Below are 72,089 nucleotides of genomic sequence, written 5' to 3' on the forward strand. Positions count from 1 at the left end.
TAGAGAGGCTTCCTCCAGCAGCAGATGGGAGCAGGTGGATTGCTGTGAGCCCAGGGTTAGCCTGGGCCACCTAGTACTTTTAAGGTAATGTGGGCTACAGAGACACTCAAAATAAAACAAACGTGGCCAAAATAAAACAAAAACTTAATTGAGAGTCCATCTTACCCCTAAGAATGGTATAAAGAAAAGAGAAAATAACAAATGTTGACAAGAATGTGAGGAGAAAGGAACATAACTGTTGATGGGGATGTAGTCAGTTAAGTCACTGTGAAAGCCACCAGGGAGAGTCTAGGGAGATGGCTCCATGATCAAGAGCACTGACTGCAGTTGAAAAGAACCTGGGATGCATTCCCAGCACTCAAACAGAGATGCACAACTTCCTGTCTCTCATTTCAGAGGAACTTCTGCCCTCTTCTGGCTGCCATGGGCACTGCATGGTGCAGACATCTGTACACATAAATATAAATCTCAAAAATTTTTAATTGAAAATACAACTACTATTCACTCAAGCGATACTGCCCTTAGGTACAAACCTGAGTCAGGTTGCTACAGAGATACCCACGTTTACCTTACTTCCACAACAGCCAATAAACAGAATGAGTCTAGTGTCTGTCAATGGGTTAAAAAAATGCATATACACAAGGAGCTTTACTCAACAATAAAGGATGCAATCATGTTCTTTGCAGGCCAATGAACAGAACTGGCAACCATGTTGGATGAAATAAGCCAACTTCACAACCATCTTTTCTCTTCTATGTGGAAATCAGAAAAACAAAAGACAGTGAATTAAAAGGGGGCTGCTAAGCACATGGAAGGGAAGAGGTAAAGGTGGAGGAAAAGATTAATATAGGGTTGAATACATCAATGTGTTATATGTATGGAAACAGCAATATGAAACCTCTGTATAATTTATAGTAAAAGTGATCTGTACAGCTATAGTTCATTAAAAATTCTATTTGTGTTGGAAGCATTTTGAAGAGAACAGCTGTTTCCCTCAGTAGAGCCCAATAACTGATGGTCACACCAACACATACGATTGTGACCTAGAAGGCAGCAAGTCTTTTACTTGTAACCCTTGGGGAAGCACTCTTTACCAGCTGCCTCCAAGGCCAGCCCTTTCCCCCAGCACTGGTGATTGGACCCAGATCCTTGTAAATCCATGCTAATAAGCAAGCCTCTTCTACTGCAAAAGGTCTTTCCAAGGCTCCCAGCCTTTTCCCAGTCAATTCTGCCAATGGTGGGTTTACATGGCTTGCTTTCGAGTATCTAGAGCAATCAGCCCACATGGCATCTCCATGTGTCTTGTCTTTTTAGAAATGGAGTGTGTCACCATAGAAGTACAGAGCTTCAGGCAGGTGGTTCCAGTTCAAATCTCACCAAGGTCTTTTCCTGGTCTAACACCGTGGTCATGTGGCTTACCTGGGCTCAACTAATCCCATTCAGGTCAACCTTGCTTTTTATGGTGGCTTTGAGGAGTTCGGTGTAAACACAGTGCAGTGGCTTGTGACAGTAGCTACGGAGGTGGCAACTGTCTGTGGTAGCTCCGAACCCTGCTGCATGAAATAAAGAAACGAGTAGGCCTGGTGACAACACATTTATTTCCGTGCCCTGTTGTGTGACTGGGAGATGATTTTTTTTTTCACCTTTCAATAATTGATTAGGTCAAAACAATGAAAACTCCAGAAGGTAAACTAGTGGTTTATTGTTGCTCACGAGCAGAAGTAAACAGACATATGGTACCACATAAAGGAGTTTAAAACACGTCTAACCTTTGGGCAGCATGAACCGCTAGACTTTGGCAATAGCTTGATCAGATTCCTAGGCTTCTAAAGCTTGTGGCTATCTTCAGACACAACGGGAAGGTGAATTTAATGCTTGAGCTTAAAAAATTTAACCATGATTCTTGGGAAACTGGGAAAGGCCCACATCACTCAAGCCTGCCTTAGACGGCTACTCAAAATGAGAGCAGGCGGTGGCCACACTTCCGCAGTAGTTACTGGCTTTTGTAGACGTACACATTTTGTTGAAGATACTTTCCCGCAGATGGGCTCTACATTTAAACAGTTTAACAGAACCTCTTCTGCCCTAAAGGACCTCATGTGGAACCCAAGCCAAAGCATTCAACAGTAAATTCAACTTCCTGTTGTTAGATTCAGCCATTTTCCAGGAGCTGCATCATTTTGTGTGTTCCCTTTCAGGACTTTTATTCCCACCTTCAAGTTTTACAGTGTCTGCTTTCTGAGGGCGTGGCACCAGTAACGAACACATATTCACCACTAGAAGAGGATCTAGGACTGTGTGGATCACCAAGGATGAGATTTACATCACACTAGGATTCTATGCTGTTGGAAAGGGACGAGACAGGAGTTCTCAGATCCTAGAAAGGATTATGGCTCAGGAAGCAGAGAACCCAAATAAAGACGGCAGCTCCAGGAGACTAACTCAGCATAGTGAAATAAAAGTATGTGCCGACTTAGGGAAGAGCTCTAACAAGAACAGGCACCACACAGCATTTCTTTGGAGGTTAAAGTGCAGGCTATGAATGGCATATAAAATAGTGCATGAAGTAGTGCAATCCCCAGGCGCCATAGTTTTTGTTCATGACACATAAGCCTATTTTTTACATGTCCATTTTCTCTAAAAAATCCAGCTGTTGTGACACCTTTTAGCTTATTTATTTAGGCATTAAACTCTGTTTTACCCACTCTTAGGGCTACATAGACTATTTTACCATTTTAACACACAGAATATAGCGCATACATCTTGAAACTACTGAATTAAGGCAAGCCCCTTTGAGTTCTGTACTCCAAAAAACATGTTGATTCAAACCAGTGGCTTTAGACATGGGGCACCCAAACAGTCTTCACACAGTACTGTTAATTGCCCCCACTACCTCCAGGCTCTCTATAAATTAGAAGGAAAGTTTGAAGTTTCTGTAACCCAAGATGGGTGGAAACCATGTGAGCAAAGTGTGTGGGGGAGGGGAGCAGGCTCTGCCCGACAGGGCCTGTCTTCACCTCCCATCTGTATCTTTTCATGTGTATGACTGTGTGTAGTGTGGACTGTGGGTAAACTTATATATGGAAATGGCCCATTCAATCAGAGGAATCTCTTCTGGGTGGAAATACTTTATGAAACATGTTGAAAACCACCTATAGCATGTAAGATTCTGCCAGGAAATGCAAGTGGTCTCTCCCAGGAGGCTAGTTAAGTTTTCCCAGGGCAAGCCAGTTTAAGCTATTAAAATAGTGCATGATTTGGAGACTCTAAATACCACTATGCTCTCCCAAAGTGAGCATTATAGCTCCCCAATAGCTGTCTTACTAAATGGTGAAGACAACCTCCTAACGTGTCAAGCTACTCTGAGTAAAGCTTAAGACAAGCGAGCCATAGAGCTTTATTCTCAGTTATAGATATGCATGAAACAAGTACACTCCATCTGATGGGCTGGAGATCACAGGCTCATGCTGTAGACCCTTCCTGCTCACTGTGTAAGTGCTCATAGAAGCCATGTACTCAGACTGACTAATGGAAGACTAGAGGTTACACTTAGGCTAGTTAGATGCAGTTTGAGAAATTTTTAGTAATTATTATAGAAATAACTTGAGGATTATTTTCTTTGATGCATAAGGATTATACTTTGAAAACCTGTATGCTGATGCTTCAAAGTCTTCCTCTGTCAGAGCAGCAGACTGGCAAAGTCAAGCTCTGAGAGCTCAGAGGGCCTCCTCCAGGGATACAGTGACAAGGCTACATCCTAGGATTGCAAAAGTGAGACCTGCTGAGGCAAGGAGTTCCAGACAGGGGACTTTACGGATGGCCTTGGCTGACAAATCTTTTCAGGAAATGGTTTATTTTAAAATTACCTTCCCAACAAGCCATGAAACACTTGGATACCATGTTAAGGTTTCTCACTGAAGACACACTATACTGCTGATGGACTTGCAAAGTCAGACAGAGACTTGAACAGAACCCAAGGGCAGGATCATAAAGGGACAATACTAAGAACGGGTAGGAAAGTGTCACTTGGTAAACGTAACCTAAAGGATGAATAACATGTCATGATGGACAGATGACAACCTTGTGCTTTTCTCCCACTGCGGGATTTACCAAAACCTTAGTTTTACACAGGTGTCAACTTTCACCTGGAAAGGGACAGTTTTTACTATCTTACCTACATTTACTATAAATAAACGAAGCCCAAAGCAACAGATGTTTAAAGAACAAAACTACATAATTTAGTACATAATTAAAATAAAAATAGGACAGTGATAGTTGAATGTTTCAAAAATATACAACTGGGAGAAAGAACCATTTTATACAATTTGGAAGTTGTTAAAGTGACCACTCAGGGGGTTGAACAGTGCAAGACACGCTTTTCCAGTTACAAGCTCAAAACAGGAGTGCAAACAAGACTAAAGCTTCTGTTCAAAGTCATATGAGAGCTTGAAAGTGGTATGAAAAAGCTTCCCAGGGGTCATGCCCCAGAAATGAAGTGTTTTTTCATGGTACAATTTTCTTCAGTGAACTCTCCCTCAGTTGGGTCCCTATTAAGTCATGGTTGACCAGCGAGCACAGAGATGACTCAGAGCATGGCTAGTTCTCAGAGGTCTGACGGCTATACAAAGAGCCTTGGATTCGAGGTCCTGTCTTAGCCCATGTACCTGAACCCTACAGGGAAGAGATACATCAATGGACTTTAACAGTCTCTTGTGCCTGTAAAACCGGAGGACAAATGGACTGACAATTCTCCCCCTACGGGCAAGCTGCTGAGGAAGATGCCAAGTACTTAAATCAATGAAGGCGCAGCTCTAACATGTGAAGTCTAGAGGTTCGAGATCAACACCAGTGCAGGAGCTGTGTGAAGTGTGCTGACTAGGCAATGCATGCATCCATCCATGCAAATGTAGAACATGGCCCCAAAGAAAACTGAAAGCATGTATCTAACACCTGGAAACAACCCTTGCCAGTGGTTTATATAAAAACAGTCGCTACTGCAGAAGGTCTCTACAGCCAACACTCTCAGTTCTTCCGTTACCCATCACTTCAATACCAAAGTATTAACCATGTCTCAGACATTCCAGACAAAGGTCACTTATAACAAACAAAAAGTCAACTTTTTTTTAAAAAAACAAGATAGTGTCCATTTAAAAAGTAGATTTTTTTCTTTCAAGTGAACAGGACATTTTATGTATTAAACTTAACTTTTAGTCTGTCAAGAATGGGTTTGTTTAAAATGTGTATGTAATGTGCATATATGCAGAAACAAACAAACTTAACACACCGCCTGCACAGGAACAAGGTTAGCCCCCCCCCATCATGATAGAATGGGCGTGGTTAGTACAAATCTATTGCAAGGTAAGAAGGCTCTGTGCATCAGCTCCACCAGAGAAACGCGAAGGATGCCAACCACAAGAGCCAAGTTAAGTTGTGTCTGATCGCCTGGAAGCCTAAGGGACACCGTGTAGCTCCAATATCCTGACAGGAGTAACTGCTTAACCTCTCAGCCATAGACATCTTCCTCTGGAGCTGGAGCCATGTTCCAGTTTACTTTCTATTCCGAAGTCGCTTAGATTTCCTAAGAGAGTCCATGGCTTCTGCTGCCTTCCTTCGTTTCCGAGGAGACTCCTCACTCTGCGCAGCCCCTGAGGATGTTCCTACTGCACTCTCCATGACTTCCCGGAGCTTCCGCTCCAGCTCTGCCAACCGTGCGTTCTGTTCGCCTATGATCTGGGTCTGCTCTAGCAGTTTCTGGTCTTGGTCTTGAAGCTGTTTCTGCTGTTCTTGCACTTTGGTGCGAAGCTCAGAAATCTCACGCCTGAGGACAGTCACGCCAGCACCGTTGGTTTTGACCTGCTGCTGTAGTTTGGTAACCTCTTGTCTGGACGGGTTTTGCTTGGAGAAGAGCTGCATTGTTGTCAGGGCTGCGGATGGTCCGGGAACTGTAGAGAAAGCATTTAAAAAGGCTAATCATCCCCGTGTCCTACTGGGAATAAATAGTTCAGCTTACTTTAGGCTCTTGGGTTTATTACAATGGAAAATTCACTTTAGGTTAGCAGTTGTGGTCACATGCAAAAAGTTAGCATGAAATGCATCTAAAGAGCATAATTTAACCAAAACCCAAGAGGCAAGGAACTGAGAATGAAGCCTTACAGCAAGACATGTACAAAGCATCCTCAGCACTAAACCAACAAAATGAGGTTAAATAAAAAGATACAGATCCTATAAAGTTACACGCGATGGTTATAAGAAACTGAAGACATAAACAAGATGCATCCAGAGAGCTGCTGTGGTGGTGCACAACCGTGTTCTCAGCACCTGAGAGGAGACGGCATGATGATCACCCTGCGTCTGAGGACTGCTTGGGCTACAAATACACACTGAGACCATGTCTGAAAAAGCAAAAACAAACAAACAAACAAACAAACAAACAAACTCATACCTGGAGGAGAGCCCATGAGTCTTCCAGACACATCTGATCCTGGCAATTTCCTCTTCAAAATTGGAACAATCTTCTCATCAAAGTACTCCATTGCCATGGAAGAGATGTCCCGTAGCTCCTGCAGTACTTCATGAGCTCGCTGAGGGGCTCGGGTAGAATTGACATATCTCAGTACACGGTAAATCTCATCAATCACCTACAATATGAATTCTCATTAGTATTTTTTGAAGTTAAAAAAAGAGATTAGCTAAATAGTTGCTGTGAGATGAATAGAGCATTTTAACTCACAAACGTGTCATGGAGAATCTACAGCATAGGCTTTTGGACTTACTACAATACTCTATGCTTAGACTTAGTAAGCATCTTTACTGTTCCAGGGTACCGTGCTAAAGCCAGAGTCAAAACAAAGAGGATACAGCTCCCAGAAGTGAATCAGAGCATCTGGGGAGACACATGAATATACACAATACAAGAGCCACATAGACTGCTAAAGAAATGAGAGAATTACCCAATTCTTCCTGGAGTAGTGGTAGGGTAAAGGATTACCCAAGCCTGTACGACAAACCCAATTCTGTCCCCAAGCCCCCAAAACTCAGGCTGATTCCTTTCTCTTGTGCACTGCCACCACATGCTCCACCCCTTAAAACTTTGTTTCTCTAAGAGCTGACACAGCACGGGATGGGTTTTCAGAGCAGTTCCTCACCATGACCAGAGGGCAGCAGAATGTGCTTTTCCAAGTTAGTGACAACTGCATGGGGAAGCTGAAGGCCATCCATGGAGAAGAAACATGTGCTTACTGCCTGGGTTCCTAATCCCGCCTCTCCTACTTGAACAGTAACCGAATGGCCTTAGCCATGTGTGTTCTCAGCTTTACTTCCTGAGAGGGTACTGCTCACACTTCAGCGGCTTCAATGCAGACCTAGAAACAGTGATTCACATCTTTGAAGAGCACAGTCCAGATAATGTCTACTGCAATGGGATTTTATCTCATGAGACCTGGGGGTATAAGCCAAACCATTCTACCACCAGTCTCGACCCTCCTTGAATCATACATAGTCCTCTCGCTACATTTATTTCAACTTTGGGTCAGTTTTGTAATCTGTTTTCTCTTCTTGATGAGAATAAACATATAATATTTACTAGTTAAAAGGAAACATAAAATCTAGCATAATAGCACCTGGACAAACGCTAGCCCTTACTGTTTTCTAGACCAAGTTCAAGGTGATGGTCTTTTGTATAAAGATGGCTTCACTGAAGTGGCCAGCGTTGTGGACAAGGACTAAAAAGGAACTGAATGAGGTGAAGTGGAGTATCAGGCAGACTTAACAGGAAGTGAGGCATACTGTGTTGAATTCAATCAGCAGCTAGAGCCAGGTCGGGAGTACAGGACACAAATTGCAGATATGGGTCAGTTCCAGCAGGGAACAGCACATGAGGGTCTGAGCCCACAAAGGGAAAACATAAGAACCTGGGAGTCAAGAGTGACACCAGGGACCCAGCAGCTAGCACTCTGTTCCTCTACCATTACTATTCCATTCAGGGCTCACATTACAAGAAAATTAACCTTTTCAGGAGGTTTTTCAAGTATCATGCTAGAAAGCCAGTACATAGTAAAATAGAGTTCCTTTTCTTGGACTAATTATGCAAGCATACTTTAAAATAAACACAAGTATTTCCACAACACTTCAAAGCATTAGTGTAAAAAAAAAAAACAGTGAACAGGGATAAGACTCTTATCTGAGCTAGGCATGGGGTGCACACCATTAATATCAGCTCTCAGGAGGCATCAGCAGGTGAATCTTTGAGGCTGAGGCCAGGGTGGCCTCTACATACAAGTTTCAGGTTAGTGAGGGCTATACAGTGAAGGAGCACAGGGATACATTAGAGAAGGGCCAGGAAGCTTTCTCTGACATCCTTGAGAATGAGTAAGGAGACAGGACTGGTTCCCTGAAGTCTGAGAGGGACAAACAAAGGTCAGTTGGCATGGCTTGTCTAAGGCACTCAAAGCCTACAAATGGAGGACTTCATATGACATATACAGAAAACGTTAGGATGCAACTAGGCTCCAACACCTTTCTGCAACAGTTACCAGTGCTAGTTAAACACATGGGCCCTCATATTTTGAATACATTCAAACAGTATATATAGAAAAATTTAAGGAATCCAAGGCAGGAATCCAGCTTTGTAAAAGATTGCTCATGTTGACTATGTTTCACATGCTTTGCTTTTATGCCATCTCAAGGGCTAATACATTGTATCTAGTTGTATGAAACTAAATCTCACTCTCTGCCTCAATTTGCCCCCAGGTTTTTGTATATTCCGATCTTTTGATCCCTTTTCTAGAATGTTTTCCTTGTATATCTTTTCCATAACGTATTTGTCTCTGAACATTCTTCCAGTTTAAATCATATAAACATCCTCATCAAACTTTTTTGTTTGTTTTTCTGTTTAGAGACAATGCTTCTCTGTGTAGCCCTGGCTGTCCTGGAACTCTATAGACTAGGGTGGCCTCGAACTCACGGAGATCTGCCTTTGCCTCCCGAGTGCTGGAATTAAAAGCATGCGCTACCACTTCCTGGCTTCATCAAAGTTTTTATTTTCTCTTCAGAACACAACTTTTTGTTAATGTGTCTTCCTCATAATATAAAAGCTAACAGAAGAGATCATGGCCAGTTCACTCCTGGATACAGAGAGCTTCACGACTGGCACATGCCAGCTACTTCTAAGTATTAACTAAATAAAGGATAACAATAATCAAATACTTGTATTGTTTAATACTGACATAGCCAAATGAAACTGTTTTGGGGCAAGCTACAGGTTTATGTTCAAATTAAGAACATGGGTTTTAGAGGGCTGGTTGCTTCGAACACAAATTCAAGAATTCAAGAGTTAACAAGATGACTACTGAGAGTAATTTCTCAAATACACAATTTTTACATGTGCTTCTTCTATTTAACCAGGTGTCCTCAGTTTTATGACTAAATCTCTAGATATTATGTATATACAGTTATTGGTAGTTATTAATATCTGTAGCATGTTTGGTCTAAACTGTCAGTGTTTATTTTATGCAGGTGTGGAAAGACAGGTCCTGCCCAATAGTAATTCTGTGAATGACTCAGAAAGAGCAAGCACACATCAGATTACAGTGAGTTCCATGTACTGTGGGAGACCCAGAAGGCAGAGGGGTATGGCCTGCTTAGAGAACTGGACAGTCTACCGAAGGGCATCAAAACAGCAATAGTAAACTTCCAACAATAGGTGAAAACAGATTAGACAGAAGGCTTATCAACGCCTGACTGAAGAAATAATGTGGTCAGGTGTGGTAGCCCAAGCCTAAAACACCAGAGTCAGGGGACTAAGGCAGGAAGACCTTGAGTTTAGGGCCAGTCTTAAGTTACATAGTGATCCTGTTTGAAAAAGCACAAATGAATGAATGAGTAAGTGAATGAAATAAAACAAGGAAAAGTAAAAGAACAGGCAGATAGCATAAATGAAGAGGTGACAAGACGGGCAATTAACACGTATGATATTGTATTCCAGACATTCTATGGTATGCTCTTATAAACAAACATTAGCTGGGCATGGTGGCCTAGCTTTAATCCAAGTAGTGCAGAGGCAGAGAGGCAGAGAGGCAGAGAGGCAGAGAGGCAGAGAGGCAGAGAGGCAGAGAGGCAGAGAGGCAGAGAGGCAGAGAGGCAGAGAGGCAGAGAGGCAGAGAGGCAGAGAGGCAGAGAGGCAGAGGCAGCAGAAGCAGGCAGATCTTTGTGAGTTTGAGGCTAGCCAGAGATATAAAGTGAGATTCTGTTGTCAAAATAAAAACAAAAGCCAACAACCAAAACAAACATTATATCGTTAATGTTTTTCATAACAAATCAAAAAGAACTGCTAACAGATATTAAATTACATTTGTAAACTAAACTATGAGACATATTTATTTTTATTCTATTCAGTTCTCTACATTATAGGGAAGTATCTCTTTGCATATAAGTTTCCATTAGGAAAGGTCACATTTTCAAACCTTATTATACAGAGATTTTAGTGCTGTGAGATAATTCACATTTTCAGTAAAATCTCAAATGATTTCTTTCCTCAATCTAAACAGTAAAAAATAGAGGGTATGATGAAAGACAAGAAAAACCAAAACTGCAACACGGTGTGGCAGAACTGCATGCTTTGTCCACTCAGCCAGGCAGCTACAGAGGCGCATGCTCAGAGAGCACAGAATTTCCCACATCTGAAACGTAGTACATGCACACATGCAGCCAAAACACTTACATAAATTAAAATTTACTAAAAACATATTTCACGTGCATTGGTGTTTTGCCTGCATGTATGCCTGTGAGTGTGTTGGACTGCCTGCAGCTGTGAGCTGCCATGTGGGTGCTGTGGAGACTGGGAACTGAGTCTGGATCTGCCTGATTGTTTTGAGAGAGGGTCTCACTATATAGCCACGGCTAAGCCCTTTCTCCAGCCCTACAAATTAAAATCTTAAAAGAAATTTCATTTATTCATTATTTGTTTTGAGAGAGGGTCTCATTACATAGCAATGGCTGCCTGAAAGTGGATATATAGGCTAGGTTGACCTTTGACTCACAGAAATCTGCTTGCCTTTGCCTCCAAGTGTTGTGATTTAAAAGTGTGAGTCTCACGTTTGGTCTTAAATTAAAAAACAAAAAACAAGCGAACAAAAAAAAACCTTCAAAAACTTAAGTTCATTTTCAGAGCACATCTGACCATCCCTCATAAAGGTGGGGCACACTTGTGACCATAGTGCTCCAGGGCTGAAGCAAGGAAACCATAAATTGAGTCAACCTGGAGATCCTACATCAAAATAAACAAGCGACAAAAACAAAACAAATATTTTCCTTGAGACGTAGCAGAGAGACAGTAGACCCCAGCAGGTTCTCTTATGAGTCTGTATGGCTTTTGCGTAATACACCACACACCAGATCCTACCCAGGCCTTAAGCAGTAAACTAAGTTATCACAAGTATTTCTTTTTTCTAAGAAGTGTGGCATACCCCCAATGTGAATCACTATCCCATGTTCAAACTGTAAGGTAGCAACATTGACCACTTACGTCTCCAGGCATCTGTGGGCGAGTGCTAAGCTGTTAAAATCTACCAGCCAGCCCCACGAGAACCCGCCTCACTCCCGTCTCAGTGTTACCCACCTCTGTCTTTTCACTCAGGACTCCTTTAAATCAACTTCACCCTTCCAACTCCTTTCATTTTTAAAAATGTCTTCCAGTCAAAATGGTTCCGAATACCCCTTATAAAGCACGTGCTTGTCTGAATAACTTTATCTCACTTAGTAGTGTATGTTTTTAATCCTTGCATGAGTTTCTCAGTGCTGAAGTACCAATAATGTGCTGTCTGGCAACCTAATTTAAATTACACTGTTCTTCTTCTCTTACTTAAGCAACTAGACAGTTCATTTCAACAAAATGAATAATTCTAATAATGTAAAGGAATGTAATCTCGGGGGCAAGAAATCATATACTAAGCCAAGACTACATGTTAAGAAGAGAATCTGTTAGATGTTTATTACTGTTTCCATCTAGAATGACGTCCAGAGGCCCTCCTGAGAAAGGCTTGGTCGTCAGATAGGTGTTGCAAATAGGAAGTAAAACTTTTGCCGGGCGGTGGTGGCGCACGCCTTTAATCCCAGCACTTGGGAGGCAGAGGCAGGCGGATTTCTGAGTTGGAGGCCAGCCTGGTCTACAGAGTGAGTTCCAGGACAGCCAGGGCTACACAGAGAAACCCTGTCTTGAAAAACCAAAAAAACCCAAAAAACCAAAAAACAAAAAAAACACTTTTAAGAGGTGAGGCCTGGTGGAATGACTCAAGTCATTCATTAGGTACATATCCATCTCCGAAGGGGCCACTGTGACCCCTCTTGGAAGATGGTCGCCACTTTCCTTCCTGCACATGATGGCTGCCACTGGCCATGCTCCCACAGTGTTGTATTATACAGCAGAGCCAAGCAGCCAAAGACAGAAAACTCGAGTTTATGGGTTAGAATGAACCCTTTCTCTTTAAGTTTCTCTATCTCGGGGACTGGGTACAGTAATGCAAAGTTCTGAGTTCAGCACCTGGAAATTAAATTCTATATTCTGTTATTTTGAAGAGAGTATGTAGTTACTTTTAAAAATAAGAAATCCTTAAAAAGAGAATGGTTATGAAACAATCTAAATACTACTAAGCTGTTAGTTTTCTTTAACTGCTTTTTGTTTGTTTTGGTTTTTCTGAGTAGCCATGGCTGTCCTTGAACTCAAGAGATCTGCCTGCCTCTGCATCTCCACTGACAGAATAAAGGTGTATACCACCATGCCTGGCTTAAATTAGCTATTTTAGTAAGAAATGTAAAAAGTAACAGCAACATATCTTTAAAAAATAACAAAACAATTATTGAGTATACATGCTGTTGTTTTAGACAAAACATATGCTATTAAAGAAGGTCATTTTAAGAAACAAACAAAAATCCATGTATGATAAAACATGTATCTGAATAAAAATAAAAATTCCAGGTTCTTTCAAGTAAAGTACTTATTTGCTGGAGGAAAACTCCCTTGCACAGCAAGGGGCCTGTAGTGAAGAAGGCTGGAAAGAAGCAGTGGGTGGGTGAGAGACCACACACTGGAGTCAGCTCTGCACCAACTAATTCTCTTAGGCCTCGGGTTTCTTGCCCATCTCCCATTCATGGCTGTAGGAACTCGAGGAAGGAAGCGTCTGTGAAGGTGCTCTGACAGAGAGCCTGTGTTTTCTAAATGCACAGTACGGCAATGGCAAGAAAGGGGACAGGAGGAAATCCATATTCTGAGGTGAAGGTCATAGAAAGTTGCTCTCTGGTGAGCTCTACTGTGGACAAATGAAGGCCCAGTCCTGCCTAGCAATGCTGAGAATCCACAGCATCTGCAAACCTGAAAATGTGTTCACTAGTGCCTGCTGCTTTGGTACTGAGGAGCCACCCAGTGGTTTCCAAATGGAATGGAACTCAACTGGACTTGACTGCAGTTGCTCAGGCTGGACACATCTGTCTCAGCCATGCGAACCCACACCAAAACAGGCAACAACTGTAAAGGCCAGATACACAAGCCTCATCTTTGCAGACCGCCCAAGCCAGCCACAAACCCCTCTGTTACAACTGGCTGCACTCGGGAAGAAACTGGAAGCTGGGTCTCAGATGCTTCTATTATTAAAAACGAGACTTGACTGACAACTGTCTACTGGAGAGGACGAACACCGGCTCAAAGGATTTTCGTCACACACACAGTTAAGAACTATAAATGGATAAGATCTGGTGCATTAATCTGCACCTGAAACTGTTAGGTAGTCATGTTTTTCCAGTATCTTACAAAAGCATTTGTAGGTCATAAAGAAGTAAAGATATAATAAGGAATATTTGAAATAAAATTATAAGCCACCAAGAAAGATGTTATTGCAAACAGAATACAAACAGCACCTACATACTACATTGCCTCTATAAACTGTTTATGGAAATAATCTCATTAGGTATTAAGAAGTTCCAACCATTGAAAGGACGCTTTTGCCAGTGTCTATCAAGAAGCAAAATGATCTTTAAATCCATTGCCACTACTTCTATATCTCACTTGAGTCTACACTTAATTCAACGATGAGGACGCTCCCAGAAGTTTCAGGTCATGTAGTGTGGTGGGGGAGAGGGATTCACTTAGTTACTAATGTCCTACTTAGTGTGGTAAGGGGCCTGCCCCTTAACCCTGGTGCACTGCCACAAAACAAATATTCCTGGTCAAATATGAAAACTTCTAAGTTCATCATTACAGAACACTTCTCAAACAAAACACACCCAGCACACCCTGCACGCTACCTTCCCCAGGCTGTAAACTGGAGTGTAACTGTGATGCTCAGGCATCTTGACGGCAACACAGTCTCTGTCTTACTGAATGCAGTAATTCTGGTATTTTGACTGTAAAGGTCAAAATGTTTTCTTAACTATGAACCCTTACCAAGCCTTTCATTTCTTTCTTTCTTTTTTTTTTTTTTTGCATTCTATAATTAGAATTTTAAATGCTGGGATCAAATGAATGATATAAATAACATATAAATAACTGTACAGAAAAGCTAAATATAGCCACTAATAGAAACTCCTTCAGGTTACGTAATTCTGAGATCACAAACACTGCTTTAATGTTTGTAAGATTCAGTATATACGGGCAGCACAGCTTTCTGGGTGTGCAGCAATGGTTACCTTTCCTGGGATGAAGCAACAGAGGTTGGAATCCACATACTTCATGAAGGTCATATTTAACAGTGACAGCCTCGTCTCCACAGCAGCCAGGATGTCTGCATGACGAGCCAAGGAATGGTTTCTTCTTTCCGATTCTCTCCTAAAATCACAATGAAAGTCAGTGGCAACCATTAAAGCAGCAGTATAGAATAAAATGTTAGCCAATCAGAATATCTTAAACAGATAAAGCCAACATGCTAATTTAGACATTTGGAACTGGGACATAGCTGTAATGCTCAGGTATCTTTAACAAGACATCTGTTTAAAAAAAATCATTTTGAAGACACAGTAACAGCTGGCAGTGTAGCTCAGTGGTAGATCACTTGCCCAGGGTCCGTGAGGTTCTAGGTTTGAACCCACCACCACACATATACACACACAAAAACATTAGATTTCTTTTGTTGGCTATACTAAGTCCAATAATTATTAGAATCAGAGAAAAAAAGAGAAGGAATTAAATGCATACACATGCATAAGACTGGTTTTCTCATAAGATCTGGCTCCTTCAATTTTTTCTAACAGTTTATTCAGAAGTAACTCATATAAAATTCAGTACCTTTTTATTTAGGAAGCCACTGTGCATATACTGTAGCAATGTCATACCCTATTTAGTATGTAGTCACTCAGAGTAGACTATATTTAGAGGGGCACGGCCATCCCCATTCTCTAAACTCAGCATACCTTCACCACCATGAAAGGCAAGCCTGGACCCCAGCAGGTGCCCATCCACCCTGTCCTTCTGTGTCTACAGTGTTCTTACTTTGCACACTGGACATATGGGACCGTGTCGTGCAGCCCTTTGTGCCTGGCTTTTCACACGTGCTGCAGTTCACAGTTCACCACTGCTCTAGCACTGACCTTTTCGAAGCTGAATAGCATCCCCTTATACACAGACATCATCCCTTTACACATCTGGGTTGTTTCTACATTTGATTAAAGATCCCACGAATATCTGTGCAGTATGTGTTTTGGCTGTGCTAGAGACCACATCAGGTGCATATGCTAGTCAAGTGTTCCACTCACTAAGCTATAAACAGTTCTTGCTTTCAAGCTTTTGTATGAATAAACATTTTAATTTCTCTTGAAAACACACTTGGGGCAAACTGCTTTAACGTGTTGTCTGTTTAACTTTTAATTTGGCTATCTTCTTTTTTTGTTCATTGTGTCTTTTACAAAAGCATTTACTTACTTCTTATGTATATGAGTGTTTTGCCTGAATGTATTTATGTGCACCGTATGGGTGCCTGATACCCACGGAGGTCAGAAGTGCTGGCTCTCCTTCTGAACCTGAGTTACAAAAGGTTGTGAGCTACCACTTGGCTGCTAGAAACTGAACCTAGGTTCTCTGAGGAGCCACAAGTGTTCTAAGCTGTTGAGCCACCTTTCTAGGTTCCAGTCTGTCTTCTTTGAGACAGGTCTCAGCACAGTTCAAGCTAGCTTCAAACTTGCTTTGTAGCCCAGGCAGGCCTCAAGCTTCCAATTCTCCTGCCTCAGTTTCTTGAGTACTGAAATTAAAGATGCGCACCATACTATTTTGCTGCCTGAGCCACACTTGTAACATTACGTTCTCTAAGGGTTCTTGAACAAGTACAGTCAGCTACAGTCCTTCATATAGAGTTTGGTTCTGGCCAGTTTTATATGCACACGTTTTTGTTCTAGCTCCATTTTTTTTTAAACATTTAGTATATGTGTGTGTTCTCGAATGCACGCACACATGTATGAAGATGATAGGACAACCCATGGGAATCAATTCTCTTTGTATCATGTAAGTTTTAGGGACAGAACTCAAGTCATCAGTGCCCTTACCTGTAAGCAACCTTGCTGGCCCCAAAAGTAGGTAGGTAGGTAGGTATCTATATTACTATTATTGAGACAGAGTCTCTCTATGTATCTTGGCTGTCCCAGAGCTTACTATGTGGACCAGGTTGGCTTTGAACTCATGAGAGTTTCTCCTGCCTCTGCCTCCCAAATGCTGAGATTGAGGTCATGTATCACCATGGCTAGTCAATTTTTAAAAAACATCATTCTTTCCCCAATTGAACTGTCTTGTCAACCTTACTGAAAACCAACTAAGTATATAAGGGTTTATTTTCCACTCTCTATTTTATCTCATTGATCTGGGATTAGCTCTTGTACCCTACTCTTTTGACCACTGTACCTTAGTACTATGTTTTAAAATTACAAAGTATTACTCTTCCAATACTACTACTCAAAATTGTGTTAGTTATTTTGGGTCTCTTATATTTCCACAACAATTTTAAGATTAGCTGTCCAAATTCTAAAATATATGTATATATAGAGATGAGACTTGCTCAGAACTGCATAGTATTACAGATAGATCTGAGGAACAGTGTTACATTAACAATATAAAATCTTCTGGTCCAAAAACATGCACACTATGTCTGTCTGTCTGTCTTTTCTCTTCTCTCATTTTCTTTCATTTTTGTTTGAGACTCTTTCTTTTCTTTTTTAAAAAATAATTTATTTACATTTATTTTATGTGCATAGGTGTCCTGCCTGCATGTCTGTGAGAGCATCAGATCCCTCAGAACTGGAATTAAAGACAGTTGTGAGCTGCCATGTGGGTGCTAGAAATTGAGCCTGGATCCTTTGGAAGAGCAGTCAATGTTCTTAATTGCTGAACCATCTCTCTATCCTCCCACCCCACCCCCACACTCCCCTCCCACCTTCCTTTCTTTTTTAGAGACAGGGTTTCATGCAGCCCAGGCTGGCCTCAAATTTGCTTACTTAAGGCTGACCTTGAATTCCTGATCCTTTTGCTTCCACCAAGTGCTAAGGTTATAGATGTGCACCTCCCTCCCTTTTTTTCAAGACAGGGTCTATGTACAGAATCCTGACTATCCTGGAACTTACTATGTAGACCAGGCTGGCTTCAAACTCACAGAGATTCACCTGCCTCTGTCTCCCAAGTACTGGGATTAAAAGTGTGCACCACCACCACCACCCTGGCCTATGACTCTTGTTTCTTTTGTAAAGATTTATATTGATGGGTGTTTTGCTTGCCTGTGTGTCTGTGAGGTCAGGGGAAAGGGTGGAATTCCCTATAAGTGAAGTTATGGACAAGTGTTCTTAACTGCTGAGCCACCTTACCACTCCTCCTTTTTTTTTTTTTTTTTTTTTGAGACAGGGTTTCTCTGTGTAGTCCTGGCTGTCCTGGAACTTGTTCTCTAGACCAGGCTGGCCTCAAACTCAAGAATTTGTCTGGCTCAGCCTCCTCAGTATGTGGGTCACCACTGCCAGGAAAGATTATTCATTTCTAGTGCACTTCTAGCTGATCCTTTTGCATTATAACCTATTATCCTTGCTGAACTTACCACCTCTAACAATACATACTCCTTGTAGTCAAGAATATGTCATGCTGACTCTGAGGGACCTTAGGTCCTCTCAGGTTTTGCCTCTTGCCCTGGCTACAACAACCAATAAAACATTGAACAAAATGGCAATAAAAACAGATGACAAGAGATAGTGTTTATTGTGATGGGATGTCCTCTGCTATAAAGAGTTGAAACTTATATATGAAAAATCTGTGCAAAAAAAAAAAAACAAACAAAAACAAAACCAAACCAAAGCTCACCAAACAAGCCCACCCTGCCGCAGTATGAATCAAGGCTGATGCTACCTAGAACATACCTCGGTAGTTGTGCTTTAACTTGCTTCTGACATAGGTTATGGTACCTCTCCACTTTCAGAAACCCCTGATTCAACATTCTCTGACAGACCAAGTCCATTCTTTTACAAACCTATAAGCAGAGGGGAGACAGAATTTAAAAGATAAATAAAACCAATAACCAATTCATCAATGATGAACTTGGATGAGAAGGTCTCTGTGCTGGTAGTGTTCCCAGAGCACTGTCTAAGCTGACTCACTGCAGTGCCATCAGTGTCATACAATTACTGTAGTGTCTCATTGAGACATTTTTAATGTTTGGGCCAAGCAGTAGCACTTACTTAGGTGTATAGTGAACATCCTGTCTGCGGTATGGAAGATCAGTAAAATTATATATCTGAACGTTTTAAGTTTGAAATATTCCCTTTTATCAAAAACAAACAAACAAACCCACCCTAGGTAAATTCAAACTTTAATCTCAAAAATCTAAGCAGAATGAGAAATTTTATTTCTTCAAGTCATTTGGCTCATGATGTCCAAGGCTTTCATACTAGACATTATCATGTTCTCCAGAGCATTTTAGTGTACTTTGGAAAGGCAACCACTAGAAGCAGTGTGCCACGGGAAAGCCCGGAAAGCCGGCGAGCCTGGCCTACAGGATGGATAGTGGATATAGCCCAGAGACTATAGTATACAACTTAGCCAGGAGAATGACATGAGATCACACATGCTAATGCCTTTGAAAAACTCTAAACTGAGGCATAAAAATGTTACTTTTTCTTAAAATGAACTCTGTTCTGCAGATTTTAATTTGTATATTTCTGAGTAGTATCTTTTAAATTCAGCACATAAAACCTAGTGTCTTCTTCCCCTGAAAGTTTTGCAATGGTTTGGTTACTTCTCACTGTACAGGGCTGGATGCTAGAAAGTACAAACTATTGAACACAATGCCTACCATGGCCATGCCGATTAGCAGAGGGTGTCTCATGCTTCTTTGTATCTGTGCTATTCCATTACAGCATTTATGCACAAATACTTGCTATGTATTTGTTAAGACGAAATCCCTGAGATATTCACAGATATACATGCAGACAAAATACCCATACACATAAAAACAAAACCAAAGCCACAGGAGTAAGTTACCTGCAATCTTCTTCCCATTTTGAGAATCTCTGTGGGTTCTTTAGAATACACTTTAGATATTCAGTACACTACTTTGCAATAAACATATCACTGCAACATGAGTACTGAATATTTTTTTTTGTGAAATATGAGGAAGAAAAAGTATATGTGTGAAATGGAAACAGAGAGGACTAAATTCTTATCTTTCATGGCAGAAAGTCGAAAGAAAGTGTGAAATAGAGTAGTTAAAAATTTCAGAGTGCTGCATCTGGAATACGAACTGAGTTCATCAGAAGAAAAGATAATCATTAAAAAACCCTCTACTATAAAGTTGTAGGATATTTCTTGTCTCTGAAGATTCTGCAACATTGCTAAGTTCTGAGATTGGATAATTGTTTTTCAACAACCACATATTCACACTCCCAAGGTCAGTGGATTACTGTATTCAAATTACTGTAGCAATTTGAAGATATTATTGAAATTATTTGTTACAAGCTCTGTTCCACTGGATCTAGCTGGTTCTAAAGGTTCTCCTTAGTCACTCAATAATGAGTGCTTTACTAATTTGAGTAGTTAAGAGTCACTAGCAAGAACCTGAGTAAACACAAAAGTTAACTAAGAGAAAAGGCACATGACTAGAGATTTGAATTAGGCTCTGAAGGAACGAAAGTCAAGACTGCATGTGGCACTACAGGCTACGGTGTTTGCAAAGAAACAAACTTTGAAATGAACAAAGTATCAAGCAAATACTTCTGATGACAGATCAGGTGTACAGGGAAAGGTGAGAAGAAATTTCCCAAGTCTTGAGCCTGGAAATCAGAAAATGAGAAATCATTCTAAAAAGATGATCCCCAATCTTTTAAAAGATGCTGAGACAGCTGTTGGCTGGTTATTTCTGTAGGTGCTGTAATATCAGAGCTAAAAATGTTCTTCTGGAAACTCACTGAAGACAGCTGAAATCAATATGGATGAATCTCAAGGAAACAGTAAAAGTAAAAAAAAAAAAAAAAAAAAAAAAAAAAAAAAAAATGCTAAATGACGCCTCTACTGACGTCTGTAGACTGAAGCTAACAGAAAGGACAAAAACAGGAGAGAAAAAAACAACCCAACCAACCCACGTCACGAAGACAAATGAGAGAAGTGCCACAGAAGCAACATGCACACCACACGAAGCAACAGTCAACAGCATCTGACACGCAGTGGTTTTAGTCCTCCTTTCATGAATGTTCGATGAACACTGACAGTGCAGACAAAAAGGACACATATATCCTTTGTTCAGGATTCAAAACGGGGCAAAGTTATCTTAAAAACAACTGGACAATTTTGAATTTCCTCATGACAAACAATTTATGATCACTGCTGCCAATGCCTTCTTAACTTGCAACTCTAAATTACCTCATTTAGGGTAAGGAGGTAGCTCAGTGGTAGAGTACAGAGGTGCTGGGTTCGGTAAAGCACAGCACAGAGCACAGCACCAGTGCACAACACAACACAGCACAGACAATTCCCAAACTGCCTCATCTGAAGTGTAGTTCTAAATTTAGAGGTATGTTAATAACTTTCCAAGGCTCAGGGGAAAAATGCTGTTTCTCTGGTTATTAACATCATGTTAATCCTAGCAAATTGGTAGTTTTCCTAAGACACAAATTAAAAATACAGTGCACAATAAACAAAGATGATGTCTATGTTAGAAACTATCAGGACTCACAGGAACTGGCTAGAATGGTGGAAAGAGGAGGCTGAGGAGGGTTGAATGGAGGGGAAAGGCTCATTGGGCTCCATTTTGAGGTACAGATGTCGTAGAGCGCAAGGTATCTACAGACACAAATCATGTACAGTGCACTTATAAAACGCCATAAAAAGATTTAAGATTTTTCCATTATAAAAGAAACTATAAAGGTTTGAGGTCCATGTTTATCCTAATTTGGACATTACACAACATGGTTGCCCAAACCAGCTCCAAGCATGACGGTACATGCGTGTAATCTCAGCATTTGGAAGGAAGAGACAGTGTAGAATTCATGGACAGCCTGCACTACATGTCAAGTTCTGGCCAGCTTGGACTGCACAGTGAGACTCTGCCTCAATAAACAAATAGTTTTTCAAAAATGTACAAGATTTATGCATCAACTTAAAAGAATTAAGGCTGGAAACACAACTCCAATGTTGTAGGAGACAGTTTTTGGCAGCGCTCCTAGTTTTTAAAAGTCACAGTCAATTTAAACATGTCAGGTGTAAAATCAAGTATACATAACAGATGTATACATCTGTTAATTAGCAGCTTCTATAGCTTAAAAATTATTTTATATGTACAGGTTTTTGCATGCATGTGTGTGTCTGTGTACTATGTTCAGGCCCGAGGCCTACAGAGGCCAGATGATCTCTTGGAATTGTAGTTAGGGATGATGAGACCTGGGACTAGAACCCAGGTTTCCTGGAAGAGCAACAAGGGATCTTGACTGCTGTCTCTCCAGTCGCAGTTTTTTCCAGTTTTGTTGAGAAGGAAAAATAAACGGTATATAGCATTCTTGGAAAATACGCATCTTCCCCCCCACCCCCCAAATACCCAAGGGAGTTAATAAGACTCACCATTGTACAAAGATGACACTTGTGGACTCTTTGATCCTTGCTGTTTTAGTATAAGAAATGAATACAGGTTTTCCTAATATATTAGTTCCTTCAGAACTTAAAATGTCATATTTATCCTTTTCAAAAGTCATGTTTAACTTAAGTGGTAATAATTTTTTTTTACATACATTCGTCTAGAAATCTTTTTAGATTTCTTTGTCATCATGGCCTTTCTTGATAATGCAAGGCAACTGCACAATAAATTTGTGAAATTTGAAATTTTCCTTTAATATCTCTGAAGTCAAGCTTTAGTTAATCCTAAGGTGCACATTTTAATACTTGGCCATTTATAATATATGATGCCTTTTAATTTGCAACATTTTCTCCTCTGACGCCTTAGCTGTCTTGAGAAATGCTACCCTAGAAGTCATCAGTTTTGCTTAGGATGCTGTAAAGACTTTCAGATGTAACTCATATGTCACAATAACATACACAGCACATCAAGATACACTCTGATTTTTCATAAATGCTAAGTTGTGAAACACTAGCTTGGAATTGAAGAAACTATGTAAACCAGCTCAGTTTTATAAGACATTCTTTGGTATTCTATAGTTTTAAAAAAAAAAAAGGCACTTGATGCTTTTCTCTAAATAACTCAAAAGCTGTCATTGCAGAGTCAATGCCTGAGTTCAAAGTTCAAACTGCTAATAATAGTCTGCAGAGTGGCACTTCCGTTTTCACTTGTTGACTGTGTGGGACAGGGTCCTGCTAAGTAGCCCAGGCTTGATTTGAATTTGGAGCAATCTTCCTGCCTCAGCTTTTCAAGTGCTAAGATTACAACTAGGTACTACTTATAATACCTGACTTGAAATAGAGTTTACAAGTTCTATGCCCGGAACTCTTCAAAAGATCAATTGAAGAAAATAACGAAAATGTGGAATATTCTAGAGTTTAATTCTTAATCAGAGCTAAGATGCTCCTCCCAAAAAAAGAGCTATAGAGGCCAACTTTGAGGGAAACTGAGAAGGTTAAATATAAGCTGAACTGCGACATCCCCTGGAACTAGATGGTACTGTGGTTCTGAGACAAGTTTTAGAGGTACACTTTCTATTTGTGCTCTTCAAATGGGTTAGTAAAAAGCAAGCTACATCTTTGCCTGTGTTTGTGCACCTAAATGGCTCCATCCTTGTTTGGAGCAAGAGAGTGAACACACAAGTAAAGACAGTAGACAAATGTACCCTAAAGCAGTGACAGACGGGACCATCTACGAAGTGAACAATGAATGAGCTCGTCCATTCTGCTCACTTCTTTCCTATTTACTTTTTCAGGGAACTCACTTTCCCAAGTCTTGCAGCATTTTAGTGTTTCCTAGAAAATTATGCTCACCTTACTTAGACTGCCCTTACTTAGAACTTGTGCTAGTACACAGTATATTTATGTGCGGGTGATTTACTTGCACACACGTCTGTGTACCATGTGTCCTTGAAGCCAGAAAAGGACATCAGATCTCTTGCAACTTGGATGCCAGTCTTAAAGTGCTGGGAATCAAACCCAGGGACTTTGGAAGAGCAGCCTGTGCTCATAACCAGTAAACTGTTATGTATATACATTATGTATGTAATAAACCTCTGGTATATTACATACACCACAATCCTCAATATCAGCAGGTAGAATTATAAGAAATATTCCATTTTGGGTGGTTTGTCCCCTAGATAGTCACTTGAAAGAAAATATAATTTACATGAGCCTGAGGAAAAACAATTAGAAAGAGTCTGTTCCAAGCTCCTATAAAGCACTCGAAAGCCAAAAAGGAAGACGTCTTGATGGTTTTCTGTTATCTGCCCTGTTCTCAGTAAAGGACGTGGTCATCAGTTAAAATGAGGGTGCTCTGATGAAACGTTAAAAGCGGCCTTCTTGTTTATACTACAGAATTTGTCTTAGGAGCTAAAGATGATGACTTAGCGGGTAAAGCGTTACTGTTCTGGAAGACCCGAGTTTGCTTCCCACGACACACAAGGCGGGCTCAGAACTGCCTGTAACTCTAGCTCCAAGGAATTCAATACCTTCTGGCTCCACAGCTCCCGCACAGATGTGGCTGATACAGTCACACACATATAAATAAAAGTAAAATAAATCTTAAAATATTTTTTCCTTGAGCTAAGAGTGGTGGTGTATGCCTGTAATCACAGCAATTGGGAGGTTCTGGCAGGAGGACCCTGAGTTCAAGGTTAGCCTTTGCTAGTTTGCAATCAACCTGAGCTCCACCAGACCTGTCAACCTCTAACTTCCACACTCACGAGTCACATTCCAAACTCATGTGAATGCACTGGCGTATATATCTACCCACACAGACATGTCGATGCATAACACTTTCACACGTACATATAAAGAAGAATGTTAAAGTCTTGCAAAACATTAACTTCATGCTGGGGCAAATTAAAAACCTAAAAAAAAGTCTCATCTATTTCAGGCAAAAAATAAGTATTACTTTTTCAGTAGTTAGTATGTTATGTAGAAAACCCCTTTATTTCTCAATGACATGACTTTCTATGGTTTACTCACAGCAGTTCAATACACTGAAAGCTTCCACTTATCACAGACTCTGGAAGGCCCAAATGTTGTGGTGTATTCAAATAAGGTGGATTAGATGGGCGGATTAAACACTGACCATATTTCTCTGCAGGTATGTGCACCTACACAGGTAAACACACATGCACACAGATCATGCAAAGTAGCATCTCACAGAAGAAATCAGATGTACTTGTACACCCTGTACTGTCACTGGATCTGAACTGCGTTAAAGACTGTTCTCCAGCTTGGCACTGTTAGGAGTTGCCCAAAACTTAAAGGAGGGCCTACTTGTGAGTTGTTACTCATTAGAGCTGATGCTGTAAGGGGACTGTGGACACCCAGGCTCATCTTCTCCTTACCTACCACAGAGTAAACACCACTGCACCAACACCAGTGCCCTTAAGGCAGTAGGTGTCTGTATAGTAAAGAACAAGAACCCCAAGATTCAACACAAGCCAGTCTCCTCACTAGTCAATTTCATCCTGGTTTCTTCCATTGACAGAAATCTGAATAACACCCCAATAAACCGAATGATATGGATTCTCACGCAGTGAACGTGGTACTATATTAAGATTACAGTCCATGCATACAGACCGAATCATTTTAGAAGCAAAAGACAACATTTAGTAGAGATTTAGGAGAACCAAGTTCCTGGTTCTAGCATTTTGCACTTAAGATTGGGTAAACCTAATCTGATCATCTCAAGCCTGACAGAGCACACAGGCTCCTGTTTTCCCCTTGTAGAAATTGTGTCTCACTACAGCCTTCTGTGATTCTCCTCTGGACTTCATGCAGTATTTCTAACTCCCTGTGTATCATTACTGTACGTACCTCATTAGAATTCTTCTAGAAGAGTCTGGAGGAGGGTTCAGAGGATCCAAGGTTCAAGGTTACCCTTGGCTACTCAGCAGGTCTGAAGCTAGCCTGAGCTATGTGAACCCCTACTTAAAACAGTAACTATGACAAAAAAAAAAAAAAAAAGAAAAAAAAAAAAGCCAAAAAATTTTGCTCAAATCCCTCATTTTTAAAAAAATCTTGGAGATTTAAAAAGATCTTGGAGAGCTGGGGAGATAGCCCAGTGTACAAGGGTTACCAGCATCCACTTTAAAAGTCCATGCTTATACAAACAACTCCAATTAAAAAAAAGAAAACCAGACTTGAAAGAGGATTTATTGGGATGAGGGATCCTGTATACCCTTTTAGGCTACAGCTCCATTGACAGTAGGCACTACTTCTTAAAGTTCTGGGCAGCTCCTAGCAGTGCCAAGCTAGAGTCCATGGACCTTTATGCTACCTGGTAGAAAACCATGGTCCTGAAGAGGTTTCCTGCTTAACTTCAACACTTATTTATGCTTTGTTCTTTATTATTCTGGTGCTCTGTAGATGTGTTGGGAAGAATATGTCCATTGTATCTTCATAACAACACTGTGACAGGATTGTTGGCTGAACCCCTTTACTTTGTGAGTTATCAGGAAGAATTAGTAGAAGGGAGGAACTGTCTCAAAAGACTTTACTTAAGTACCCACTAGTAAGATCGGGGGTCCACAGAAAAGCGGGAGGAAACCCCAACACACACAGGAGTTCCACCATACCCTGAGGACCACCGTCATGTGTGTGTGTGTGTGTTTGTGTGTGGTGAGGCTCCTGGAGTTTCCAAGACCCTTTAGGAGTGGGCATGGTCAACTATTCTCATAATGGGGAAGCGGAGACTTACTCATTTGTGCACGGGTATCCAGCTGAGGTCTCTGGAGTGACATAGTAATACTGTGGTACACTGTGACTCTGACAGCTAATGGATGTGTGATTCGTAGTCTTGTATTTTATAAAACTTTCTAAGGTAAACTCTTGGAATCATGACTTTTAAAGAATATAAAGGTATACTGAAAAAAAAAAAAGAGGTCAGGAACTTCTAGGATACAATGAGAAACAGGGCAGAGAAGATGCCTAATTCAAAGCAAAAGAAAAGGGCCTCTTCATTGTCCTTCATATTTCCCACTACCAACCCAGTCTGTAACTTTCAGCTTTCTAATGCTTGAAGAAAAACCATGAAAGAAAATATAAATAACAGGTTTAATTCTCTAGAGTTATCTAGACAAATATCTCGGGATGGAGCATGGTTTTATATTCTTGGTTGCTAACTGGAAATTTCTATTCCAGATAATATGCAAGATTCTTGATATGTTCTGAAATACTAACAATTGCAGTCCATTTGCACGAGCACCACTTGAACTACAGGGGAACCAATGACAGCTCTCTACTATTCTGAAAACTTTCCCAACAGAACACCTGGTTCATGAGCAAAGTAACATGTTCAAAGTTAAGTTTGTTTTGTTCCCCAAGGGTGAAATCTCCATTCATACCTTTGGTTTCTTGTTTCTAAGTATCTCAGGTACTTACTAAGGGTCTGTCTGCTTGACACACCAAAGCTGCACCTGCACTAATTTGACTATTTTACTGGGAAAGCAACCAACTCAAAGTATATATCTTGCCATTTGAAAAGCTGTATGCAGCCAAATACACTTTAATACATTACAGGAATTAAATATTTAAAGCTATTTCTGTAGAACCAGGATTTCCGGGCTGCATATGTTTGGGGAACAAAATTTAGTGGTAGAAAAATAGCCAATTCATAAAGCATTCAAGACAGACCCTAAGAAATCAGTAGACTGGAAAATTGAATTTCAATTATTTATTGTTACAGGAAGCAAAGACTATCACCAATTAACCTGAACAAATAATTAAAATGTGATTGAAGCAACTTCAGGCTAGAGATCTTTTACAAGAAGCATAGACTATTAGGTATTGGATTATGTACCTGCCCTTTAAGTTAGGTGCTAGAATAGGGAAACATTATCTCTTTCAGGATGAAGCAAGAAATAAACTGGGAAGAAAGAAAAAAGCAAAATGCCTATCTCAACAATGCATAAACTAACCCAGCATCACAACGTTGCTGAATGGAAGCCAGCTGTGCTCTTAACATTGCTCGTTCCGAGCCTGGCCGGCCTTACAGCCTTACTCAAGAAAACACAATAAAAAGAACTTAGGTAACATGTACAGCAGATGCCAGTACATACTTAAGTCTCTTGATTTTTTTTTTTTTTTTTTGGCAAATGATATAGGTAAAAGTAACTACTTCAATTAAAAAGATCTGTACAAAGAGCCTAAAGAGGCAGTGCCTCTTTTCTATCAATTTCACAAAAAGATCATAATTAAATTAATGCTGACACCTAGTGACCAGAAAGTACATCTGTATTTTATTCACTTGAATTGCATTTTCTGAGACCAATGAATCTAAAACCTTAATTTCCATAAAGACCCAGTAACATCGGGTAAAGAAAGGAGCGGGCCTCCTGTTTCTAAAACCAGGTGTAGGTCTAAACCTGGCTGGGGGTGGGAAAGCCACAGGGACTCCTTAAGAAAAATGCTTAATTACAAATCTGTAACACTAAAGGCCAGGGAAAGGCTTGAGATATATAATATGAAGCTATACATTTCACATGAAAGAAATGTGATTATTAATGAATTGTGGGACCCATTGTACCTCAGGTCTCCAAGCATAGTCTATTTTCTCCTCTTTAAACTTTTTTTTTTTAAAGACAAATTCGAGTTAAAGCTGATAGAGAATTTGTCTAGCAGATGCAAGGCTCAACTCCAGAATGGTGGCAAAACACAAAACCAAACAACAATGAATGAAAAGAAGGAAAACGACTAACAAGCTAATAAAACGCAGTTTTTCTCAACACTTAACAAAAAAAACTGTGAACATGCCAAGCTTTCCAGAGCCACTGTCTGGCTGACTGCTCAACTCAATCAGATGTTATGCCCAATTGCCAAACGCCATGTACAGACAGCGTAAATTTTGGTCAAGCGCCATTCTTTATAAAATATAAAGGAAATATTTACGATTCTACATGAAATTCCAGGATGATGTTTTGAAAATCTAGGACACTGAATACCTACTCTCAACAGAAGAAAATTTCCATTCTACAGAGTAGGGGAAACACACACAAAACCTTGAATGAATGAATGACTGCAAGCTGTTTTTAAAGATGATTTCCTTTGAAACACCATTACAGGCAATTCAGAGTTGGAAGTATAGGTCTAAAATATGGCACACTGATTAATAAGAAACCGCTACACACAGCACATTCAGAAAGATGTCTTTGTCCTTTTGTAAACAATCCCGACCACATTTAGTGACTGTACACAGAACCGGCTCACAATCACTTCAAAATGTCCACCTCCTCCAATTTCCTAACCGCTTAAGGAAAAATTCCCTGGAAGGAAGTGAGATATCTTCCTGAACCAAGAAATTCATCAAATCTTCAGTCAAGCCTCTGGGATGTAGTAAAATTCCAAAGGCAATTTCTTTTCTTTTGGATAGAACAACGTAATTTTTTTGCGGCGGCGGGGGGGGGGGGTTATAAGTAAACCATTCCGACTGCAGGAGGGTGGGCTTGAAGCACATTAAAAAAAAGAGAGAGACTGCAAGACCAGGGGAGGGGTAATAGATTGTCAAGGGGGCAAGTTGCTCCGCTATAGGCTGAAGTGTCAGGGTGGCAAAGGCGGACAGGTCATTTCCCAGGGCTCTACTTTAGTGGTCTACTAAGGCTCTGGTTAAACCCACAACACAATTGCAATTTTAGAACCTCAACTGGGGTTCAAGGCGGAGGGGAAAAGACCAAACCTCCTTCATCCTTTTCGACCAGGAAGCTTGGGTTGGAGAACAATACACTATTCTTGCAACACAACCCAAGCCTAGCTGGGACGGATCGACTGCCTACTTGGGAGTGAACTCAAAAGTGAGCCCCGGTCGGGGAGCGGTAAGTCAAGGCAGGCGCAGCCCCCTCGGGAATCCCCGTGCGTCCAGCCGGGCGGAGGGTACCAAGCCCAACTCCGCTACTTGTCGCAGGCGGGCGCGTCCCCGGCTGGGGCGCGGAGGCTCGCCCGCCGGGCAGTCGGGATGCCAGTGCGGCAGCACCCGGCCGACCGTCGCCAGGGACACTTCCCGGCTGCCGGGGCGCGCTCCGTGTCCGGGGCCGGCGGGGGCTCCCTCCCCAGGAACGCGCCGCCCGCGTCGGCCCTCCCCAGACCTCGGGCCTCACCAGGCGGAGCTGGCTAATTTCGTCGTAGGACATAAAGCTGAGTATGTTCTCGATGGCTACGATGGGTAGCGCCACCAGTGTGTTGTTTTGAGGCAGGTGGTCTGGTGCCATGGCGGGCGCGGCGGGTGCCTGGGACCCCGGCTGCGGGGCCTGCGCCGGGGGCGCCGGGGGCTGTCGCTGAGCGGAGCCGGCGGCCGAGCAGGAGCCGCCGTCGCCGTGGCCGCCGCCTCCTTCCTCAGCCATCCGCTCCTCAGACGCCGCCGCCGCCATCTTGGGAGTTTGATTCCTTCCTCCACTGTAAGGGGACCAGGATACTTCCTGTGCGTCACTTCCTCCTCCTGCCTCCTCGGGGAGGGGGGGGTTTAAGGAGAGGGAGGAGCTCGTGGGGTGACAGTTGGGAAGAGCTTTCTGTATGTCCATTGGAAAAGAGGGAAGATAGTGAGCACTTCAAGAAAGGTGGTCGTTGTGGCTCTTTAAAATCGGAGACTGCCTTGTTACAGTGGAAACGAGCAAGGATTCTGTAAACCCCAAGGAAGGCGGTCGTCATGGGCCCTTCCATCTGATAACATGAACGACGGTGGAGCAGTTTTCTTTAAAAGTAACTCGCCGAAGGATGATAAAAACCATGTTACCTTCATAAGTTTAGATTGAAATTTGTATTTCAATCAACATTTCCCAAGAGTCACAGTGATAATAATTTCAACATATAAAAAGGAATAAAAAACCGTTATTTTAAAAACTGCAAGACAACAGATAAACCCTGAAAACATATTAATGAAATAAAGACACAGAGTCACATACCATATGACTACTTTTGTATGAGATGTCCCATGTAGGCGAGTCTGTAGAGTCAGGGGCCAGAGAGATGGCCAGAGAAAGAGGTTTACAGCACTTGGTGCTCTTCCAGAGGATCTGAGTTGCGTTTCCTTCCAGCACCCACACTGGCCAGTTTACAACTGCTCAACTGAAACCAGAATGGATTAGTGGTTGGGGGAAGCTGGGAACAAGGAAAGTGTGGAAGAGACAGACAGTTAACAGATGCATTATTTCTCCTTGTGTGTGATGAGAAAGTAAAATTGGGGGCCAGCAAGATGACTTCTTGGGTAAGGCACTTTCTACCAAACCTGATTACTTAAGTTTGATCTCTAGAACCCACATGATGGAAGGAGAGACCTCACATATACACAGACAAATAAACGTAATTTTAAAATGAGATTAGGAGCTGGAGATATGGCTAAGAAGCACTTTTCTTGTAGATGAATTGTGGTCTGTTCCCAGCACCCAAATGGTAGCTTGGTGCACAGATATACATGCCAGTAAAACATACATACACATGAAATAAATCATGTTTTAATGGAATTAAGTAGTAGTGGAGGGTGTGTACAACCTCGTGAAAATATTAAAAGCACTGAACTGTAAGCTTTAAAGACTTATTTTATTTTTAGATTTAGTATATATGTGCATATGCACATGTATAGATATTTGGAGATGCTAGAAGAGGCTGTAAGATCCCTTGGAACTGGAGCTATAGGCAGTTGTGAGCCTGCCAGTATGCGTGCTAGAAACTAAGCTCAGGTCTTCTGGAAGAATAGCCAGTACTCTTGGCCTTTAAGCCATCTCTCCAGCACCTGAATTGTATGCTTTAAAAATAATGACTTTTATTATATGTGAATATATTTAGAGGAGAACCACTGAAAAGATGCTAAAACCGGAAGACAAGCATGTGGTAAGGTGTAGCACACAGTCTCAAAATAGCCCACTTCTCATGTGACACATTAATCACAAAATAAGAAAGGTATGATACAGAAATCCTGACTTATAATCAAATGATTAGGAATACCACCACAAGCTGTGGGAAAAACTATCATCATGTGCCTCTTACTAGAACACTCCATAGGTGACCCAACATAATGTAGTATTCATGCATAAAAATACACAATCTATGTCGGAAGTAAACAACGTCAGGTTGGACTTTGTGGTGGTTTGGATAAGAATGTTTCCTATAAGTTCAGATATTTGAACACTCAGTTTTGAGTCAGCCTTGCCCTTTGGGGATTCTTTGGGCGGTGGAGCCTAGCTGAGGGAGGTGTGTCACTAGCGGGCTTTGATTGTTTATAGTCTTACCCAACCTCCACTTTGCTCTCTGGTTTGTGCTGGAGATTGAAGATGTGGTCTCTCAGCTTCCTGCTCCTCCTGCCATGCTTGCCACTTGATGCCATGTCTCCTCACTGTGATGGACTCTTTTTTTCTGTAAGTTGCCTTTATCGTGGTATTTTATCTCAGTGACAGAAAAGTGACTAACGTACAGACTTGAACCTGTAATGTTTCTGTCTTTGCCTCCTATGATTCCATTTCTTAGGTTTTATCCATGATGGCCAAAGTTTCAATGCATGAGCCATTGTGAACACACTCAAACCATAGGCACATCACAGAGGGCTGGTTAGTATTCAATATGTATTTTATGTCTGACTACTTCCAGACGTTAGCATATTCATAATGTGTTGATTTTCTCTCTACTAATAGACTGTAATTTTACTCTTGTGCTTAGGGCATTGCTACCTTTTCAGAGAACCAATTTCAATTTAGTCTAAATGGAAATGATTTCCTCTCTAGTTTTATTAACATTGGAAGCTTTCCTGATGGGTTAAGTTGAAATAGCATTTCTATAAGAGGAGATGCTTTAAGTACATTGGAACTGTCACATAGAAGAAGCGCGCAGAGAATCCTGTAAAAGTGAACCACCATCCCCTCAGTTAACTGTTGTATTTTGTCAGTCCACTCATTACACACAGCTGCTTGTGTGAATGGATCCTACAAACTGTTTAAGCAGTTCCTGCCAATCAGCTTATTCAAATTTTTCTCTCTTTATATGTCCTACATTTCTACCCTTACATTTCCCATGCTTGTTTGAGGATAATGTTATTGTTGTTGTTTTGGAAGCACTTGAAATTGAACTTGTGGCCCTGTATGTGTTAGCCAAGTACTCCACCATCCAGTTATAACCACAGCCCCTAAAAGTGTTCACAAAAAGAATTTCAAAGCAAATCATAGTTTTGTTTTAATTTTTAAACTCGACCTTTATTTTGGAAATAGTTACTGACCAAAACAAACAGTTGCACTCTGAGGAGAAGTTCTGAATTCCAAGTGTAGTTTCATGCCAGCCAGCTATCAAAGATACTTTACAAGGCAGTTGTTTCAAGTAGGGGGTGGACACATACCTCTCAAGATTCACATGTGTCTAATTTCATGCTTTCAAAGATATGAAAGAGAATAAGATCTTCTTTTATAATTGATAAAAGGATAAACTGAGGCAAGAAGTGAGTGGCACCTTTAGTTTACTTACATACATAGTCATTATTTGGTGACAGAATAGGATCCAGAGAGTTACATATGATAGGCACACACTCTACCACTACCTCTCTGGCCTTATTTGTTTGTTTATCAACTATTAATTCATTCATTCATTCATTCATTTTGTTTTGTTTTGTGAGATAGGTATTTACTGGCCTCAAACTTGCATTCCCATATGCAAGGACACAGACTTGCACCACCATGGACAGCTGTGGATGAGGTCTTGTGTTCTTTTGATTCAAAGCATATAAGTCAGTTCACTGTGATGCTGATGCTGTGTGTTATTCTCCCCACTACTTTCCCATTTCTCTGTCTCTCTGATCAGTGTGTGATAAGGCTGGGGCTGGTGGATATGGTGAGAGATTTGACTTGTTCAATGACAATTCCACAAGGAGTTGCTACATGTTAACAGACTTGTAAAGTATTTAGAAGGAATAAATGAGCTCTTATTCTAAGTAATAGGAGTCTTTAAGTTTTGTGATTTTTTTATCATCTACATTTAAAGAACAGATTAATTTATTTTATTTTATGTGTGGGTGTTTTGACTATATATAATTGTGTACCATGCTCATCCAATGCCTGCCATGTGGGTGCTAGGAATTGTATCTGTGACTTCTGGAAGAGCAGCCAGTGCTCTCAACTGCTGAGTTATCTCTCCAGCCCCACCTGTAATTTTAAAGATTAATCTTTTAAGAATGAGGAGACAGCTCAGTTTGTAAACTGAGTTTGCCAAGCAAGCATAAGAGCCTGATTTTAGACCCCAAAGACCTACATAAGAAGCCAGGCACTGCAGCATCCTAGCAGTGAGGAGGCAGGGATGGAAGGACTCCTGAGGCTTGCTGGCTTACAGTCTAGCTCCAGGTTCAGTGAGAGGTACTGTCTCAAAACAAAACAAAAAAAACCCAAACAAACAAACAAACCCCTCAAAACAAACAAACAAAAAAAGGTAGAAAGCAATTGAGAAAGACACCCAAGTGACCTCTAGCCAGCACATACGTTTACATTTGTGCATGCACACACATACTCTCTCTCTCTCTCTCTCTCTCTCTCTCTCTCTCTCTCTCTCTGTCTCTCTCTCTCTCTCTCTCTCTCTCTCTCTCTCTCTCTCACACACATTTGAGTAGATTCAACATTTCCTATGTTTGCTAATATCTAAAATTGTATTGTTGGATGCATTTTTTAAAAAAAAAAAATTAAAGCTTTAACTCGGGAGAAAAGAATCCACAAAACATTCAAAAATGTTCCTAGTCCATAGAAGGGTGAAGCAATAGGAAGACACTAAGGTAGAAATAAAATTTTCTGCAGCTAGGGATGCTAGGAGTCTGGCTGCAATATCACCTCCACGTGGAACAGATGGATTGATCGGAGTCTGGCTGCAATATCACCTCCACGTGGAACAGATGGGTTGATCGGAATCTGGCTGCAATATCACCTCCATGGGAACAGATGGATTGATCTTGTTGAGTTGGCTGGCTGGACTGACATCTCCTTATTTCTCTAAGAGAACCCTTTCAGAAGTTATATATTCAGAAAGTGATTCAGCTAACAGTGTTTTCATGCCTTTAGAATGGTGTGCAAATGCAAATCACAGAGAATATGTAAATAAAAGAGGCCATTTCTGATCCAAGAGATCAGAGAAAGCTTTACAAAGGAGGTTATAAATTCCCTTGACAAAATTCCTGAAACAATCAGCTTATAAAGAGGAAAAGTTTATTTTGACTCACTGTCTCTGAGGTCTCTGTATAGTTAGTTGGTCCTGTGACTTTGGGCTTGTGGTGGCATATATATATATATATATATATTAATTTATGAAGAGTAGAAAGTCATTTCTTAGTTCTAAGAGCATTTTCATAGGCAAAAGTAAAAAATTTATAAATTGATACTTGAATCTCAGTACCTTAACTTAACCCCACACCAACCGATCCTAATTTATCCCCGTGTCCTCTTGTTAAGGATTAGCAGTGCTCAAAACTGTGGCCAGAAATTAGTGCCAGAAGCATCTGAAGCATTCACTTACAATTCAGGTCCCCAGGCCTTGCTCAAGATCCACGGAACCAGAAACTGAGGTCTGTGATGTTTCCCCCGAGTTTCTTCATCCCACACAAGCCCACACCTGTTTCATCTGAAGATTACTGAGTCCAACTATATGTTTGTGTGTTTGCCTCCCACCATCAGTGAGAGCTGCTATTTTTAGGTTGTATAATTGCCCAGTTCACAGTACCATAGAGCGCAGATTCGCCGAGCGGTTAACTAAGACTATTTCTTCTTTTTGCCATTTCCTTTTCGTTTTCAGGCAGTGGCACCTACCTTAGCTTTTACAAAGCTCTGGGGAAGAAATAAATCTGACCTTTTTAAATTAAATAAATGTTTAATATTCCCCTGTATAAATTTGTATTTTTTTCCTCCAAAGTGTGTCTCATTTGTCTCTGAATGCTCAAGTATGTGTAGCAGATGTTTATAAATATTTATGGTTTGGGTGTGGGGAGACGGCTCAGTGGATAAAAGCACTTGCTGTACAATCCTGATGACCTGACTTTGAGCCCTGAACCCAGGTGAGGAAAACCAAAGTGAGATGCAGTTGTTGAATCCCAGCACTCTCAGTGTAAAGAGTCAGCTAGAAGTTTCTTCCTACAACACAATGTCAGAAACAAGAGAGACCCTGCCTCAAAACAAGGTAAGGGAGAACCAAACCCTGAAAAGTTCATTCCCACTTGCACACTGTAATATGAAAATACACATGTACACACACATACACACACATACACACGTATACACACTGGCACACAGACATACGTGTACACACATGCACACATAGAAATATAAACCTACACACATAAACACATACACAGGTGCACAGAAGCACACATATAAACAGACACACATTCACATGCATGCACACACGTATACACCTTTAAATATCTATGAATTGTTGATAGAATGTTTGGTTATTAGTCATTGGTCTAGAAAGGAGACAGAGTGCCAAAGGCTCACAGCAGTGGCCAACTATTTTTAAGGCTTGAGCAATGGTAAAGTTGCTGTCAGCAGTAAGAACCACAAACAATTGATAATCTGAAGGACGTTTTTCTCCAATCCAAGTTGTGACCAACACAGGTTCAGGATCACAGTGTCTCTGATTTAAGATTAACTAGAAAGCACTGTTGACTGAAAATTTGACAAAAATGATGGTCCCAGAGATGACATGTATCATTAACTGCTTTTTTCTTTTTCAAATGTGACATCATTGTTTGGGATGCTAAGCCACAAATAATGGTTTAGCAACTGGGATGACTCTACAGTTTTAAATAAAAAATAATCCCTACAGCAGTATCTCTAATGTCTTCTGTTCACTGTCCTGTATCACTAATGGGGTATCTTATTTTCTACTTCAGTAGTGAAACTAGGTTCAACAGGGGCTGGATAGAGAGCTCAGCAATTAAGAGCACTCACTGCTCTTCCAGAGGACCCAAGTTCAATTCCCAGCACCCACATGGCAGCTCCCAACTGTCTGTAACTCCAGTTCTCCAGTTCCAGAGCATCTGATACCATCATACAGCCATATAAGCAGGCAAAACACTAATGCACCAAAATGAAAGTAAATCAAGTTAAAAAAATACGTGTAACATGAACATATGAGAGGACAGGTCAAGCCAAGTGAGCCCAACATGCAGCAGGAGAGAAAAAAAACCAAGACCTGATAAAGATGGGATACAGAGCTAGAGGCACAGAATGGCAGAATTGATAGGAAAGAGCCAGAGTTAGAGGTGTCTGAAATATTTCATTTTTAAAAAATTAAATAAATCACCATTTAGTGTGTGTATGTATTCATACACATATAGTCAGGCACACACTATGGCATATGTGCAGAAGTCGGAGGCATCTTGCAAGAGTCAGTTCTCTCCTCCTACCATGCGGATCCTATGATTTGAACTCAGGATGCCAGCACTGGTGGCAAGCCTCTTTACTCACTGAGCCATTTTACAGGCCAGGAAATATTTCTTGATTTGGCTAATGGGGTCTGAACTAATAGTTATGGTTTGGATGTGAATGTATCTTAGAAACAGAGGCCATGAGAACCTTTGAAAGAGCTAGATGCCTCCTTTCCTGAACAGGTTCTAAGCTTCTTAAAGCATTGTTTGCCCCGAAAGAGAAAGCACTCATTACCCTTCAAAAGGTATTCTTATGCATGGCACTGCTACAGAATGTAGGTGCATTGTAGGTGGCTCACATTCTGAGTGCCATTCCAATGGTGTTAGTGTATCAGTTATCTTTTATGCTGACTAAAGTCATGTCAAAGGCAGGGCTAAAAGTCCCTAGATGTAATCCAGTAGAAAACCATTAGGATGGAGTGTTGAACAATCCAATATGGTAATGGGGATTCACAAGCTTAACCACGTTATTCTTTTCACAGGACATTTTACCTAGTGGTTGAGAGCACTGTTTGTCAGAGTGATCGTTTAAGGAGTCACCACCAAGAATGCTCAACCACAAATAGGACAATATCACCCTTTCTATCCAAAAGAAAAGTGCAAAGATCATCAAAGAAGAAGGGTTGGTGGCCTGGTAAGAGCCAGAGGTCCAGGAGGAACGAAGCTAACCATTGTGTGTGTGTAGACATGGCAGGACCACTGCACCCATGAACTCACAGCTGCTGTGGCTGCCTGCACAAGACCGGCACAAGATCAAGCCAGTCAGCATCTAAAACAGACCGGGGAGAGTCTCAGGAGCCCCATCCCTATCTGAGGAATAGTAATAGTCGATAACGTCTGGAGGAGAGAGGGTCACTTTTTTAAGGGCGTGGCCTCTAGTACATCATCATGCTCCAGTGGATGGCACTAAACCCAGGTACATGGGCAATACAAGTTGGACTCAGAGGGGTTTAGAGAAGATAGGGGTTGTAGAGTTGGGAAGGGGTTAGGGATAAATATGAAAGTGCTCGAGGGAGAAGTAGAGGTGAATATGAAAGTGCATCTTAAGCAAGTATGGAATTCTCAAATGACAAAACATAATAATAATAATAAATCACTGCACAGAGCAGGAGGTGAGGGACTGATGAGAAAAGCGCTGAACATGGGTGCGCAGCAGCCAGGGCAGGAAGGGCGCTAATGTTACCGGCTGGACCAGCAAGAGAAAAGAAACAGGAAGGTCTTGGACACGACTTCGAAAGACACCGAGTAATTTGTCACCCTTATCATCCACTTGTTCTTTCTCTGAGAATGGGGAAGGGAGGGATGCTTCCTTCAAGGTCCTAATCACTGAACTCCTGACCTGTTCTGTACTCTGCTCTTTCTCTGAACTCTTTTGTAAACTACACAGCCCCTCCCCGTTTCCATTCGGGAGACTGGGCCCAGAGCCGTGTGCATACTAATCTACATTCACAGCCTTTAGCAGTTCGTTTGACTGGGCAGGCGGATTCAGCTTAGTAGCACTTGAGGTGAGTTGATGGGAAGGCCTTTGTCACTTGACCACGTAAACTGGCCATGGGTTGAGGATGTGGAGGAAATGAGGCAGATGGACTCGCCTCTTTACAGGAAGGTAAGTTCTGTATTTACTTCTGTCAGGCCCTCTTCTTCTACCAACCAGTCTTCCAAACAGCATTTAAGGAAACAAGTAGGTTTCTTTTCTCTGTCTTCAGATGCCTTAAATATTTTGGTCTACTCTGCATCTGTAATTCAACCAAGAACCCAAGTCGAGCTCAGATCTCTCTCCTGTCACTGAGTATTACTTGAGAACATTGCTACCTTGTGAGCGCCTGGAAGAACCAGGTTGTGGTTCTTTAATAAGAGGGAATGAGGTAGAATGAGAAATGTATACTTAGTGGGGAAAATCAATTGGTGGACTGAAGATTATATTGACTCTTTCAAGTCACGGTGACGTCATTTGGTGCCCTAAATTAGTGGTTATCAAGTCATCAGTGCTTATTAGAGACAAAGCCTCCTGGGTTCCTCCCTTGGAGATTAAGGTTCAGTGGATCTGGCTGGTCTGGGTCCTGGAAACCTGTATTGAACCAGAAGAAAGTCTTGGGTCTCAGCAGGTTTGGGAAACTGTCTTTAGGAACATGTTGCTGAGTAGTGGCCTCGGGAGCTGAGTATGCGCTTTTATTTGGCACACACTTTTTCTTTTCTTATGAAAATGTGTAAACTCAAACACTAAAGGAAACATTTTAAAAGTAACCTATTTATATTCCACCATGCTACTGTATCAGTTTCAGTTTTCTGTAATTCTTTATAACTGTATTCATATGTATATATAAAGAAAAAAACAATACAAATGAAAAGAGGCTGGCCTTGAACTTGCTGTATAGCCTTGAGCTTGCCATATAGCAGAGGCTGACCCTGTATTTCTGAAGTGCTCCCCACCATGACAAGGTGATGAGATGCTGGGAACAGAACCCAAGCCTCTGTGAATGCTGAGCAAGCAGTCTACCAACGGAGCTACATCCCTAGCCTCTGTGTCCTTTACATTAAACATCAGGGAGGCCTTTCCTTTGATGTCACATAAAGTTGGTGGCTCAGTCTATGCGGGTTGCTTCAATAAAAGTATTATAACCTGGGTCATTTGAGGGCACCAGAAGTGTATTTCTTACAGTCCTGGAGGCTGAGGAGCAGAAGACCAAGGTGCCAGCAGACTCAGTGTCTGGAGCCAGCCACTCCATTTCATGAAGGATACCTTCTCATTGTGTCCCCCATAGTGAAAAGGAAAACAAACCTTCTTGGGCATCTTTTGGTTGTTGTTGTTGTTTTGTGTTCTGAGACAAGGTCTCCCTATCTAGTCTTGTCTAGTCTGGGACTTGCTATGGTAAGACAGGCTGCTGTCTAACTCACAGAGATCTGCTTCCTTCTGCCTGCCAAGTAGTGGGATTAAAGATGTACACCACTATTTTTGGCTTTCCTGGGCCTGTCTGATAAGGCACTAATCCTATTCATAAGGGCTTTACAGTCGTGAATAATGAGTCATAAATAATTAGAGTCATTGTCATGACTTACCAAGACCCTCACCTTCTTTTGTGTGTGTCTGTGTATGTTCATGTGTGTATACCCATGCATATGTGTGTATGTGAAGTTAAGAAGTTTGATGTTCATTGTCTTTTTCAATGTCTGTCAACTTTCTTCTTATATATTATTGTTGTTGTTAACTTTTGCTTTGTTTTTGATACAGTCTCTCTACGTATCCTTGGCTGTACTGGAACTCACTATGCAGAACAGGCTGGCCTTGAACTCACAGAGACCCTCCCCGCTCTGTGTCCTGAAAATTGGGATTAAAGGTGGGTACTACTATGTCTGGCCTTTATTTTTAATTTTTAAAATTACACTTATTTAATTATCTGTGTGTGCATGTGTGAGTGTGCACACACATTTGTTGCCATGGCATGGATATGGGATTCAAAACACAACTTGTAAGAGTCAGTTCTCAGCCAAGTGGTGGTGGTGAATGCCTTTAATCCCAGCACTCAGAAGGCACAGCCAGGTAGATCTCTGAGTTCAAGGCTAACCTGGTCTACAGAGTGAGTTTCAGGGCAGCCAGAGTGACACAGAGAAACCCTGTCTCCTAAAACAAAACCAAACAACAAACAAGCAAAAAAGAATTGTTGGTTCATAGCTTGGCAGCAAGTGCCTCTACCTTTGTGCTACCAACCTTATTGTTTGAGCCAGTCTTGAACTAAACTTGGAGTTGGCTGACCCAGCTGGACTGACTTGCCAGCAGGCCCTAGGGATCCTCTTATTTCTGGCCTCCCAGCACAGGAGTCACTGGTGTGCACCCCCACACTTGGCTTCTTGCATGGATGCTGGAGATCCCCATGCTCACAGAGCAAGCAGTTTGCCAATGGAGTCATTTTCAAGTCTTTCCCCACCTTTCAGGATAATCCTGTTGCTGACTAGATTTTTGATGTATGAATTTTAGGCGAACACAAATATTCAGACAATAGCAATCAATCATTACAACATTAAGTATCTATAGTTCATCTGTCCATTTACCAAATATTGAACACTTTTGCTTCAATTTAAGGTTTTGTTGACATTGTAAATGTTATAATAGCTTATATCTATAACTTCTACATAGAGCTTTTTGCAGTATTGAGAAAGAATATTTGAATAATCTTTCAGGAACAATATTAATACGTCAAGGAGTCTTAATACCCTAAATTTAGGCTGATTAATATCGGAGCATACTATACTTCATCGCTGATAGAAATTGAGTACCTAGTCTCATTCTTAAAATGCTCGTAAACCTTTGGCAATACATCGCCTCCAACCTTTATATTTAAAATGCGTTTCTTGCATTGGTATAATGACTATGTGGTGTCATGCAGTTCCAATCAAGATGCTATGGTGCATAAAAAAGAAAAAGTCCTATGGAGCTCAAGTGGAGCAAAGAGATGGTGGGTGGCTGTATGGATGCAGAGGCAAGGCAATCTTGTGTAGCAGTGGCAGAGTGCGGGATATGTGGAGTATATCACAGACCGGGTGGTCTTGGAGGGCAGTAATGAGGAAAGTAAGGTTAGGCTGTGACCTGAATAACAAAGAAGGGGCCAAGTGCATGATTATGTTAGAGCTCTTCAGGGCAGAACCAAAGATCGGGTAGAGGTACTCAGCTTGACAGGTATGGGTACATGTATGTATGTATATACATGACAACTCACGACTGAGAATTGTATCACGCCCAAAGCTTTGTACCCCTTGGAGTTTGTTTTCATTTCTTTTCCTCTGGTCACAAGCAACCATTGAAGGTCAAATTCCTTCTGTAATTGTTTTAAAGCTTTGTTTGTTTGTTTGTTGTTTGTTTGAGACAGGGTTTCACTCTGTAGCTGTGACTAGCTTGATACTTGCTATATAACCCAGGCTGGCCTCAGACACACGTCAATCCTCCTACCTTGGCCACCCAAGTGCTGGGATTATAGATGTGAGACATTATACCTGGCTGTCCTAGAATTGTGCATAATTAGAATTATAAACACTTGGAAAACAGCTGAATTAGATAGCATGCAGGCTTCACTTTTTTTTTTTTCAGTTGTGGGACTAGATAGAACCCAAGGCCTTTTGTATTTTAGGTAAGTGTTCTATTACCACCCACACCCCTAGAACTTGCCTTTTGTTTTGTTTTTGTTTTTTGAGACAGGTTCTCACTGTGTAGCTCAGGCTGGTCTAGAACTCACTGTGTCACCTAGGCTGACCTTTATCTTGAGATTCACCAGTCTTTACCTAGTGAACGCTGATCCTACAGGCAGGCGCCACTCACTGTGCCTCCTTGCTCACAGTTTTTAGCCTTGAAGTCTTTGTCCTTTCTGGATATGGATAGGAATCTCAGGTCTTGTCCTGGGAGACTGTGCATGACCTTATTGCTGGTTAGTTTCTTATGACCTTCAGAGTAAATCTTTCTCTGCATTTCCCTTCTTCCAATATGAATGGTATTGTACCATTATAATTGAGTTCACATCTCTGTCACCCTTGAGAGTCACTTGGCTATTCTAATGATCACATGCTAACCAAAGACACTGATCTGCTTAAAGGATGTTCTGAAAAAGGTGGAGTTGTGTTCCCTTCCCCACCTCTCCTTCGCCTTTGATGGATACCAAATATTTAACGATCCCAGACCAAAGCAATTGCTCATGTCTTTGTTTTACATCCCTTGGCTTCCTGATATTATTTTTAATAGCTCTTCCATAACCATATTACAGCTTCATTTCTAAAAGGTCACTGGGCTCCAAGAAATAATGACCATTTAAATAGGCTTGCTAGGAACTTCAAATAGCTGTGTGGGGCAGGACAGTGCCCAGTTCGGTTGTTGAAGTCGGCAATGGAAGATTTAAATTTTACAGCAGAGATTTAAACATAATCATGTTGCAGACACAGTAAGAGAAGTGTTGGACTCTACTGTGCCCTAATAGAGACATTTACAATCTGACTAGTGAGATCACAGTATGCACGCAGTCACAATGTGCACAGACACATACAAACACGTGCATACACATATAGCACACAGCCACATGCACACAAACACAGAGAGGAAGTTTAATCTAAATGAAGAAGTTTATTTCTTTAGGGAATGACATCCTCTTTTTCTTCTCCCTTTTTTGAATGGTATGCACGTGTTCATGTATATGTGTGCAGGATTCGAGAGGTCAATGTCAGGTCTCTTACCCAATTACTTTCCACAAGGTCCTTCACTGAGCCTGGAGCCCAATTTAGCTGGCCAGTGAGCACCAGAGATCCACCTGCCTCTGCCTCCCTGGTGCTGGGGTTACAGATGCTCAACACCCTTGGTCCTCACACCCTTGTCCTCCCTCAGCAGGCACAGAAGGCACTTTACTCACTGAGCCACCTTCTTGGCCCCTCATGTTTGCTCTAACAGCAGTTTCAAACTCTGTCTTCTCTTTGAGCTCTAGACTTGCAGCTCCTCAACCCATGCACAAACTATTAAGCTTCAGATGGCAAGAGAAGGACAATTATTTTTTCAGGTTGAGAAATAAAAAGGAAAGGAGAAAAGATACTCTGGTTACTGTAAGAGCTGTGCAGGAGTTGAGTAAGCATCCTGAAGCCAATAGACTGTTTCAAACCTCATATATATATATATATATATATATATATATATATATATATATGCTTTTGTAATGGTGACTTTGTTACAAGATTCCTTCTGGCAGAAGGGAGTTGATACTATGTCTTGTGATATAGAGTTTACAGGAAAATTTCCTCTGGTTTCAACCAGGAATACATTTTTTCCCTCTGAAACTAATGACTGTAGTCTTTGAAAGCACTGTGCATCCTGTAAAATAGATCACATACTTTTCCTTTGTCCTGGAATTGTTAACACTCATAGTTAGAGTCCAGCTTTATGGCTGCCCTGTGAATAAGTCGTTACAGCTTTTATTTTGTTCCTGGTTTCACTGTGCTCTTCAAACTTTCTATTCTCCTCCTTCTGATGTACCTGCTTATTTTTATCATTATGGGTTATTGTGGAAGAGTTCTGATGGTTTACATTATCTTTGTAAATAATTACATATAAATAAAGAATTTAAAGGGAGAGCTACACATTTTAATAGAAATTTGGGGCCTGTTTAATGAACAGGTAATTTACTATAATTTGACTTTTTATTGGAGTAGTTTATTGTAGTGTTTTTAATTCACCCACTCTGAATTCTGGCTAATGACAAGTTTAAATCTTTCCTAATGCCAGGGCAACATAGTGAGACATCATCGCAAAAAAAAAAAAAAAAAAAAAATTAAACTAAAACAACCGTAACCACAAAAAACAAAAGCAATTAAACCTTTCCTAATTTCCTGATGGATCTATGATATTTAATCTGTGCCTTGGTTTCCTTGTGTTCAGTAACAAAAATAACAATAATTTTTTTATCAAATTAAATTGGATAGGAAGCATTAAGCACATAGAACTGTGGCTGGCATACAGTTTAAGGTGAATGTTGTTACATGTTAGGAATCACTGCTAAGCATTTCCAACTTTTCTTGTAAGACAGGAAGCTCAAACCCTTGATGTTTTTGTGCTCAGCAGGACTGTCTCCTCCTGTGGTACATAAGGTCTGTTTGCTAATGTAGGTTCTTTATGTTTGCTTTTGATCATGACATAGCTAATACATTACTGTGTGACAAATTATCTCCAATTTTTGTGGATGAAAATATAGTATAGACAGAGGCTGAGATGTGGCTCAGCATCAATGAAGAACACTGGCTGCTCTTGCAGAGAACCTGAGTTCAGCTCCCAGCACTCAACTGTCTGTAATTCCAGTTCTAGGAGCTCCAGTACCCTCTTTTGGCTTCTTCAGATATTGCATACAAGCAGTGCACAGACATACATGCAGAAAAAAACATCTATAAGACATAAAAATTTTAAATGTAATTAAAAACAAAAATCCCATAGTTAGCAAGATCCAGAGATCTGAAAAGGGCTTGGTTGGACCTTCTGTTCCTGAATCTCACAAGGTCAGAGTGAGCCTCAGCTGAAGGTTAAACTGTGGAAGAGCTGCTTCCAACCTAACTCGTGGGGTGGCTGAGCGTCAATTCATGCATGTGTTATCTGAGGCCTCCTTCAGTACCTTGTTGTCGTTCATCAGAACCAGCATGAAGGGCATTCTGTTATCAAGACAACAGTTACAGAGTTTGGTAACTTAATGTTTTGAAGTAAAAAATTTGGTCTCTGGTTCTTAAGAGATGACTGCTACGTCCTCGGGATTTCCTGAGTTCGGGAGTTAGTCACGGTGAGCATGCTCAACAGCATGTGCATTAACTAAGGAACTGACTCATTACAGGTTCATACAGTTTCAGAATCTGGGGTACTATATTAGAAAGACCAACGATGTGATTGATTACAGGGTTAGAGCTTCCAACTTGACCTTCAGGAAATAGACAAGGTTAGTGCTCGAAGTCAGTTAATCACAGGACCAACGTCCAGTCTATCATTCTATTATGAAAAGCAGATGAAATCTCCAGACATTGACGTTCAGACACACTTCCTAGCTCATGATCATATTGATATACCAGCAGGCTGATACATTCTGACTCTACAGAAAAAGTCCAGCACTTGGGAAACTGAGATGGGTGATTCTTGATTCAGAACTCATTTCAGTTCTAAAGTTAATTTGAGGTAACTTTGTCCAACAAATAAACAAACAAAAACCAGCAGAAAACAAACAAAAAACCCCAAATACACAGAAAAAGACACCCCACAATGACTCTAAAGAATCATGACATGTTCAGAGACCAACACAGTGACAACCCAAAAGATTGTTAAAAGAGTTTAGAGAAGACTTACAGCTTTACTCTTTGAGACAGAAGAAGGAATAACTGTTATTTTGGATTTTTGTACTTGTCAAAATGTTTCAAGTTTGTTTGTTTGTTTGTTTGTTTCCTTACCTATGGAGACTACATCCCCCTGTCTCTTTCCAGGTTAGGCAACTGAGGCAGAAGGAGGTGAAGTTATTTGTTTCAGGTCATAGGTCATAGGTCAAAGCAAAACTTGAAGTCTGTTGCACTCCACAGATGCCCACTGATGCCCAGTTCTCCAGTCATTTCATTTTATTTCCACATTAGCCTGGCAGCTCCTGGGCACCAACCTTGGAGATGCTGTCACTGAAGGTGGCACCACTCAACTGTTGCTCTCTAAACATTCACAGCATGGATACATGGCCATTTCCACCAGACAAGTTGGTGGATGGCTGCTTATTAACCACCAAAACGTATTCACACTCATGGTTAGGAGGAATATCTTTGAACAAGACCCAAATATGGCAAACCTAAATTGAGATTTCCATTAGAATCCAGAAAGTCAAGCGTTATGAATGCTAAAATCCAGTTCCCTTCCCATTTACGTTTAAATAGTCCCAACATCTAAAATGTCATTTAAGCTTGAGCTTTAGGGAGGCATGTCTGTTGTCATCCAAGAACAGGGTTTCTAGCTAGTTCCCATTGCACTGACCTAGGAAAAGTGGCTTTGTTCTCTCAGGCTTCTGTTTCCTGTATACCAATCACACGCACACACACACAAAATAAAAATTCCACCAGTGTAATGCTCTCCCTAGGGAGTCAAAATGATAGATGTCAGAAAGGAAATGTGTGATTAGCTTAGGCTAAGACGCCATTAAATGGAAAATAATGTTTTAGCCTTATGTAGAACCAGTTGTTGGTGAGTGGTTTCTTGTAAGCAGCTTATTTTATGGCCACATTCTAGACTCTTTCAGGAAATGATTCTTCTCACAATGCTTGACACACCTCACATCACTGCACTGGGTCTGACAATATTTATCTTTAGATTCATCTTTAGAGTTTGAAAAGAAAACCCACTTCCTCTTAAGTATTTACATAGCACACAGTAGACTTTCCTCTGCAAAACACTGACCTTGCCGTGCATATTTTGAATGCTATTCTTTTGACACAGAGAACTGCAAATGCCATCCTTTTGCTGGTTATTTCTCTTCCTCCTTCCTTCTTTCTCCTTCTTCCTCCTTCTCCTCTTTTACTCTTCCTTCCTCTTCCACCACCTCCTCCTTCCCTCCTCTCCTTTCTTCTTTGTACAAATCCCTTTTTTGAAGGCTAGAGAACACCACCCAGATAATTCAGTCTATCATGAAGATGTTATAGTAGAGTTCTACCTGAAGTGGTTTTTTGAAAAAGGCAAGTCTCAGACAAACAGAAAGTAAACTAATTATGGCTCCAGGGTGAACACTCGAGGGGTACCTACAGGAAGTTGTACCCACAGGAACGCCCATCCCCAGGAACGTGCCATCTTTCTAAAGCTGAGTAAGTCAAGAGCTTCTACTCATGGCGTAGGCAGTCGTACTTCTTCACCATGACGGGGACTCTCCAAATGTTGCAGAATTAAGACTTCTTGGGATTAGGGCTTAGGTTGCTCTATGGCTCATACTTATTTTTCTGTTCTGTGCTAAACTGTGTCACTGAGGTGCTGAGCACCACTTAAGGTGGATGAGGCAACATGCCTGGATCTAGGTCAGATGAGGTGATGTACTGTCCAGAGGAAAGGTTAGTGGCATTTTAAGTCACCCAATAGAGTACTCATTTTGACATCCTACCTTATGCCTATCTTCCTGTTTCTCTTTTGAGAAATAGCCACATCTTGAAGAATTATAGCATGAAGTGGATGGACAGAGAAGCTTAGGAAAAGGGGGAGCTGGTGAGACGTTGCTGTGTCACTAGTGTCAATCAGTGTCTGGTTGAGGTTGAATAGACCTTTACTGAATGACTGCACAACCCTAAAGGATATGTTTTGGCCATAACGAGAAGCCAATGTTGTCTGCTCTGTTCTCAGTTGCTGTCTACAATCTTCCATCCTGTTTGTCAGTCTTCACCTTTTTTGTGACTTGGTTAGAAGGGGAGAGGGGCAATTTGTTTTGAGGGACCCTTGCTTGTGGCTTACTGCAACCTAGAATAAAGTGTTTGCCAAGCCAAGGAGAGGGGAATAAAATAATAATAATAATAAATAATAATAGATAACATTTTCAGTGTGGTATGATGGTGAGTGCCTGAACTCCCAGTGCTTGAGAGGTAGAGACAGGAGGATCAGGAATTCGAGCTCATTCTCAGCTACATAGTTTGAGGTACCATACATTAAAAAAATACCTTTGGGGCTGGAAGGGGATTCAAACTCCAGTCCCTTTGCTTGTGTGACAAGTGCTTTAACCACTGAGCAAACCCCCCTCTTTTTCTTCTATTTTAAAGGGACTTTCTTTTGAACTGGTCCCACTAGGTCTGTTGCAATCCCCCTGCCTCAGGTTTCCCAATAGCTGATATTATAGGTGTGTGCCACCACATCTGAAATAAAAAAGAAAACTTCACGATTTTACTATATTTCTCCCAGCAAACAGAACAGACATAGTGGCAGGCACTGGTGGCACATAAGCAGGTCTATTCAGTGGTCATAGAACATTTACTTGCTGGGCAATGAAGGACATAGAAAGTGTGTTCCAAAAACATCATTATCCTTTTCTTCTCTTGGCAGTAGATCCAGACCTGGCCAATAGAATCAATCCTTTTGTCCATGATAACCCAAGGCTGGCCTATACACTTGCTCCTTTGTTCAGGCACCAGGGTAGCCTCCAGCAAAGTAAACAAGTCCTTCTCAGAATTCTTCTGCTGGAGTCAGAAAGGAAGGCCATGTGGTTTTTGAATTCTCAAATCCTACAGATAAGAATGATCTGTAAGAATAAGAAATAACGGAAAGAGTAAGACCTACTGGTAGGACAGAATGGGTAGGAAACCGAGGGTAGCTCGTCCTCATTCTGGCCTGGTGAGGTCAACTCCGCTCCTGGATACAGATGAGCTGATGAGTTCTCAGGTGAGCTGCTGTGGGGTGGAGAGAAGCATTTTGACTAGCTGACTCATAGCTAAGAGACTCAAACAGATGCCATCTGGGCTTTATAGAGCTATTGTTCACTGGATGAGTTCTAAACATGGAGTCAAGCTCTAAGCAATATGGCAGGCGCCTCTAGATCAAAAGGTCAGAGACTGGATTATAGAGCCACATCCTGAAGGATGCATAGGAACTAGGCAGGTTGTGGAGCAAGTGTGAAGAGGGGAGAAGGAAACTGAAGGAGGGGCTCTATCTTTGCATGATGAAGTAGTGGAGGGAAAAGAGAGACCATTCATGGATTCTCATCTCTCTGTGATCACTCGGTCTCATGTGGAAGTAATGAGAAGCCATTAAAATACATGGTCTGGGGGATGGCAAGCCTGGGTTTCTACTTTAGAAGGGGCGTTCTACTCGGCATGCATTGGAATGGGTATGACTAGAAGCAGGGGACATTTCCAGTTCTGTAGGACATCGATGTCGCTGGCCTCAGCTGAGACAGAATAAGATGGAGTTAGAGCAAAGTGCATAAAAATCAAGAAATATCTGGAAGGTGACTTGGTAGTCTGTGGTGACTAGCCCTGCCTCCTCCTTCCTGCTGATTTAGTTATGTATTTAAACAACAGCCTTTACTCCGGGTTTCATTTCTAGCCCCTGTCTCAGACGTGAAGTATCGGGATGGTTCATTTCCTCTTCTTTCACCATTATAGGCGTTTCCTCCCCCAACCCCCACCAGCTATCTGTCTGTGTTGGTGTTCTTAATCAATTGCTTTTAGTTAGATGACTGTACTGGCTGGTTTTGTGTGTCAACTTGACACAAGCTGGAGTTATCACAGAGAAAGGAGCTTCCCTGTGGAAATGCCTCCATGAGATCCAGCTGTAAGGCATTTTCTCAATTAGTGATCAAAGAGGGAAGGCCCATTGTGGGTGGTGCCATGCCTGGCTGGTAGTCCTGGGTTCCATAAGAAAACAAGCTGAGCAAGCCAGGGGAAGCAAGCCCATAAGTAACATCTCTCCATGGTCTCTGCATCAGTTCCCGATTCCTGACTTGCTTGAGTTTCTGTTCTGACTTCCTTTGGTGATAAACAGCAATGTGGAAGTGTAAGCTGAATAAACAAACCCTTTCCTCCCCAACTTGCTTCTTGGTCATGCTGTTTTGTGCAGGAACAGAGACCCTAAGACAATGACTTTCTTGGTTACTTCATTTACTTATTTATTCTTATTTCAAATTAGGGCTTTGGTTTTGTTTCTCTATGCAGGCACAGTGACTGATAGCTACAGTCCCAGAACTTGAGAGGCTGGGACGGAAGGAGAGCCCTAAAGAGTGGCCTTCAGACTGAGACCTCATTTCAAAGAACACACAAACCAAAACTCAGTTTAGATTTTTTATTATAGCTATGGCGCAAGTAAAGAGTCAAATAATCTACACAGTTTGCTGCTAACCTTGTCTCTCCAGCCAGAGACAGTTTGAAAATCTTTTTTCCTCCTTTGATGGATATGTCTCCCTCCCTCTCAGGCCTCAATCACACTAAGGATTTATTCTTCCACTGAACTGTTCCCAGCTCAGTCTCCCGATTTCTAAGTATTATATGCTGTTACTCCATAGTGTTTCTGTTTTGCATATCATCTCCTGACTTCCTCCCATGAAAGAGAAACCTTTAATTGAGCTTCACAATTGCTCTGTCATGGCATTGCCATACACATATGTATTTCCCCTTGTTCTCATCCCAGCATGAAGCTAGACCACTCCTGTCCCATTCTGGTTGGGGCAAGATTTTCATGTTTTTATTAGAACTATGAAAATAATCCTTGCAGATGAGCTACTTGGCACACTATGCTCACTTACCCTCTCGTGTGCAATGGTTTATTTTCTCTGCGGTTAGTAATTGCCATGCTCTTCTTCCCTTAGTGTCTGCTGAAACATAGTTAATTTACCCACAAGCTCTCCACGGTTGTCAAAATCCTCTCCCCATTGGCTCAGATTTAGCCTTAATCTTTCATTGTCATCTTAGAGACACCCCTCCCCCCCCGCGCTCCCCCCCCCCCCCCCCCCCCGTGCTCTCCCATTTGCTCTGACCTGACTTGGCTGTTCTCGGAGGCTCCTGATTGCTCTCTTACCCCCAACACATCTTCAGTATGATTCCAGCGAAACGGTGCCTGTTTGGAGTTGAATTTTATTTCTTCTGTCTTGTTCTGTTTCCTCTTTGTCTTGCTGTGTTCTACACTAGCTTCCTGAGAAACTAGGCCCAGGATGTGAGTTCAGACAATTCATGTCTGAAAACAGGAAATGTCCTCATTTTTTATACTGAAATCTTTTAACATTTTTGTTTGTGTGTATATGTGCATGCCTGCATGGGGTTGTGTGAGTTTATGTACATCACATGTGTACAGCAGCTCAGAGAGAACAGAGGGTGCTGAGTTCTCTGAAACTGAGTTACAGGCACTTGTGAACTGCTGGTGTGGGTGCTAGGAATCAAACTTGGGTCCTCTGAAGAGCAATAAGCACTCTTGACCACTATGCCATGCCCCCAGCCTCCTGGCTCTACACTGAGTTGGTGTACAAGGTAGAATTTTGAGCTGTAGGTAATTTTCTCTCAGACTTCAGAAAGCAGGGCTCCCCCACCCCAATTTCCAAGCATTCTGTCTTCTGTTTCTTTATGTGTGGCCTGCTCTCTATTCTGAAAGCTTTTACAATCTTGTCTTTGTCTCTTTTAGTGTCACACGTGTGTGTTTTTCTGTGGCTCTTCTTGTTTCTCTTAAACCAGAACTAGTTATTTTGATACACTTCTGGTTCATTGTATACCATAGATCCATGTATAGTGATGGTTCTGTCCAATAATACCCAAAGTATCATCTTCCTGCTTCTGATTGCTGGAGAATGTTACATTTTGTTTTCCAAGGTGTTAAATAACCAGTCAGTGCACTCTTCCGGGGGAAGAGTTGCCTGTAGCTCTTTGTCCTTGTTCAGCTCCTATTCAGGCAGTCATGTTGGCGAGACTTTATGGGTGTTGAATGAAGTTTTTTTTTTTTTTTTTTTTTTTAAAGTTATTGCATTGGGTGTTATGTGGGTCCTTTCCATTTAATAACAGCTTTCTGTTCTGAGAAAACCCCTGAGATTATTTCTTTGATGATTATTTCTCTTTTACTTATCTTTTTCTTCTGTTAACCTTTAAGACGTTTTTCTTATAACTTTTTCTTTTTTTTATGTTTCTGAATAATTTTTTTTTAAATTTTCTTCATCTCCAAAATCTTATGCTTTCTTTGTCATTTCACTTTGTTTTCTGAGAATTTTCTTCACTTGATTTTCCAAGATTTTCCCATCAGCCTATGGTCTTTGAACTCTCTCATCCTGTGAATGTGTCTTCTTGGCTTTCTAAGATGCTAACTGTAGTTTTGTAGTGATGATTTTCAATCTCTCTCTCTCTCTCTCTCTCTCTCTCTCTCTTTCTCTCTCTCTCTCTGTGTGTGTGTGTGTGTGTGTGTGCATGTGTGTCTGACCTGTCTCATAATGCTTAAGATCTGCTAAACAGCTTTACAAATGTGGCTGGGGCTTGCGTCTGGCCTTCATCTGTATTTGAGGAATATTTTAAAGTCTCAATCTTTCTTCCTGGATTGCTTAACTTCTATAGAAGATAATCTTTAGTGCTTGGTATATAAGAGGCTGATATAAATTCCCTTTTATTTCTCCCAAACCATCCCTCTAATCCTCAGCGGTGTCTCTGTCCACACAGTGTCCCTCTGCCAAGTGAGTGATGGGAGCCATCCCACGTGGGAATCAAACCCATGTCCTCTGCAAGGGCAGTGCATACTCTTAACTACTGCACCACCCCTCCAGCTCCTGCTACTCTTAAGTGCAGCTTCATGCACTGGGTCTGTTTTCAGCTTATGTCACACTACTGATTCCTGTCTTTGGGGAGCATGTGAAATTCTCTATTGTCTCTCCACTGTTCGTTTAAGGATTAACGTTCTCCAATGAGCTAAGCTGGTTCTCCTTGTCTTTCAGCCTTCAGAATTCTAAAATTGTGTTGATCACAATTTTTCAGTCACAGCTTTCCCAATCTCATTTTGTAAATCTGTCCCTTAGAACAAAGCAAAACAAAACAAAGCAAAATACCACATGTTGATAAAAAAAGAAGAAAAACTAAACACAAAGGTTCTGTCTGCCCTCTTAGTATTTCTTCTATCAGGCTTCCTAGTTAACTCTATGTGGTGGCTAATCTTGGGTGTCAGCTTGACACAGGTTCAAAGAGGGAACCTTAATTGAGGATTTATCTCCCTTAGATCAACCTGTGAGTGTAGGTTGTGCATTTTGTTGATTGCTCATCAAGACAGGAGAGCCCAGCTCACTGTGAGCAATCCATTCCTAGCAAGGGGATCCTGGATTGTATGAGAAAATGTAATTGACTGTGAATGAGGTGAGGTTCTTTTCTCCCTGGCTTCTGCTTCAAGCCCCTGTCTTGAGTTTCTGCCTGGACTTGACCTGTAAGCTGAAACAGACCCTCTCCTCCCTGAATTGCTTTTGGCCATGTTGTTTTCACAACAATAAAAAATAAACAAGGGATGCTCCAACGTTTTGTAGTATAGGGACTGTCCAGGTGTTCAGCAGTCTCTATAAATTGGCTAAGTTTTAGAAGCTATGCTTTGTGCTGCTTATAATTTCAGTTAACTCAGTCATTTTGGATTTCTGACGGGGTTGAAAACTTATAGTCTCATAGCCAATCCTGGCTATTTACTCTGAGAGAAAAGATTTGAGAGGATGGGTTTCAGCTGACATTCATTCTAAAGCCAAGAAAAAAGCCAGGTTCAGAACTAAGTCTTTTAGTTAGGAGAGATGACAGAGGTTCTGCTTAGTCAACAAAGTGATGGACTGGGTATTAGGTATATCTTGCACCTTACTGACACAAATTGGTATAGTTATTCTCTAATTGTATTTTGAGAGAAATGTTTTATTTTAACAGGAAGAGTGATATGTAGGAGGAGCTAAGGTGGGAGGAGTATGGAGAGGAAGCTAGGTGATGAGAGAGAGAAAGGGGGCAACATGGAGGCAGATATTCTCATGTCTCTGCCAAAGATAGTTGATATATCTAGGTTGGGTATTGGGTTACACTTCTGATTGATAATGAGCACTACCAAACTTGTAAAGCCTTTGGTTAACATTTAAAAAAAATTGTATAAAAGCATAAAGGGGAAGGGGGCATGGGATAGGGGTTTTCTAGGGAGGGGAAATGGGGAAAAGGGATGGCATCTGAAATGTAAATAAAATATCCAATAAAAAAATTAAAAAAAAAATGCCCTGAAGTCTGAAAAAAAGAAAAAAGAAAAAAATAAACAGGGCCTTCTGCTTCTCTGGAACTCTTGTTCTTCCTTGAAGGTCATTATTAAATTCTCTTAACCTTGAACTCTTCCTATGGGATCTTTCAACTCTAACAAGATGAACTCCAACAGAGGCAAGGTGCAGAGTTCCACATTCAGAAAGAAAAAAAACCCCAGCAACTAAAGAAGTAGAATTAAAGAAGTATTGCTTAATCTCCTTAAGAAAGATCATAAGATCAAAATGATCCAATGATATGATATGAGTGTCCTTCAAATGGTAAAAATGTGATGTGGGACATCAGATGAGGAATGCTGGACCCAGGTGACACACAATACAGGAGGAGAACACAGAGGTTGCCTGGGTTGAAGTTTGGGTGATGCCATGTGAAAGGCTAGAATTTGGATAGTGCAGAGAGGAGAGGGTGTCTGCTGAAAACCCAGAAAACTTTTCCCTACTACGATCTATCTGGAAAGGGTATGGGCTGGTAACTAGGAAGCTCTCCCTGTCCCTAGAAGGTTAGTGGTTGAATGGAGTAACTTCTAAGGTGTTTTCTGGCTCTGGGTATGATCTAGAAATGCCTTCCCCCATTTTAGAGAGAAATCAGAAGCCATCCAATCAGTGCCCAGGGAAGTACTCCAAGGAAGCCTTCTGATCCCAATGGAATATTCCTTCTGGACCATACCAGTAACTTTTTATTGTCCAAAATGCCTTTCTTATCTCAGACAGCCAAACACACTTGAACACCTAGAACCAGAGTGCAGACCATGGAGACACATGCAATTGTACCCACTGGTGTTTGTTTGTAAATGACAGTTTCCTAGAATTTATGAACTTGTTGTAACTTCCAAGAACTCAGGTCTTAGAACAACAGTGAGCTTATTGTCCTTGTGACTTACGTGGTATTGCTGGCACAGAAACATGTAACTATATAATCCTGCCTTGGGAGTAAGTACACATTTATAAGGAAGGTGCTCTCTATATATGTCCTGAGATTGCCACCTTTTAGAGTCTGAATGCTACGTTTGATTGATGAAGCTCACATATGTAATAGAGAAATGCAAGGCTTACAGGAATATTTATGTACTCAGTAAGCATGCTCACTGAACCTTGGGTTGTCTCTCCTCTTTAATCATGGACTCCAGGTTTGACTCTTTCAGATGAACAATGTCTCCATGGTCCTCACATTCTAAGTATTGGCCTGATCCAGGAGTCCAAAACCAAAGGTAATAACAGAGCAGAAGGCGAGCCGTGTGCATGCACAGCAAAGGTTCAGGCACAGGCTGAGGCTAAAGCTCAAGACTGAGCCAGGTATTGCAGAGAAGTCTCCAGCAAAAAGTTCTGCTCCAGGCAGCCAGTTCCAGACATCTAGCAGCACATGGCTATGAGTCTGAAAGTCATCTCTGTGGTTATGTGTTCCGAGAAGAGGTCAGATTCTAGGTGGGGTCTGTTGACTTAATCAGAAAATAGGTCTGAAAGAATGCTGCACTTCCTCTCAATTAACCAGGAAAAGGCTGTGTGGTGACCTCATAATTCATGATTCTCCTGCCCCAAACACCGTTCATCCATCCCCTTACACTCCTGCCTGGGAAAGGCAGTTTGCTGTAGGGCATAGGAAGAGGGCAGTTATGATGATAGATTCTCATGCCTCAGTTTCAGGTCTTGATGTACAAAATTTGAAACAACCTGTCCTTGTTGGACCATCAGAAAGAAGCCAGGCTTGCTAACGGCCAGGTCTGGTCCCATTGTCAGCTCCTTTTTATCCCTGTGCAAGTAAGAGCAGACTACCAGTGTCATTTGGCTGGACATGGGTCAGGAGGCTATAGCTTTTCTTTGTATGGCTAAATAACCATTTCTTCACAGGCAGGATGGATGACCACAGATGAAATCTTCTATAAGCCATGGCCTGGCCACTGAATCATCTGGCTTGAAACGACAGGCTGTTATTAGAGCAAATCACATAGCGATGAAAGGAACCCAGAGAAGAAGCGTTTCGTTGCTCACCTTCCTCATAAAGCTTCTCATTTTCTTCCCTTAGACTCAACATATTTTTGAGCAGTATAATTACTCCTCTTGACCCAGTTGAAACAGCTCCTTTTCTGGCAGTTGTTTCTTTGGCAGGACTTGAGTATAATAACCATATCTCCCGAGCCTTCCCGGATATTTCTGAAATGAGAAAGAAGGGAATATGTAAGGAACTGGTTTAAAAGCATGGTTGCAAAAGCTTTTAAAAGGGTATTTAACTTCATTCTTCTGAGTCACAGCATCTCTTGGAGTCTGAACTATTTCAGAAATTGACTTTTAAAATCTCTCTCTCTCTCTCTCTCTCTCTTTCTTTCTCTCTCTCTCTCCCTCTCTCACTGTCTCACTCTGTCTCTCTCTCCACTGTTGAAGACTAGACCCAGGGCTTTCTGCATCTTAGGCAAATGCTCTTCTACTGAGCTGTGCCTCTAACCTCTGAACTGCTTTTCTTGGAGATGGAATCCTACTAACCCAGTCCCACAGACAAGCACTTAGGAATCAGGTTTCTGGTGTGATCATCCTACTTTCTTCTAGGAAGGATTAAAAAACAGCAATAGCCCCGAGAGCCCTTTTGGTTTTATGTATCCCACAGGAAAACACATCAACCACACCATCTGTTGACTTCATCTTTATATAAGACGTACACTATTTTGAAGTAGGGTATCCATTTGTTGTTTAGGTTGGCCTCAAATCCTTACTCAAGCAATCTTCCTGATTCCAAAGCTGGGCTTGCAGGTATGTGCCTGTGTGCCAGCTGGTCATAAGTTCTAAAGCCAGTTCTAGGAGACGAGGAAAACTATGTTTGGCAATTACAGAAGAAGTTGGAGGCACAGAGCTCTCTCACACTATTAGGTCATGCTGCTCTTCAGAAAAAGTTGATGCTTCCTCTTTGGGTAAAGATGTATCCAGGCTATGGTTTCTGTGGGCATAGAAGAGTTCTGGGAGTGTCCATAGCCTTTCCTTTAATCCACATCCTCAGAATCCAATGTGTGAAGCTGGTAGAGAGCTGTAGGCCCTGACACAGGATAGATGGATGGGTTCATACCTGAACTTGAAAGGCATTAGGTAAAAACAAACAAACAAGAAAACTCCTCTAAAACTGACTGCATCCCTCTTTGGTTCTCACTTCAAGATGACATAATAGTGATGTCAGAAGGGGTCTGTACCGTGTGTAGCTGCATGAATTATACCCAACATTTTCTCTAGGAAAAAGGCTAGTGAGCAGTTTTACATAAGCTGGGATGTACCTCAGTGGTAGCTAGAACACTTGCCTAGCTCTGCATTTGATAGAAGAGAGTGTGGGAGGATGGATGAATGAATGGATGGATGGGTGAATGGGTGGATGAACATGTGGATGGATAAATGGGATGGATAGACATGTAGGTGGATGGACGGACAGATGGATAGATGGACATATGGACAGATGAATGGATGGATGGATGAATGGATGGATGGGCAGATGGATAGATGGACATGTGGATAGATGAATGAATGGATTGATGGATAGGTGGATGATAGAAATGTGGATGAATGGATGGACATATGGACAGAGGACATATGAATAGATGGATGAATAGATGGATGGGTGGAAGGATGGATAGATGGATGTACATATGGATAGATGAATGGATGGATTGATGAATAGATGGATATATGAATAGATGGATGAATGGATGGATGGGTGGGTAGATGGATGGATGGACATGTGGAAAGATGGGTAGATGAATGGATGGATGACAGATGGATGGATAGATGGATTAACGATAGACGGGTGAATAAATGAATGAATATATAGCAGATTCCTCAGCCACCAGAGGCATTTTTAAAGCCAGCATTTCCTGTGCTGTGCCAGACTGATATGAACCTATATTACTGTATTTCTCATGCAGTTCACAGCAAGGGGAGCAGAAACTGACCTCGTGAGACCAGAAAGATCTGAACATGCCTACTCCAGTTTAGACTTGCTGCTGCTCCTTGAGGACTGAAGAATAAACTATCTTCTGGTGGGGGACGGAGGAGTGGGGATGGAACTAATGAAGGACTGTGGAGTTATCCTTTATCAGTTGTCTGTATGGGGCCTGGGGAGGTGTTCAGCAGTTTGCTTAGGGTGCAGCTTCCTTTTCTTCCCAGCATTTGGGAGCCTGCGGGGGTGGGGGGGGTGGGGGGGGGTGTCCAGGCCACCCTGAGGAGCCTGTGTGTGTGTGTGTGGGGGGTGTCCAGGCTGCCCTGGCAGCGATAACACACTCACTGTTAGTTGTCACCATATGTTTTGACAGAAGGCACTTGATGTCTTCTGAGGTCCTCTCTCCTTCCTCTGTTTCTTTGCTTTGGTTGTGGAACAGGATTTCACACAACATAGTCTCAGCCTGCCTGAAACCCAATGTATAACTCAGGCTGGACTTAAATGCCACAATGCTCCTGCCTCAGCCACCCAGGTACTGGGATTATAGGTCTGAGCCACCACACCTGGCAGATTGGTTCCTTTTTCATGTCCTCATCAATGGGCTTCTGTTTAGCCACTCCTGTTTTGCACTTTATGAGTCAAGATTTACTAATCTTTTTGTCTTAGTTTGTGTCTGCCCAGCACATTATTGACCCTAAAAAAGCCCCTCCTTGTGTTTGTTGTTGGTGTCGTAAATTTCTACTTAGAATATCAGTGAGGCTCTGCAAGTGCTGGCCTCAGATGTGTCCAGCACACTCTCATAAACCAAGCATGGCAGCCATGCCCCTTAGTGACTTAATTCTGAATCTGCTGGGCAGCTGGAAGAAAGACATCAGTCTCCTCTGCTCGTCATCCAAACCTATGTCAAACAAGAACTCACAGCTCACTTCCCCAACCTTTTCCCTAAGTTCCTCCATAGCAGAGAGTGCTTAATAAAAATTGAGGTTTGAAATCTGAGGTCCTCCACCCTCTACCCCCAGTTAAAGTATCACAGTCCTATGACTAGAATACTTGCAAAAAATTGAACTAAACCACAAAACAAACCTGACTTTTTGCAGTTTAAACATGCCTTCTTAAAAAAAAAAAATAATAAAGGCCACCAAAATAATTCAGTGGGTAAAATTTCCTGTCACACGAGTCTAGCCACCTAAGTTCCATCCCTTGCATCCACTGAGGAAGGAGTAGGTCCAGTCCTGAGAGTTGTCTGATGGCCCTTACATGCACAATAATAAAATAAAATAAAATAAAATAAAATAAAATAAAATAAAATAAAATAAAATTTAAACAAAGATTAGTCTAGGTGTGGTTCAGACCTATGATGTAGCTAGCACTCAGGAAACTGAGGCAGGAGGACTGCTGTGAGTTCAAGGCCAGTCCAAGCTGTATGATGAGTTACAGGCTGGTGCGGCGATGCGGCCTGCAATGAGATTCTTGTCTCAAAAACAAAAGATTCAATGTCCTATTTCTCATAACTAAGCTACACCTACAGCTATGGAGTATAGCCCTCACAGCTCATAGATTAACTATGAATGCCAAGGGATTTGTCTCCTGAATCAGATACTTGATTCACGAGATTAGATGAAAAAGGAAGGCCTTAGATAACACAGGAAAGCGCCCAGGAAAATCTCCTTCCCCTGGATCCAACTTGGCCATGCTAGATTTACCCAGGGAGTTGGGACCCTGGATCCATCCCTTTTCTCTTCTTACTTTCAACCCCACCTTTGCTTCCCTGGTTATGCAACAAGCTCTTCACAGAATGACTCTTGAAAAAGATTTGGCTGAGAATTTACAGGCATAGCTGGCTTTACTGATCCAGTCTGGCCTCATTGTCTATGTATGTACAGTGTTCTGGGCTTTCCATACTCTCACATCTCTGATTCACACGCGGCCTCCTCTGGCATTCCTTAGTTCCAGTTCCCACTTTGTCTTATAAGTGGATTTTCTATTTTTCACCTGAGTGTTGTGATACATGCACTTGGGAGGTGTTCATGGAAGGAACAAGAGTTCAAATCCATCATTCTTTATATGGTGAGTTCAAGGACAGCCTGTGCTATATGGGACCTGCCTAAAACAAACAGAAATTTCTTCTTCCTATTTTATCTTTTCTGCAAAACTACTATGTAATAGGTGTTTTGTAAATATTTGTTAAAATTCAAATGGAGGGCTGGAGCAATGGCCTGGTGGTTAAACACATTGGCTGCTCTTCCAGAGAACCTGGGTTCAATTCCCAACAGCCGCATGACAGTTTCAACTGTCTGTAGCTCCAGTTCCATGGAATCCAACACACTCATATAGACATGCATGCAGACAAAACACCAGTGCACATAAAATAAAAAATAAATGAACTATTTCAAAAAAAATTCAAGTGAAAATTGGTGTTAGTTTTAATTGTTGACTTGACCTGGAAGGGAGTCTCAGAGAGGAAATGTCTAGATTACGTTTGTTTTAGAGCATTCCTGGGAAGAATTTTTTAAATTGGGCTAAATGAAGAGGGAAGACCTGTACGTGGGTGTCATGATTTCATAGGCTGAACCCTGGACTGAATTAAAAATATAGAATGAGCTAAGCACCAGCACGCATCCCTCCGCTGCCTCTGTTCCTGGTCGTGGATGTGCTATAAACACCTCCTTCAAGTTCCTGCCTCTGTGTCTTCCCTGCTATAACTGTAACCTGGAACTGTGAGCTGAAACAAGCCACATATCAGTGAGCACACCTGTGATCTCAGTATTCAAATGCTGAGATCGGAGATGGAGACAAAAGAATTTTCTGGAAGCCCAGGTTCCTGTTAACCCGAATGTGCAAAGGTAACTAAGAAGCCTAAGATGACCTGGGAGGTGGAAGGCAAGGACTGACAAGAGGTTGTCTTTTGACCTCCACACATCATGACGTGTGCATACACCCACTGCACAGACTTTCTTTAAAGCTACGACTGATATCAGAGCCACGTGTATCTTTTATGCACATACATAAAAAAATCTATAGAAGATAGATCTGATTTCAATTTTTATTTATTTATTTATTTATTTTTTGAGACAAGGTCTTGCTGTATAGCCAGACTGCTCTGGAATTCTTGGTAATCTTTCCTCGGCCTCCCGAGTGCAGGGATCACAGGTGTGCATCGGGATCATGATACATATCTGGGAGTGGCATGTTTCCTTTCTGAAACATTGCGTCCTGATATATACTTCCTGAAGAGACTCATTGCCAGTTTGTCCCATTCCTGGGGGTGTTACGATTTTCTGATACTTCATCACTGACAAGCAGAGAAAGAAACACAGAAACAAAGAATTACTAAGTATCAGGAACCAGCTAGGTAGGAGGATTTATTTTTCTGGAGATGTTTTTGTGGGGGTGTAGAGGGGTGTGTGTGTGTGTGGAGTGGAATGCTACTTTCTAACAGTCCTTTTGTGTATATGTTACAAATTTTAACTAGTTTAGAGAAATTGAGCCTGTGTAGCACTGTGGCAAATGGATCTAGGGAAAGAGGATCCTACAGTGGTTCCTAGTTAGGTCCAGACAGGCCAGCTTGGAGAAACAGGCTAAGGACCCCAACAGGCTCCCCAACGCTTAGTTAGCAGTGCTATCGAGCACAGAAACGGAAAGGGTGTGCTCCATCCCAGGACTTTCCAAGGCTGTAGATCTACCCAAAGATCGATCAGACCTTCCTGGAAGCCATTCCTCAGTTTCCATCCTGCAGTCTATCTGGACAAACTGTTACTTTTGATGTTACTTCACACAAACATGGCTAAATGAACGGGAAAAGAAGAAAACCACATCTTTGAACTCTTGCCACAAACTGCTCATCTTAATGACAGATAGCTGAAGGATGGTCCAGCAAGTCAACAGAAAGGGAAGTCAGAATCGAAATCAAAATCAGGCAAGAGTGAGGGGCATTGTCACTCAGAAATTCTTTCTCAGATAGAGACTTACCTACTCTTTTGAATGTTTTGTTAATGTCACACTGGGACTTGTCACATGGAAGTCTGATAGGTCTCTCCATTGAAGACCCTAATTATGGAATTATTCTATGGAAAAAATAGATCTGAATTTAAATGCTGCTATTTAATCATCCAAACTATTCCAAAGGCTAATCAAGAAAACTTGCTGGTGAATGGTGTTCTACAATGAATGAACTTCTCATGAACTGCCAATGAAACACAATGCATATTTGCCTTTGTATTGAGCAGCTTATTGCACTATTTAATAGTGTAGCACATTGCTGCATTTCTGCAGAAGAATACGAGAAGGTATTGGAGCAAAGGAATGATTTTCACTAACTACCAAATCTTTTTGGTGTAAAATATAGATATCTGTGCATGCATGCATGAGTGTGCATGTCCACGAATGCATCTGTGGAGGCCAGAGGTCAATGACTGTCTTCCTCTATCATTGTGCAATATATTTTCTGAGACAGGCTCCTCACTGGACAGGAGCTCACTGATTGGCTAGACTGGCTGGCAAAGAGCCCTAAGATTCCTCCTGTCTCTATCTCCTGATGCTGGGATTTCCGGCACACATCACAGCAGCCAGCTTTTGTGTGGGTGTTTTGGTTCTGAACTCAGGTCTTCATGCTGTGAAGAAAGCACTGTACCCAGAGAATGCTCCCCCAGCCCCTCTCCAAGTGACTAATTTTGATCATTTGCTCACAAACAGTAATGCCGTATTCCGCACATAACGTTTTCAGGGAGACAAAGAGAGAAATTATGTTGATGTTGAGAAAGAGCATGACTGAAGACCCTGACAATGGTGATGGGGAAGTAACAGAATTTGTAGGAGATACTTATAGCCAACCCAGAGCCACTTAAGATGCTTTTGTGTGTAAGTGAAGCTGACCAAATTAAAGAGCCTGTTTATTGTTCCATACACTAACCCTCAAAATCATCTGAACTGTCATTTTCCCACTTAGCCACCAGGTGGCCTTTAATTCTTTAATTCTTGCACAGGGGCACAAGTCTGTTGGGGCTGTGGATGGTCTGTCCTGGGCACCTCAGGTGCTCAGGTGGTGCATCAAAAATCAATCCTACCATAAGTATTCTTTGCTCTGCCAGGAACGACCCATTTCAGAGCCCATCTGGTACTCCTCGCTCCACTGTCATGCCTGCCAGATGGACAGACTTTCCTATGGGAATTTAAACAACCATTTGCACAAACCTAATGAGTGCTGCATATAAACTCTATTGCTCAGGTTCATTTCTTGCCTCCAATAAGCTCTTTGAGTAGATTATAAAACTATGATACGTCTAATACTTAATGTTCTGGTTGTAATAGAATGTTAAATCTCGTGTTAGAATCACTATGGTCTGTACAGCTTTATTTTAGAAAAGAATGTTTCAATGTATTTCATGTTATGTGGTAACTATAAAGAACATTGATAAGAACATTGCATTTCAAAGGAAAATTAGAGGGCCAGAGAATGATTTTATAGTTCCTGTTATATATTCCTGTTATAAAAATGCTTTTTGATTGACACCTTTGCCTGAAACCTCTAAATCTTGATTGAATAAGTTGTTAGGGGTTGGCCGGATGGCTTAGCTGGCAAAGGCACCACCGCCAAGCCTGATGACCTGAATTCATTTCCCAGGACCCACAAGATGGACGGGGAGAACAGACTCCCCCTGCAAGTTGTCCTCTGACCACGCCCGAGCCATGGCGCTTGCCCACACACTAAAATGTAATAATAAAGATGTTGTTGGTGTGGGATCTCCTGCCTTATAAAGTGTTCCTCAAGCCAATACTTTTTTCTTTTCATTTTAAATTGATTTCAATTTTTGTTGGCATAGTGAGCAACACTGTGACCCTTTCCTTATGCACTTAGCCCTATGTTTTGCTGATCTTCACCCCCATCGCAGTCTTCTATTTCTTTTCTCCTGCTTACCTTTCCCTGAAAAATGATTTTGTGCATGAATTTACTCTTCCCAAGAGGCAGATTGTATTTTCAGATTATATTTTAATGTGTTTCTGTAGAAATACAAACCTGCAAAGGGTTTATTCCCTCTCAGTTATTGAGGAGGGAATGGCACATCTTCAAAGGGACCGCAAACCTGCAGCCTCTTTCTTTTTCGCCTGTATCCTGGCTATGAGGTGAGTAGCTTTCTCTACCACAGTTTGCCCACCATGGTGTACTTATCTCTGTACTGGTCCAAAAGCAGCACAGCCTATCAGTAATGGAAACCTCCAGACTTGAAAGACAAATTTCCCTTCTTTCTTCTATTTGGTTATCTAGCTATTTACTGATGGCAAGCTGGCTCACACCATGTACCAGTGAAGATCTGAGCAGGTTTTATTACATTGCTAAGTTATATTTTTCACCCTTATTTCTTTAATTTTCAAAATATTTACTTAAACTTTAAGTTGTATTTTTCTGCTGCAGCAGCTATTTTAAAAGTAAATAATTATTTCAAAGTACATAGTGAGGTTTAAGAAGTTTAAAAGAGTAAAAATGAAAAGTAAGTTAACTCCCTGTTTGCCTCCCAGTTTCCTTTCTTTAAGGTAACCAGCCACATCCTGACTGGATCTGAGGTCCACTCCATGGCAAGAATTCCCATCTGATACTCTAAATCCTGTCAATGGCCTGTGCTTGGGGAGGTCACCATCCCTAGCAGGAAACTGTTGGTGTTATATTGCTAAAAGGACACAATGTAGCTGTCGAATTGCCCTCCAAGTGTTGATATTTGAGCTCATAGGTTGGAGCTGCTGACAGGCTTGGTCTCAAAGTTTCTTTCTGTAGTGGACAGAGGTATGTGCAAGACTGACTGAGCCTCAGCCAAAGCCCTGAAATTAAATAACTGTAGAATGATCAGCGGTAAAAAGGACCCTGACAAGATTCAGAGAAGAGGAAATAGGAAGAATGGAAGATCAGGAGGAAGGAAAGAAGGAGGGAGGGAGAGACAGAAGGAAGGATGGAAGGAAAAAAGGAGGAAGGAAGAAAGGAAGGAAGGAAGGAAGGAAGGAAGGAAGGAAGGAAGGAAGGGGTGCAGTGTTGTGTTGTGGTGATACTGCTCTCTGGGCATGACATAGCTATTGTCACCATTTCATCATGGAAGAGGGAGAGATTCATCAAGCCCCCCACCCCACCCACCTCTCCCTAAGGAGTTATAGGCAGTTAATAGTTGTTGGAGGAGAGAAAGAAATGTTTTCTTCGGTGGTGTAACCATTGGGAAGTTGCCAGAACTGGCTCTGGACTCAGGAGATCAGGTAGTTTCCCCATGTTGGAGGACCCCAGGGACTTGCCTGCCAGTCCATCCAGCCTAACCAGTGAGCACTAGGCCATGGAGAGAGATGAGAGGGCTGAGTGAGGATAACACTCAGTGTTGGCTGCTGCCCTCCCAACAAGAGCACACACATCTGTACACACACACACACACACACACACACACATCTGTACACACACATCTGTGCACACACACATCTGTACACACACACACATCTGTGCACACACATCTGTGCACACACATCTGTACACACACATCTGTACACACACATCTGTACACACACACATCTGTACACACACACATCTGTGCACACACATCTGTACACACACACACATCTGTACACACACACACATCTGTACACACACATCTGTGCACACACATCTGTACACACACACATGTGCACATACGTCACATAAATGCATGTGCATATACAGAACAAAATAAAGTGCCACTGGTCTCTGAAGCCTCTTCACTTTTGATTCTTCTGGTTCTTCCTGCCCAACGGGAACAACCCCAACCCCAACCTCCAAGGCTTGGATTAGGTCTGCCCAGTTTGACTTTACTCGAAGCGTTATGTAAGGTATGCGGCAGGAGGCCTTGCTCATTCTTATGTTCTAGATTTTCTCTTTTATTCTGTCATTGTTGGGAGTTTGGGTTCTTTCCAGTTTTTGACTATGAATAGTGTAGCTGGAAATATTCTTGTGTATGGCTTTTGTGAATATATATTTGCATTGCTATTGTGCACATACCATGTGGGTTGCTCCATTGTTGCACAGGTAGATGTTCGGATTTGGAAGAAATTGCCAGTTTCCAAGGTCACTGTTGGCAACAGATACCCATGTTTCTTCTACGTGATGCTCATAGTGCTCTGAACCCGCTGCTCAAGTCTAAATGCTCTACAGGAGACTTAGAACAATCCCAGATAAGAATCCCTTCAGTTCTGCCCTCATGTCTAGAACTGTAGTATCTTGCTCAGTTTCCCAAATTCTGTTAAACTGGTTTATCACCAGTAGAGGAGTCTCCATTTAAGACAGAATATTGAGTCTACTAAGAAGTTTAAGCTGGAAGAAAAAAGTTTAACTTGGGAGGGGGTGGCATTGGCTGGTGAGATGGCTCAGTCAATAAAGATGGCTTCTTGTTGTGGAAGCCCAAGACCTGAGCTTGATGTGCAGGTTCCATATAACAAGTGAGCAAGCAAGCCAGATGGTACATGCTTGCAATGCCAGTGCTGTCAGTTAGAGATGGGTAGGTTCTTGCGGCTTAGTAGACAGCCAGCCTATTATAACCAACAAGCTTCATGCCATAGATCTTGTCTCAAAAATATTACTCCTTAAGAGCGATACTTGAGTTTGATCTCTGGCCTCCAAATGCACTCACATCATAAATATGCACTTACATGGACACACACACACACACACACACACACTCATCCAAACACAATTTCTCTTTTTGGGAGTTTGGTGAAGGCTAGCTACATGCAATCCCATGTAGCCAGTTACACAGACAAAAAAGTAAGTAAAAAGACTCTGATTTTTCAACAAAATAGACTACTTGCTATGTATCTTAGTTGGGGTTTCTATTGCTGGGAGGAGACACTATGACCACAGGAACTCTTATAAAGGAAAACATTTAACTGGGGCTGGCTTACAGTTCAGAGGTTTAGTCTATTAGCACCATGGTGGGAAGCGTGGTGGCACACAGGCAGCATGGTACTGGAGAAATAGCTGAGAGTTCTACATCTGAAATCAGCAGGAAAAGAAAGAGAGACCAGGCTTGGCTTAAGCATATGAAACCTCGAAGCCTGTCTCCCAGTGACAATTTCATCCAACGAGGCCACACTTCCTAATAGTGACACTTCTTATGGGCCTATGCGGGGGGTGGGGGGGTTGTCATTGGCATTAAAAGTACCACACTATGACAGAACCTAGCAAAGATGAGGTCCCCAAGGTAGAGAGAAAGATCATCAACCCCACTTTCTCAGTCTTGAAAAGCCTTCCATAGTGACATCAGCATTGACCTCCAGACCCATAGGCTGGAAAACATCCATGGAGTTGAGTGTGCTGGTGGGAAGAGGTCTCTGAGATTCATGGTTTCTTGCCTACTACATAGAAACCTTTATTTTGGAGATCAGTGTTACTGTTACGCCAGACTGGAAGGCAGCCATTAAAATGGGTTTCTCCTTTTACCATTACTCATTAGACAAAGCATCTTCTTTAAGGGCTCTTCAAAAATGAGCATAAAACGTGTATCACTTATATGAATATTATATTTCATTGGTGTATAGTGTTCATATTTGCAACTGACATCTACTAAGAGGAAGCTCTAGCTAACTCTCTGGTTTGATTTATTGTGAGAAAGCTTACAATTTAGCATTAAAAGCAGTGCGTGTAGCTGGTCTGTGTAGAGATTAGAGAGTATCTTGTTTGATGACAATAGTGAAGGTAGGAACCAGGAGACACCTTGAGCAGATGATAACCAAGCATGACACCAAGCAGAAAGTCCATCGTCCACGATTTTTCCTGAAGATGATATGATTCCTTCAAAGGCATATCCAGTCTGAGCCAATAAGGTCATTATGGAAACTATGTAGTAATGAGCACTGTTTCCATATTTCCAGTTGCTTTCAGAGTTCCCTCAAGCCAGTATGACTCATTGTAATCAGTATGAATTGCAATCACCTTCTCAGGAGGGACAGAACCCACATTTACAGACAGGTCCTCAGTCTTTGTGTTCCCCTTCAGTTCTTCCCAAGGTTACTGTCAGAAAGAGGGAGGAGTGTGCAATATTCAGGCATAGGAAACAGGGATCCAGCCAAGAATGGACTTTGCCACATCCTCGTTGAGCTATGGGACACTAGACCGTGTGACTAGGGTAAGCAGGCTTGCCTCATAGAGGAAGCAAAATTGTGACCTGTCAGGGGCAGCCTTGCTTATACAGTGAAGGCTTAAAATCAGCCATAGGCCTAAGTCAGCCTGCTAACACAAAGTCTTGGTCTCTGTGGAAAAACACTGAAATAGATAGATAAGATTACAATAAGATATTGTAATCAGGCAGCTTTGGTGGAAATTTGCCAACCTGGATAAGAACTAATAGTCACAGACCTTGTAGATAGGTAGCCTTGGTGGATAGTACCAACTTAGATAAAAACAAGTGAATCATAGGCGGAGTCATGGTGACCTGTTCCCTGAACCTTCACTCAGCCAATACCCTGTTCTGAAAGATATCTGTACTCCCCCTGAACACCTATGCTCCTGCGTCATCCCCTTCCCCACATCCTGCCTTTTTGTGTTTATAACCCCCGTGTGAAAAAGTAAAAATTACAGTTTGATCAGCCTATAGACAAGCCATCTTTCTTTGCATTCACCTGTTCCATCATTCTCTCTTTCAGGTGATCTCCCTGGATCCTGTCCAATGCCCTGCTGGATGGGGCAATGACCAGGAAGCAAATGAGTGTACAACAGTTCCCAGTGCAGAGCTGGGAATGGGACAGGAGCCTGGTCCAGACGCCAGGGGTCCTCAGGCCTGAGATGCAGAAAACCTGGGGAGGTTGTCCCTGAGCAGCCCAAGCTCTGCAAGGTGCTGCACTTATCTGCGTAGGTCGAGGCTGAGACTGCAGCTGATAGCCAGAGCCCCCACATCTGGCGCCTGATGCAGAGAAGACAATGATGATAAAGCAGGGAGAAGAAAGAAAATGTGCATATTCTGTCAGCTATGTACTAGCTTCATTGCAGGTAGCAGAAAAAAATTTGTAGACAACCATATACTTAAAAATTGTTTCTAAGTAAGGCCTTTGCAGACTAACACACATGTGATTTCTAATCATCCTAATTGGTAAAGGGCCTTTTTTGAGGGGTTGTCACCAATGTGAACCCAGTGGGTTACATATTTAGTGCCTCAGAGTGGCCTTTGAGTTAAGGACCTAGGCCAGCCTTTGAGACTTTAAAACACTTGCTTGAGATTTTGTTTTTATTTGTGTGTTTGCCTAAATGTTTGTGTGTGTCCCACATGCATGCAGTACCTGCAGAGGTTAGAAAAGGGTGCAGATCCCCTAGAACTGGAGTAACAGATGGTTGAGAGCCACTTTGTGGGTGCTGGGAATTGAACTTGGGTCCTCTGGAAGAGTAGCCAGTGCTCTTAACCACTGAGCCACCTCTTCAGGCCTTTGAATTTTCTGGTTTAAGGCCTGAATTGTGTTCATATCTGGTGATAGATTAATGCCTGCTGTACTGACCATAGACTCAAGTATTACAAAAATTTCAAAAGAATAATTTACAGAAAAGGTTTCTTGGAGATACACTGCCATCATTTCTAGCATGAAGGTTGACTGGTCCAATCATTCCTTCCCTAAGCACAGAACCCTGATGGAGAAGGCACCATGACAGGGAGGGTAGATGTCACCTGAGTTCCTATAAAGCCTGATGAAGACTCCCTTCTCATCAGAAGATGATTCTCCAGTGGCTGCTCTGCCTATTGATCTTAAGGAAACCTCTTGGATGTTGGACAGTGCTACAGGATATGGGCTACTTTTGCCTCCTTGCACCAATCTCCCAACCTAGGACAGACCTCTGGCACTTGCATCCCTTTTTTGCCAAACCGAAACACTTCCTTTTAAAGGGAAGAAGGCAGGAAGGACCCCACCCCCAAGACCCAGAAAGCTAAGGAAACTTTCCAGAAGCCTCCTCTCATGAGCCTGTAAAAGCACAGGACACGGCAGGGAGAGGGATCTATGGCAGGCAGCATTAGTGCCTGCAAGAGGTGTGCAGGAAGGTCCAGGGGTGCAGCTTGCGGTGACTGGTGATGCAGTGCCTTTAAGTCACCCATGCTCCTGGGGGTAATCCCTGTAATCTCAGTGATCCGCCTAGACTTGAGAGGAATTATTTCTTCAGTCTGTCACATGCCTTACCACAGGTGAACAAAGATTTGTTCCTGTCTTCCCAGGAAAAGTCACACAACAGGCACATTCTTCCCTTCCATGGCTTTGCCATCACTGATAAACGCCACAGTCAAGGGTGATTTCTGTTAGCCTGTGATTTCTGTTGTTAGCCTGTGATTTCTGTTGTTAGCCTGTGATTTCTGTTAGCCTGTGATTTCTGTTAGCTTGGCAGATGGGAAGGCCAAAATGTTCAGGATTTGAGAAGCAGATCACTGTCTCAGCTGCTTCTGATAACCAGTTCAAGAGTCTGAGAAGGACTTTTGCTTTGAGTTTTTTTCAAGTTAACTAGTCAGTTACTTATGTTGGGAAATCAATTAGATCCCTTTGCTCCATGGCCCACCTGTTACCCGCAGCTTCTGTAAAACAGGGGAAGTTACATGGATGAAACCTTTTAGAGTTGACTCCTACAGCACACCACATATTTTATTCTGCCATTTTTCTCAATTTCTCTTTTCACAGAAGGAACATGGACTGGGCCAGGATATTCCCTTGGTCACGGCTTCCAATGCCAATCATTAGCTGCTAGTTTTGGAAACTTCTTTCCCATCACACCAGGTTCAGGTTGTGTGCATGTTTGTGTGTGTGTGTGTGTGTGTGTGTGTGTGTGTGTGTGAGAGAGAGAGAGAGAGAGAGAGAGGACGTGCATGCATGTGTGTGTGCCTGTGTGTACATGTATGTGCACATGCATGCATGAGTGTATGTATGCTTGTGTGTGTGTGTTCTTACAAAACTTTATGTAAGCCACACAGTGGAGATCTCGTTTCAGATACTCACAAGCACCAGAGACTGAGCCTGTGACTTGAGGACAGTGAGGCAGACGGTCTTTCAAGTGGAAATCCCAGAGGGTGGAAGCAGACACCATTCAGGGCAAAGGAAGCCTTCAGGGTTGTTGTTAGGTTGGCACGAGGGTGAGGACCAGACAGGATGAGTCATCTGAGGAAACGTAATACCTGGGTGGAGCTGGGTGGCAGCGTCACACTGCATGCTCTCATTTTATAATTACCTTGGTATTGATTCACAAGGGTTGCAGCAAACCTCATGGCTGTTCTTCCTGTAAACAAAGATGGAACCCCCATGTTATCATGAGGGTAGGAGAATAGGGCTGTTGACCCCAAGGGAAGAATGCTGCCCTGGGCTCTGATGCTCATTGTTCTTCAGCTGTGAGCCCCCAAGTAGGTCAGGATTAAACAGTAGGGAACAGTGGGATTTGGAGTTAATCAGACTGGGTTTTAATTACAGCTCCTCCATTTTCCACTTACTTAACTCAAGTTACTTTACTTTTTAAAACTTTGGATTTTTCCTCCCCCTCTGTAAAATGGACATAAAACTACTTCGTGGAGCTGTGAGAATTTATTATTAAGAGAAAATGATATTGTGCATGTGCTTGATAATTCCCAAGCAGCCAAAGCACATGCTACTTGGAAGACTGAGTGGTCGTGCTAGTTTTCAGTGGGCTAGCAGCTCTAACAAGTCTCAAGGCCCCCTTTCCAGCTCTGCCCTTTAGAGTCTTGGGTCCTGGATCTGTTTTCATTTTGGTGCTATTCATTTTATTATAATAACATAGTGCCGCTGCAAATGCAGAAAACATGGCTCTGCTCTTGCTGCTGTTGTGCAGAGGTGAGTATAGCATAGGCCATGCAGGTCTTTATAAGAAAGGGAGGTCGACTTTAGTTCTAGCAAACTGGACACATTAGCTGTGGGCAATGTCACCAGGCATGTGACACGGGTGCCTCTGGGTAGAGGACTGAGCAGTGATGTGACCACCAAACACAAGTCTCCATTAGTTCTTTGTGGGTATGA

The 72,089-nt window shown here is 41.8% G+C and overlaps 1 protein-coding gene and 2 long non-coding RNA genes across 3 annotated transcripts; 1 reads left to right on the forward strand and 2 right to left on the reverse strand.

The window, feature by feature from the left end:
• Positions 1-1,678: 1,678 nt before the first annotated feature.
• On the reverse strand, positions 1,679-30,001 carry Fbxo28 (F-box protein 28). Its single transcript, XM_034520359.2, has 5 exons — positions 29,707-30,001; positions 18,364-18,473; positions 14,674-14,812; positions 6,443-6,638; positions 1,679-5,942 (listed from the first exon to the last, which is right to left on the reverse strand). The coding sequence occupies exons 1-5, from the start codon at positions 29,974-29,976 to the stop codon at positions 5,548-5,550; spliced, it is 1,110 nt and encodes a 369-aa protein (XP_034376250.1). The 5' UTR covers positions 29,977-30,001; the 3' UTR covers positions 1,679-5,547.
• Positions 30,002-38,461: 8,460 nt separating this feature from the next.
• LOC143434756 (uncharacterized) lies at positions 38,462-58,344 on the forward strand. Its single transcript, XR_013104515.1, has 3 exons — positions 38,462-38,589; positions 40,213-40,318; positions 58,093-58,344. It is a non-coding gene; the product is annotated as an uncharacterized LOC143434756 (long non-coding RNA).
• On the reverse strand, positions 48,432-51,346 carry LOC143434628 (uncharacterized). The gene is made up of 2 exons (XR_013104252.1): positions 50,948-51,346; positions 48,432-48,718 (listed from the first exon to the last, which is right to left on the reverse strand). It is a non-coding gene; the product is annotated as an uncharacterized LOC143434628 (long non-coding RNA).
• Positions 58,345-72,089: the final 13,745 nt, after the last annotated feature.

The sequence above is a fragment of the Arvicanthis niloticus genome, chromosome 16 (genome assembly GCF_011762505.2).
Source record: "Arvicanthis niloticus isolate mArvNil1 chromosome 16, mArvNil1.pat.X, whole genome shotgun sequence".
Lineage (NCBI taxonomy): Eukaryota > Metazoa > Chordata > Mammalia > Rodentia > Muridae > Arvicanthis > Arvicanthis niloticus.

Coding starts and splice junctions, on each gene's coding strand:
- Fbxo28 (XM_034520359.2), bottom strand. CDS start 29,976: ATGGCGGCGGCGGCGTCTGAGGAGCGGATGGCTGAGGAAGGAGGCGGC. Junction 14,813..18,363: donor GTTAAAGCACAACTACCGAG/GTATGTTCTAGG, acceptor TTGTGATTTTAG/GAGAGAATCGGAAAGAAGAA. Junction 5,943..6,442: donor ACTCATGGGCTCTCCTCCAG/GTATGAGTTTGT, acceptor CTTTCTCTACAG/TTCCCGGACCATCCGCAGCC.